The sequence below is a fragment of the Cryptomeria japonica genome, chromosome 8 (assembly GCF_030272615.1).
Source record: "Cryptomeria japonica chromosome 8, Sugi_1.0, whole genome shotgun sequence".
In the NCBI taxonomy this organism is placed as follows: Eukaryota; Viridiplantae; Streptophyta; class Pinopsida; order Cupressales; family Cupressaceae; genus Cryptomeria; species Cryptomeria japonica.
The window spans coordinates 718,584,844-718,656,932 of record NC_081412.1 but is presented as its reverse complement, the minus strand read 5'-3'; the positions used below and the strand labels follow the sequence as shown (position 1 = coordinate 718,656,932).

The 72,089-nt window shown below is 34.8% G+C and overlaps 1 protein-coding gene across 1 annotated transcript; it reads left to right on the top strand.

The window, feature by feature from the left end:
• The first annotated feature begins 37,670 nt into the window (after window positions 1–37,670).
• On the top strand, window positions 37,671–60,421 carry LOC131074204 (serine carboxypeptidase-like 45). The gene is made up of 10 exons (XM_058010765.1): window positions 37,671–37,914; window positions 38,248–38,349; window positions 38,446–38,541; window positions 58,206–58,298; window positions 58,460–58,545; window positions 58,720–59,004; window positions 59,115–59,272; window positions 59,842–59,934; window positions 60,035–60,152; window positions 60,251–60,421. Exons 1-10 carry the CDS (start codon window positions 37,671–37,673, stop codon window positions 60,419–60,421), a joined length of 1,446 nt encoding a protein of 481 aa, XP_057866748.1.
• Window positions 60,422–72,089: the final 11,668 nt, after the last annotated feature.

The window sequence follows — 72,089 nt, the reverse complement described above, 5'->3', positions numbered from 1 at the left end:
TTGATTTTGATTTGGACTAAAGGACTTTTCTTTATTATTGACTTTTATATTTTTCTTTTCATAGCTTGATTTGTGAACCCTAATGAGTAAGGGCTTTTGTGATTCTTGTTGATCCAAGTCTGGAAGTGGAGTGGAAATGGAAGTAGTGGATGATATGGTAAGGCTATGTGATTTTTCAAGAGGGCTGGCGATATGCTCAATAGATTCTTTATTGGAACCACTCTTAGGACTATTTATATCAAGAGTTGCTTGCACCACTAAAGGAGATTTGCATTCAGACTTAGTAGCCACAACACTAGGTCATTCACACCCAATTCCTTGGCTTTGCAATTTTTTTGTAGGTTGTTCTTGTCAACTGAATACCTTAGCAGATAGTGGGAGTTGATCAACATGAAAGATATACTCACCACATCCCATGTCTTTAAACTTGAATTTTTCGTTGATCTCTGCTTGTTTTGATGTAAAAGCTTTCAAGGATTCTGGATCCACATATGCTGATAAAGGAATAGCTTCTCGATTGACTAGGATTGTTATTTCTGGCTAAGGTTGCAGATTGTTGCAATATATGAATGGATTTGCATCCGCTTTGATGGTCACTTCAACTCCATTGTGTGGAAACTTGATACATCAATGATATGTAGATGGGACTGCGCTCATTTCATGAATCCATGGGCATCCTAAGAGTATGTTGTATGTGAGATCGATGTCTAGGACTTGACAAACCACATCCTTCGTAACTGGCCCAACTCTGAGAGGTAAGGTGACTGTGCCCTTGGATGAGCGTTATTCATCATCATATGCCTTGATGGTGATTTGATTTGTTGAATTCATAGCTTTATCAGAATATCCCAATTGTTTAATTGTGCTCAATGTACAAATGTTTAGACCAGCTCCTCCATCTATCAGGACCTGCTTTATTCTATGTTTGTGTATGAAGGCTTCAACATGTAGTGGTGAATTATGTGGTTGACTTATGAAGGCATCATCAGCTTCTATGAATGTAAGGGAATGTGGAATGGACAGGTATCCCACCATGGCTTGAAACTAGTCCACATTTAGATCAGTAGGAACGGTAGTGTCTCTCAAGGTTTTGTCAAGAATAGCTTTATGAGTGGGGGATATACGTAAGAGCTCAAGTATGGAGATGAGCGTGGGTGTCTTCCCTAACTATTCTACAAGGTCATACTTAGGTTTGGTTGATGAAGAAGCGATGTTTTTAGTTGAAGCACCTGGAAAATGATTTTACCTCGACAGGTTGTAACATGACATTCAGAAGTAGGTTCGGAAGAAGATCCAACACCTTTTAGGACAATCTTGGGTCTCTGAGTAGGATTCTCAGGGTTTTTGTCCTTGATGATAATAGTAGAGACATAATTATCCATCGAGATGTGATTGATGGTTGAATCATAGTTGTAAGGTGCTCTAGTATAGTTGGTTTGATCATCTATGGCTTTAGCTTTTCCCTTATCATGCTTTGGGAACAGCTCCTTAAACATCTCATGTTCTTGATTGGATGAGTGTCCCTCAATCTCAATGTCACCTCTATCAATGAGATCTTGTACGATGTTCTTCAGTCGATGACAATTTCCTATCTTATGACCCTTTCTCTTATGAAATTCACAATACTCATCATCATTCCACCAATTTGGTTTAACCTTTGATTCATATGGAGGAAAATCTGGAACTGTGATTACCTTGTTTGCCACTAACTTTTTGAAGACTGACTCAAGTGGTTCTCCCAATGGAGTGTACTTCCTTCATGATCTAGAAGTTGTTTAAGTATTCACTTGATTGTTTGTAGAACTTGATCCCGAAAAGATGAATTTGGGTCACACTGTATTGGCATCAACAACGCCATCATTGACTGTGTCCTTGTTTTTATTCCAAAATCTTGGCTTGTCTTTTCCTTTAAAGTCATCTTTGTTCTCCTTTAATATCTTAATGACTCCTTGCTCAATTAGGACCTTTTTTGTTGCTAAGCCTTTTTAAATGACATCCTTGAAGGTGGACAAACAAGCTTTCCTTAGATCATAGCCAATGTCTTTGTTAACGTTTTGTGTGAACATCTCTACCATTTGTTTTTATGGAATTTCACAAGAGCATCTGCTAGCTAGATTCCTCCATCTTTGTAAAAATGATGCAAAAGACTCTCCCTCTTTTTGCTTGGTGTTGCATGAAGTAGTGACTGATATGTCTGTCTCTATATTGTAGGAGAAATGTTGAATAAATGCCTTTGCTAAGTCACCCCATGACTTAATACTAGGTGGGAGTTGGGAGAACCATTCCATAGCTTGATCACCTAAGCTTTGTGGGAATAATCTCATCAAATATGTCTCTTTTGAAGCTACTTCAATGCAAGCTATGAAAAAATGTCTTATGTGTGCCTTGGGATCCCCTTTTCCTCTATACTTATCAAATTTAGGCATGACAAAGTGTGTAGGAAATGGAGGCATTGGAATGCTCTTGTCGAATGAATAAGGACATATGTCTCTCATTGTGTATGTTGGCTTTGGTGTATTTATGTCCTCCATTTTCTTTTGTAAGTCCCTGATTTGTTGCTCCAAATTGCTCTTAGGTGGAGATTGACTTCTTGGACCATACTCCATGCTTGAGGCACCCATTGGAGGAGGAGGATGTTGCATATATGGATGATATTGATCATACACATGTTCATATGGAGGAGGTCTATAGTGATGTTGCATATATGGACCACTTGGTATAGATTCATGTTGAGGAACGAAATATCTATTTTGTCCATGTATACCATACTCTACAGGCATGTCATGTTCTAATGTGTTGCCCCCAAATTTGACATGGGGTTTCCTTGTGTCCAAATTTTGAGCATGCCTTTGAATATCCAATTGCATTGGTGGTTGATCCTTAGCATTTGTATGTGATTGAGCATATCTTTCTACATAAGACTTCCATAATGGTCTACGAAGGTGAGTATCATATGCTTGACCATGTGTATGTGGGACCTCTGGTTTTTGAAACAAAGATGATGGTGATTCAGGCACAAGATGTGGTCCTCTATTTCCTCCACTATTAGGCCTCCTTTGATCCATGTTGGAGTGAGTTTGTTGCAAAGGTCGATTTTCCATTATTTGAGACATGTCAAAATCATGAGGTATCTTGGCTCCACTTTGTGCCATCATTTGTAAGAAGTATTGTCTATCTCTCCTCATTATTTCCTCAATCAGTCGATTGAAGTGGGGGTCCATAATGGATTCTTCCACATCTACTGAATGTACTGAAAAGTTGTCCATATTGTCATTGTGTGTATCATTGTTGTTTGTAGTGTCCATGTTATCAATATTTGGAATGTTTCTATAGGCATCCATGTCAGGTAATGTGTTATGATCAGTATTGAAAAAGACATCATTGTCATACTCATAAGAACTCATGTTTGCAAACTCTTGAGCCTCTTTAGTTTCTCTCCTAGATTTTTGAAGATGAGTTTCAACCATGAACTAGGTATTGACCAAGATGTGTGAGACTAGATGAAAAATGGAAAAAGTATGAAAGACCAAGAGTTGGATGGAATGTAAATGAATCTGAGGTGTACTTGCAATGTCCAAAGTGTAAGACCAAGCATGTATGTAGTAGAGTAGGTGTGACTTCCAAAGAGAGGATAGTTTCTCTTGATGAGGTAAGTTGACCTTGACTCTAAGTAAGACCAAATGAGACTCAAAGGTGATAGACCTTGATGAGGGACCACTTAGCAAAGTGTTGTTGTATGTAGTGTGTTGACAAAGTATGATGAGGACAAGCAAGTGACCTTTTGACTCAAGTTTAGACAAGTGTGAATGTAAAGCAAGATGTAAAGCAATGATGGACTGTGTGAGACCCAAAGATAAGTTGAATGCTAGATGAAAACCTGGAGAAACAACCTAGGAAGCTCAAGAATTTCGAAATTGATTGCTCTTGTTTGCTGGACTGTAAAATTTTTCCAATTTGTGAAGTTGTTGGTTGTGACCAAATCGGAATGTTTGACTATTTTTTGTGACAAGAGGACACAATGTTGATGAGGACTCAATGTTTGCAAGTGTTGAAACTAAAAATGACTCCAAGAAAAGTGTGTTGTTTGATGTAAAAATGTTTTGCATACACTTGAAGACACAAAAGACACAATGTTTTGCTGTTTGGTCTTGAATGTTTGAATGTTTAAAATAAGTCAAGCACAATTCTTATGGCTAGCCAAGACAATAGTTGTTGATCCCACATAGGGTTTTACCCCCAAGGCTATGCTATTCAGAGTGGATACTTAGATGCTTGACCTCACTGGCTCCACCCTCAACACTCACTTCTCAGGTCAGCCAAGCATCAGTCCCCATGAAAACTCCCCATGGTGAACTTTGTATCTCTACTAAGAACCGTATGTGTGTGGGCCGCTACCAAAGGTCCGACCTCCTGCCCCAACAACTAGAAGGATTTGGGCTTCTAAAACAAAAAGGTGCTAGTAAAGGCATCCACTCATGTGGCCATACATGCGGCACTTTCAGCTCTGTAAATACAGAAGGCTCCCAGCCGGTAGGGGTTACGCCCTACAACTAATCAAATAAATTTGATCAAACGGGTTTATGGGGAGACATAGTGTCGGTATGAACTAATCAGCACATGTTATCCATTGTTTTCACCATGAATACAATTGTTTATAGTGGTTCGGAAGAGGTGGGTTTTCCTCGCTACCACTTTGGTCATTTTCTTCTCACTAGTAGACCTAATGACCACACGGGAAGACAGGCCCTCTAAAGATTAAACAAAAAGAGCCTATTGCTCAAGACACAAAAGACAATGATTCAATTTTAGTGCACCAATGGAAGTGTTTGCTAGTCTATGAAAATAAGGCACACAATAAAAATCCAAAAAAACCCTTGCCAAGGACCTGCAACAAAGAGTTGTTAGTAGTTTGAATTGTTTCAAATGATCACCCCTTCCTGCAAGCACACAAGTTAGGTAAATTTTAGATCCAAAAGACTTTGTGAAATAGGGGCCTTCAACAATGTGTTTTGTTGACCAATTCAAATATCTGATTCATCTAAAAAAAGGACACCTGTAAAATTTCAAGAGATTTCCATAAATGTAAGAAAATCCAAAAAATTTGCTAATTTGCTCCAAAAATTATTTTTTTATGAAAAATAATAAAAAAATCATATTAAATGAAAAATCGATCCAAAAAATCTAAAAGTTTTACTGGAGATTCCTTATGGTCTTCCAAACCTACATAAATTTTTTTTTGCAACAAATCCAAGCAGTTTGTGAGATATGAGTAAAATAATGTAAAACCCTAATTTTCAAAGATCTGATTTTTGAGGAATTATTTTGCATCAAATTTAAAATCACAAAGACCAGATCCTATGTATAATTCTGAGATATTTCCAAAAATATAAGAAAATCCAAAACATTTGCTAATTTGCTCTCAAAATTAATTTTTTATGAAAAATCATAAAAAATTCATATAAAATGCAAAATTAATCAAATAAATCTAAAATTTGTACTAGATCCTTCTGATACTTTTTTTGACTTGCAAAAAAAATGTGATGCCAAAATTAAAAGCTTTTTGTGAGATATGATCAAAATAAGGAAAAACCCTAATTTTTAAAGATCCGATTTTTAGGGAAATATTTTGCATAAAAATTAAAATCACAAAGAATAGATCTTGTGTATAATTATACAAGATTTTCAAAAATGTAAGAAAATCTGAAAAAGTCTCTCATTTTCTCTCAAAATTAATTTTTTATGAAAAATCATAAAAAATTCATAGAAAATGAAAAAGTGCTCCAAAAAATCTGAATTTTGTATTGAGAGCTCCTGATACTTTATTCAACTTGCAAAAAAAATTTGATACAAAATTTACTAGCCGTTTGTGAGATATGATCAAATCTCTCCAAGATCTTGATTTTTGGTCCAAAACCCTAGCTGCACAAGGTTATTCTCCAAATCGTTTTACAAAACAGCAATATAGGGTTAGAAAAATCTGCAAAAAACATAGATCTAACAAAAATCCATGTCCCACGGGGTGTGCCAAAATGTTTATGGTGAAAATGGATAACAATAATAACAAAATTGAAAGGCTAAATGAATTCAACCACAAAACCCTAGCCTAACAACAACAAAGATCCACCATAACATATGAAGATTACCTAAGACAATGCAAATCAAATGAAATTACAAAGATTATACCATTACATGTCCAATATGGTTTTGATCTCCATTCTTCCTATCTCCATTGATCTTGCTCGATATATTTGCTCTCAGATTTTATGTGCACAAGAGCTCAACAAAGAACGGAATGTGGTTGCAAGTAGGATCGTAGTATAATCAAATGATCAAAAATAGTTCATTAGCTCATTAGGGTTTGATAATGAAAGAAGCATCTCCTTAAATAGAAGACACTATATGAAATGGAGGGATAAGATTGAGAGGTGTAAAAAGGAGGTCGGCTATGATTAGAGGGTAGGTAAAAGAAATAATAAAATAATGAAAGAGGTAGGTAGTGTAGGAATTAAGAGATGAATGACATGTGTCATGTGTAGAAAAAGGCTAATGAATTAATTATATAAATAAAGATTTATTTAATTAATAGAAGAAGTGGGATCAATTAAATAAATAAGATATTTATTTAATTTAGGAAAATGATAATTTAAATAAATAAATGTATTTATTCAAATGAGAAATAAGGCTAGAAGAGGATAAATGAATTAATTAAATAAATAAAAATTTATTTAATTAATAGAAGAATTAGGCTAAAGATAATTAAATAAATAAAATATTTATTTAATTAGACTGGACAATTTTGTGTGTCTACAGATTCTTAACAAACTTTATGCACGGCTTACCAATCATTTAATCAACTCCAGCTCATCACCTTCCTTCATTAAATAATGCCTTTATTCATTCAATGCATTCTGTTACAACTCGGTTGCAACTCGGTAGACATTCCGCCTTCATTAACCGATAGCGATAACCTTAGGGTTTACCGACTAGGTTCTTTGCTTAGTAACATAGTATAGTATTAACCTTACAATCAACAACATAAGTAGGATATCAAAAACAATCTAAACATCATGATCTCATCATTGTCTAACTCGGTAATAGTTGCCCATTGAATAACTTATTTCTCCCTTATTCATCACATTCTTTCTGTGTCTTTTACTGACATCTTTATACTCATCAAATCATACTTCTTAAGATATGGCAACATCATACTGAATTAGAAAATCAATTTCTTGACATCAATGACAAAATAATAATATTAAGATAGTGAACATCCTTAATCAGTTATATCCATAATCATCAACAACCTTCTCAATATCCTTATTGAAATGCCAACAATCTCTCATTGTAATTGGAATGCCAACAATCTCCCCCTTTGGCATTGATGGCAAAACCAATTGATTTGACCTAATTGATTCAGATTCAAATTGCTGTGAGATTCTGAAATGCTCTCCCCCTGTCATCAGTCTTCTCCCCCATACATTAGTCTTCTCCCCCTTTGACAACAATGCCAAAAAGTAAAAGAACTAAAACATAATTTCTTCCACTGAGAAGTGAATTCCTTGCTCTTATGTATCTACTCAGTCTCGGTCAGAGCATTTTGTCTTCAATTCCTATTCTGTAATTGGTTTCTATACACCTTTAGAAAACCTCCTAAAGTGTGTAAATCAACATCAACTCCTAAAAGATATTCTGTAGAGTCATCAAATTGATGCTTTCACTGAACTCGGTCAGTGAGTGGAAGATAGGGGTAGGACCCCTAACTGACTTCTGAGATACTCAAAAGTGTCCCTTGGTAGTGGCTTGGTGAAGATATCTGCTATTTGTTCCTTTGTGTTAACATACTTCAACACCACTTTCTTCTCTTGAACTTCTTCTCTAAGATAATGATACATGATAGAGATGTACTTTGTCTTAGAGTGCATAACATGATTCTTTGAAATGTTTATGGCACTAGTATTATCATAGAATATAGTTACTAGCTCAGTAACTTGCTCATTTATGCCTTCCAATAGTTGTTCGATCCATGCTATATTGGTACAATTCAATGTTGCAGCAACATATTCAACCTCTGCTATTGACTGCGAAACACATCCTTGTTTCTTGCTAAGCCAACTCACTAGTCTTTCTCCTAAAAAAAAAGCTCCTCCGCTTGTGTTTTTCCTATCATCAATGTTGCCTGCCCAATCAGCATCAGTATAAACTTTTAAATCAAAGACATTTCCTTTCCGATATACTAAGCCATAATCTTTAGTGCCTTTCAAGTATCTGAAAATTCTTTTGATTGCTGTCATGTGTGTTTCCTTGGGATCTGCAGAGAATCTTGCAACTATACCTACTGCATGTGCTATATCTGGCCTGCTGTGAACAACATATTGCAACTTTCAAATCATAGATCAGTAAAGTGTCTCATCAACAGATGCAGATTCATCATTCTTTGATGGTTTACAGTTGGTAGTCATAGGAGTACTTACTGGTTTTGAATCCTCCATTCCAAATTTCTTCAAGATTTCCTTTATGTACTTGGATTGAGTAATGAAAATCTCATCTTTCATTTGCAATATCTATAGACCTATAAAATACTTTATCTCACCGATTAATGATATCTCAAATTCTTTGCTCATTTCATTTCCAAAGTTCTTGCATAGAGAGTCATTTCCACAAAATATAATGTCATCAACAAATATGGCTGAGATCAGTATTCTATTTTCACCATTCTTCATGTACATATTACTATTTTCACTAGTTCTTATAAAACCAATTTTGATTAAATAAGAGTGCAATCTCTCATACCATGCTCTAGGTGCTTGTTTCAAACCATATAAAGCTTTGTTCAATTTACATACCTGATCTTTATTCTTGTCTTCAACAAATCCTTCAGGTTGTTCAATATAAACTTCTTTTTCTAATATACCATTCAGAAATGCAGATTTGACATCCATTTGATATACCTTGAAATTTTTGAAAGCAACATATGCCAACAATGTTCTTACTCCTTCAAGTCTTGCCACAGGTGCAAAAGTCTCGCCATAATCAATTCCTTCTTCTTGAGCATATCCTTTGCAAACTAGTCTTGCTTTATTTCAAATGACCTCACCTTTTTCATTCAGCTTCTTTCTGAAAATCCACTTTGTACTGATTACATTTGTATCCTTCGGTCTTGTGACTAGTGTCCATGTGTCATTCTTCTTGATTTGATCAATCTCTTTTGTCATAGCATTTACCCAATCTTCACTATTAAATGCCTCTTTCACTATTCTCGGTTCAAATTCAAATATCAGACATGTGTTCTATCTCAGTTTGTTCCTTGTCATCACTGGATCATCCTTATCTCTGATAATTTGAATTGATGCATGATTCCTTCTAATATATTTGGCTAATATAGGCTCCGTAGGCTTTGTATGATCTTCTTCATCACTTGGTAAAAGGATATCCTCTTCATTCCTTTAGCAATATTCTCAGTAGAACTTCTCAGTTGAACATATACAAATCCTTCATAATCTTCTAGTTCTTTGGAGTTTCCTTCATCATTTCATTCTGCAAATTCATCAATTTTCACATTTGCACTTTCTACTATTTTGTTAGATGATTTGATCAGACATTTAAATGCTTTGCTTCTAAAAGAATAACCTAGAAATGTTCCTTCTTCACTTTTCTGATCAAACTTACCATTTCTATCATCTTTGTGTACATAGCATCTACTTCCAAATATTTTGAAGTAACTTACATTAGGTTTCTTATCATACCAGATTTCATATGGTGTCTTCAAAGTTCCTTTCTTCAGTTGTACTCGGTTTAGGGTGTAAACAACAGTGCTGATTGCTTCTCTCCAAAATGTTTGAGGTACCCTATCATCAAGGTTCTGGCACAATCCACAATAGATCTATTTCTTCTCTCAGCTATTCCATTTTGTTGTGGAGTTCTCGGTGTAGAGACTTGTCTTTTAATACCATGATCATTGCAGAATAAGTTGAACTCATCAGATGTGAATTTGCCTCCTCTATCTGATCTAAGACATTTCAATTGTCTTCCTGTTTCATTTTCAACTCTTGCCTTGTACCATTTAAACATTTGAAAAGCTTCTGATTTTTCTTTTAAAAACATTACCAACATCATCCTTGAATAATCATCCACAAATAATATGAAATATTTATCACCATAATAACTTTGAACTTTCATAGGACCACAAAGATCAGTATGCACAAGATCTAAAATTCCCTTAGAAGTGTAGGACTTACTTGTAAAGCTTGATCTTGTCATCTTACCCATCTGGCATCCTCAACACATAAAATTCTTAGGTTTCTCAAGACTCGGTAGACCTCTTACTCGGTGCTTCTTACTTATTTTGATCAGATTATCAAAATTTACATGACAAAACCTTTTATGCCATAACCAGGTATCATCTATCTTTGCATAAAGACAATTATTCCGAGTTGAGTCAAGGTGAAATGTGTTACCTTTTGTTTGTGTCCCGGCAGCTGCTAACTTTCCATTCTTGTCATGAACTTTGACAATTCCTTTCTAAAATTCTATTCTGTAACCTGTGTTGTTTAGCTGTGCTACACTCAACAAATTGTATTTCAAACCTTCAACCCAATAAACATCATTACATTTAGCATTGTCAAGAAGTGTTATAGATCCTTTACCTTTTATCGGACATGGTGCATCATTACCAAATCTTACATAACCTCCATCATAATCTTCTAATTTAACAAACTTGAGTTTATCACCTATCATGTGATGTGAGCATCCACTATCTATGATCCAAGATTCATTAGTATTTATATGAGATATTAAATCTTTTTCTTCATACCTTTCTTCATCTAATCCATCTTTGATAGCCACATAAACAACTTCCTCTGTATCAGTTTCATCTAATTTATCATCATTTGATTCCTCATCAGCTATTAGGCATTTCCTTTTATCTCTTCTCCTAAAGTCTCAGTGTCCTCTGTAATGGTTGTCTTTCTGTCTGTCATCTCGGTAATCTCTCTTTTCACTAGATTCTTTGTCAGGACAGTTAGAAGCCATATGTCCAATTCTATCATAGTTAAAACATTCCAATGACAACTTTCCTTTATACTTACCTTTTCCTCTCGGTAGCCTTCTGGCTAATAGTGCTTCAAACTCTTCTTACTTTCTGATTTCCTCATACAGTTTGTGTACTTCCTCCATATTCTTACGAAATCTTTCACTTGCTCCATTGTGATTCCCTTCAGAATACTTATATTTTCTATCATTGTAATCATCAGATTCATCAAGATGAAAAGAACTAAATGTAGACTCAACTTTTTTTACCAAAGACCCACTATTATCAAAGTTACTTAACTCAAACACATGTATCTTACCAATAGTAGCATCCAAAGAAATTGGCATATTGGGTACATACCTCAATTCATTGATTGCAGAGACTCGGATTGCATAAGCTGGTAGAAGGGTTTTTAACAATTTACTTGTTATATCCTTTTCTTCAATGGTTCCACCTGCTCCTTTGATTTGATTAACAATCTCCTTTAGTCTTGTAATGTACTGGGTTATGTTTTCACCTTCATTCATCCTCATAGATTCAAGTTGTCCTCTTAGACTATCCACTTTTTCTCTTTGAACATGTTCATCACCACCATACACAGATATGAGCTTGTCCCACATTGCCTTGGCATCATTGTAGCCTTCTAGATAATTAAAATCTGAGTCGGTCAATGCAGATGTTATTTCAATCATTGCTTGAATATGTTCTTGCTTTGCCTTTATCTCTTCCATTGTCAATGGATAGGTGCTCGATGTAATGAAATCATTCTCCAGATAAAATGTTGCATATTCTCCAACTCCTAATAAGTGCAGCTTCATCCTTCTCTGCCATGTAGAGAAACTAGACTTGTTCAACTTCGGTGCATCCCTCTTATACATCTTTGGATCTTTGCCTCAAGTACCTTTAAACTTTTTCTTTTGAGTACAAGCTCTGATACCAATTGATAGTTCTGATACTAAATGTTTAGTACAAATGCCAAGCTAACAAGATGAGAGGGGGGGGGGGTGAATCATACAAATTTAATCTTCAATATATTCAACAGATACAACCTCAGTAACCCTATCAAAAAAACTATAAAGCATGCAGACTCATAAACAGATAAGATCACAAAACATATAACACTAGATTTAACATGGAAACCCAAATAGGGAAAAACCACTGTGGGATTTTGGACCCACTAAGAAATATACTCTTCTAGAGTATGCTCGGTTAAAAGCAAATCCTGTTAAAGATTACAAACACATTGCTAGATGTGACCCGGTTAAGGGATTTATCTCAGATCTGTTAGGATCTTCACCTTATTAGAAGTGACCTTGTTAAAGGATTTCAAACACTCAATCTAAATGTCACCTTACTAGAGGGTTTTACAAATGAGACTGTTAAGTCCACTCGGTTAAGAGATTTTCTCTCACTTCACAAAATAACAATAATAAAATATATCTGCAACTTCACATCTAAAAATGCTAAAGTAGATTATTATTTTCTCAATACAATCTAGTCATAGGACTTATCTTGTCCCTCTGCTGGGCTCTATACTCTGTTATCAAAACAAGTCTTCAAGCTTCTCTGCTCGGTAATCACTATGTAGCATCCCTGTGCTTACATTTTCCCGCATACATTGTTTATCAACAATTCCTTATTTATAAACAATTTGCCAACCGCTTAATCTCCTTGATCACATTTCCCATGATCAATCATAGCCATCAGATCTTCAATCTTGACCAGGTTCAATGTATCCTTTGATCTGAAAATGTTTTACCTCACCTTGGAACTTGCCTACATTTCTTGGAACTTGTGCTAAGGTATTACAGTTCAATCTGAGTTGTAGATCTTCCTTCTGATCTTTTATTGCCATAGATTCTTAACAAACTTTATGCATGACTTACCAATCATTTAATCAACTCCATCTCATCAGCTTCCTTCATTAAATAAAACTTTTATTCATTCAATGCATTCTATTACAGCTCAGTTGCAACTTGGTAAATACTGAATTTCACTCAGTAGACATTCCACCTTCATTAACCGATAGCGATAACCTTAGGGTTTACCAACTAGGTTCCTTAGGGTTTACCGAATAGGTTCTTTGCTTGGTAACATAGTATAATATTAACCTTACAATCAGCAACATATGTAGGATATCAAAAAAAATCTAAACATCATGATCTCATCATTGTCTAACTCGGTAATAGTTGCCCATTGAATAACTTATTTCTCCCCTTATTCATCACATTCTTTCTGTGTCTTTTACCAACATCTTTATACTCATCAAATCATACTTCTTAAGATATGGCAACATCATACTGAATTAGAAAATAAATTTCTTGACATCAATGACAAAATAATAATATTAAGATAGTGAACATCCTTAATCAGTTATATCCATAATCATCAACAACCTTCTCAATATCCTTATTGAAATGCCAACAATCTCTCATTGTATTTGGAATGCCAACACAAAGCTCTCAAGTGTTTTAACAATAGGACTCAGAGAATTGTTGAAAGTATCAATGTTAGAGTAGATGAAACCTCTTAGAAACTTGAGGAAACTAGCAGCGAGCAGGTGGTAGGTGAACCGGGCCTAACCTTCTGGGAACCGATTGCAAAACAACCAAGCACAAGTAACAGTGCTCCTACACCAGTAGATGCTACGATAGATGAAGATGATAAGATGAGCCATGTGTTTGTAGATGAAATGAAGAAGGAGTTTGAGATGTCACTAATTGGAGAGATTAAGTTCTTCATTGGACTACAGATTCAATAAATGAAAGATGGTATCTTTATCACTCAGTCCAAGTATGTCAAAGAGGTGTTGAAGACCTTTGGCATGGAAGACAACAAACTGGTTGGTACATCGATGATGACTGGTTGTAAATTGTCAAAACAAGATGACTCAACGTTGGTGAATGAGAAGGAATACTAGTTAATGATTGGTAAATTGCACTATGTAGTACACAATAGACCGGACATTGCACATGTAGTGGGCATTGCTGCATGTTTTTCAAAAAAGTCCAAGAGAAGCCCACTTGGTAGCAGTCAAGAGGATTCTTAGATATTTGAAGGGAACTATAGATTATGGATTGTGGTATCCATACAATAATGATTTCAATCTCAAAGTGTTTACCGATGCTGATTCGGCTGGTAATGTGGACGACTAGAAGAGCACAACCGATGGTGTATTCTTTCTCGGTGGTAGACTAGTCTCATGGATGAGAAAGAAGCAAAGTTGTATCTCTCAGTCCACAACAGAAGTAGAATATGTAGCAGCATTTATGAACTATACTTAGACAATTTGGATGAAGCATGTATTAAGTGGTTTCAAAGTCCCTGTATCTGAACCGATGAGTATATTTTGTGATAACACAAGTGTAATTAATACTTCTGAGAGTCTGGTATTGCATGCTGGAACTAAGTACTTTGAGCTCAAGTATCATTTCTTGAGGGAGAAAGTTTAGAACAAAGAGGTTGTATTGGAACATGTTTCTAGCAAGGAGCAGTTAGCAGATATATTCACCAAGCCTCTACCAAAGGATACATTTACCTATTTAAGAGGTGAATTAGGGGTGCCGCCCCTTCAAGAGGTGAACTAAAAGTATGTGCTCCACATCAGTCAGGTATTGCATTGTCAAATATTTTCAGGATTGATGTGTTGAAGGATGCTACTCCTCAGGGGGAGTAGCATAGTGGAACATGGCAACTTGTGCCTCCACTTTGGCATTGTTGTCAAAGGGGGAGAAGATGTGAAGAAGAGAAGACATCTGCAGTATTGAAGACATATAATATGAAAGAAATGTAGAGATATCTTTGTATATTGCCATCAATTCTAAAGAGGGAGATTGTTGGCATATGTGTAGAATTTGATGACATGATGATAATGTATGTTGTCATTGATGTCAATATGCTAAAGTGTGAACCGATATGATGAAGTGTGAATCAGTATAAGTGAACCGGTATGATGAAGTGTGAACCGGTATGTTGAAGTAAGTTAACTAGCAAGTGAACCAGTATATGCAAAGTTTGTATCGGGTTTTCACTTGATATGACTACCAGTTGGTAGTCTCAGCTTTAGGGTTTTCGGTTGATGCATTCCAAGTTTGCGCGATTTGACCGACGACATCCTGTGACAACTTAGCATTGAAATGAAGATTAGATCGTGTTGCCACATCAGCCTTGTGCACGTGAAGAATCTCCTTAAGGATCTTGCATGAAGAAGATTGATTCTATCTACCTTAGAAATGTGTGAAATCTCAGTAAACGATGGAAAGCGCGTGATGGGTTATCAGCTTCTAGAAGCGGTGACGAACGGACAATGCAGAATGTCTTGAGATTTGTTCAAGATTGTTTTACCCTATGTAATGTTATTAATGGTCAGGATTGGACCGATTGTATTGATAACCTAGATGCTTAGGGTTTAGGGTTTATGCAATCGACCTATCTGTTTCCTATAATGTCGATGATGTTTTTCATTTGAAGTTATTGGCAAATGTTGTGTGTGTATCCAAGTGAAGAGATACTTGATTCTTGCCAGACCAGAGAAGTGTGTAGAGATCTGCAGAGTGTGATTGCAGATGTGAAGGAATTGAAGTGGATCTGCATTGGCATTGAGTGTTGTTATCAAATCTATGTATTACCTATTGACTTCTAACCATTTTAGTAGTTGGAAAATCCCTTTACAAGGTAGCTTTAACAGGCTTTTTGTAAATCCTTTAACAAGGTGACTCAAAATCATTGATTTCTTCAAATCCTTGTGCGAGGTAACCTTTAACAGGGTTTTAACCTTTAACTGGGTATTTAGCCATCCCTTAACTAGGTGATCCCTAGAAGGATCGGTTCCTAGAAGAACCTGTTGTAAAGTCTTTAACTGGACTAGGCTCCAAACAGAGCAAACTTCAAAAGAGTTCAAGAACAACTTGTGGGTATTCATCCCCACTGTAGTTTTTCCCAGTTGGGTTTCCACATGAAAAATCAGTGTGTTATGTGTGATGTTTTTTCATGTGATGTTTTAGTGTTTTGTATTAAGCGGTAATGCAAGCTGATCCAATGGTCATTGTATTTCTAATGTATTACTTGCTTAAGCATATGGGTGAAGTTGTGATGAGATATTAGGTCTTGAGTAGATCTAGATGTTACCAGTTTATGTCTTTTACAGTCATACTGTGTTTTACTAGTAGTGCCTTGATTTAGATTGGTGATATTGTTTACCAGTTAGTGCAATCTTTGTAGTTTAAGTTGTTGGAGAAGTTTTTGTCTGTACTGATTCACCCCCCCCCTCTCAGTACCTATTGGGTATTTATTGTTCATCATTATTCATCATTTGTGTAGCTACCTTTTGTTTCAAAAGTTCAAACCCTTTGTTAGCTGTATTGGTCCACTAAAACTTAGTCTTAACTCCTCCTTTGATGGTATCTAGTATGGGTGTACAAATCTCACTCAATCCTCTAATGAAATTCCTGTAGAACTGTGTCAAACCATGAAAAATTCTTACTTCACTTGTTGTCTTTGGTGTTGCCCAATTTTTTATGGCTTCCACCTTTGATGCGTCCATCTTCAAATCACCTCCTGAAACTACAAATCTAAGATAAAAAATTTCCTTCTTCATAAACTCACACTTCTCAAATTTTATTGTTAGTTGCTCATCATACAATTTTTGCAATACAATACTAATATGCTCTAGATGTTCCTCTTTAATTCTACTGAAAATCAAGATATCATCTAGGTATAGAACAACACATTTACCAATAAAATATTTCAACACTTCATTCATGAGTCTCATGAATGTACTGGGAGCATTGCTAAGACCGAATGGCATAACAAGCCACTCATAAAGTCCTTCATTGGTTTTGAAGGCTTTTTTCCATTCATCACCTTCTTTTATCCTGATCTGATGGTATCCACTCTTGAGATCAATCTTAGTGAAGTACTTTGCACCTTCCAAGCAATGCATCAAGTCTTCAATTCTTGGGATAGGAAATCTATACTTGATAGTGATTCTATTTATGGCTCTTGAATCTTTGCATAGCCTCCATGTTCCTCCTTTCTTGGGTGCTAATACTGTAGATACGACACAAGGACTTATGCTCTTTTTTATCATCCCTTGGTCCAATAATTCTTGGACTTGTCTAGCCACTTCCTTGTTCTATTTGGTAGTCATCTTATAGGCTACTTTGCTGGGTAAGGATGCTCCTAGAATGAAATCATCTGATGGCTTATGGCTCTAATAGGTGGTAGGGCTACTAGTGCTCCATCACTTATGATCGCTTTGAAGTTGTCTAGTATCTGTTGCACTTCATGAGGTATTTGAACCTTCTTTTCTTGCTTTTCTTCACTTGGTTTCACTATAAGAGAAAACCCTACTCCTTCTCCTTCCTTGAGAGTGTTAATGAACTCTTTTTTAGCTACCAGTAACACATTTGGGCCTTTAGTTTTGCTGCTCTCTCCTTCATCACTTAGGGACTGAATATAGTATGTAACTCCATCCTTTTGAAAAGAATAAGAGTTCTTCTCTCCATTGTGAATGGCCTTTCTGTCCAACTGCCATGGTCTACCAAGAAGTAGATGGCAATCATCCATAGGCAGGATGTCACACAAGACTTTATCTTTATAACTTCCTATGTTGAACTCAACCCATGTTTGTTCATTCACTACCACATGCTGCTCCTTGTTGAGACAAGTGACCCTCTATGGATTACTATGTGGAATTATTTTTAACTTCAGTTTACTTACTACTTCTTCTCACATAATGTTGTTAGTAGACCTTGAGTCTATCACCACTCTACAAACCTTACCAAGGACCTTTCATTTGATTATAAACAAAGCTCTTCTTTGAGTTGGTTCTTCTTTGATTGGTTCCTTGATCAAGGATCTTCTCATCATTAAATTTTCTCCATCTTCAGCAGCTAAGATCACACCTTGTGTCTTGTTTCTTTCTGCATCTTCTTGCGCATATGTCACTCTTCTTTCACTTCCTTGAGATGAAGAGGATTTATCTGGACATCTATAGGCAGGGTGACCCAACTTTTGGCAATTGTAACACTTCATGGTGGAGAAGTAGGACCCTCTTCCCGGTCCACTAGATCTACCTCTTCCTAGGTTGATAGATGACCCCCTTCCTCTATAGCTACTCTTGCTATGTGAATCCTCACTTTGCTCTATAAGTTTGAACTGTCCTTAGGACCTTTGATCTATTCCTCTTCCAGCAAAATTGCCTCTTTGGCCTCTACCATATTTTCCTCTGCCTCTTCCTCTATTGCTTTGTGCTTGCTTCTTTTTACTCTTTTCCTCCACCTTCAGTGCCAATTGATAGCAGTTATGCACAATGTTAGGACATGACAAATTCAACTCCTCTTGGATATTCCATCTCAAGCCATTCAAGTATCTCTCTACCTTGATGCTCTCATCCTCTACCACCTTGGATCTCAAACACAACTTCTGAAATTCCTTAGTGTAGTTGCTCACATCCAAGTCTCTTTGTCTCAGGTTTTGTCTCCTATTGTGCAGTTGGATCTCATAATCTTTAGGGACATAGGGTTCCCTCACCTTGGCTACCATTCCGTTCCAACTGGCTATTTGGTTCTTACCCTCTTTTTGCCTTTCTTCTTGGATAAATTTCCACCAAGTCAAGGCTACTCCTCTCAATCTAGACTTAGCTACCTTCACCTTTTGGGCTTCACTAATTCCATCACACTCAAAGTGATTCTCCAATCCTTCAATCCATTCCATAACTACTCCAGGCTCCATTTTCCCATAAAAAAGTGGCACTCCTAGGGTTTTTCCTTTTGAGGCTTTAATTTCTTTAAGAAAAGGTTCTTTAGGTAGGACAGGGTTTGGGGGAGGTATCCTATCCTCTTCCACTGATTATTTACCCTTCCCTTCACTGACCTAGATTGTTACTTTCTTAGTTTTATCCTCAACTGCATCTAGTTTGCTCTCCAATTGTAGCAATCTTTCTTTTAGGAGTCTATTCTCTTCCTCTTGATCTTCTACCTTCTTGGCTAACTCTGCATTGGTCACCATTCTGAGACTATTTTCTCCTACTGATTCAGTGCCTGACATCAACTACTTTCTTCCCAAGTTTAACCTTGTTCTGATAACAATATGATAGGGAGGCAACCTAGTTTGCCATCAATTTGGTTTATTTGATGGTTTGCTTCTATCCCTTTCCGGGTTCCAAGTCTACCCCTCTAGACTTCTAAGGGCTTCCCTACAATTTGTTTGCTTATCTCATCTTCCTCAATTTCACAAGGTAATCTTTTTCACTAAATCCTTTTAGGGGTTTAGGACACACACACATTTGTTCTCTTTTTGGGTCAGTGCAAGAAGCTGAGTCCACTTTTTGGCCAAAAAGTGGAAGTGTTTTCCCTGATTTTCAGATTTTGTCTCATTTGAGCTTAAATTTTGAAACACTTGGAGATTGAATCTTGGAAAAAATTAGTAATATAAAAGAGAGAACTTTGAGTGTACTTTCCAAATATGTAATTTATTTTAATACCCACATAAAAAAAAATAACTTTTGGAATGAAGTTCTAAAAACTATGTTTTAAAAATGTTTATTTCAGGACCATACCATACATGTGTACGACCCACACTTTTTGACACAATTAAAATTATTTTCTCAAACCATTTTGGGAAATGGTTTGTAACTCACTGAAGATTGATGAGCATATTTTTCTGTATATTTTTTTAAATAATTTTTTTTAATTAATTTTTTAATGACCGTAATTATGTTTTTAAAAATTTGAGGTGTACGACCCACATAATTTTACGTAAACTTAACATTTTTTAATTTTTTTTTTTAAATAGAAAATAATTTTGTGTAGATTGATGACATAATTTTTTTTTCAAAATTCATTAAAATAAAAAAGTTATTAAATTAACAAAATTAGTTAATATTTCAAGTTTATGGACCTGATTTAGTATAAATTAAATGAAAAATAGTTAAAATAATCAATTTTTAAATAAATTTACATATTTAGAATCTAGACAGTATAATCTGAAATGGGTTTTAATTTCGTATAAAATTTTTCTAATTACAGGCACATAAATTATTTCAGAAGATCATATTTGTGCTTTCATTCTTGGAGATTTGAATTTGCAAGTCCATGTCTTAGGTGTGGCCATCCTAGGCCTATCCTGGGCCTAATATTGAGCCAAGTGGCAGGTTGTGGAATCAACTTCCATAGAACAGGTCCCCGTTTTTAAACAAGGGCGGCTTGTGGAAAAAAAAGGAAAAATACGATTTAAAAAACGGGCCCCCGTTTTTAAAAATAGGCCCCCGTTTCTAAAAAACGGGCCCCCATTTTGTTTAAATGGGGCCCCCATTTTAAAACAAAATGGGGGCTTGTTTATTTTTTCTTCAGGCCCCCATTACCTTTCAACTCAGGAGCTCGAAGCATAAACGGGCCCCCATTTTTTGAAAATGGGCCCTCGTTTATAAGAGCGCATTTTCCAATGCGTGGACTTCCACAAATTTGTGACTCATTACCTTGCACTTGCCCTTTTGCAAAACCACCCATCTTATTTGGTTTAGCAAACTTTTCCCTATGGTTACACAATGTCTCGTTTTCAGCCTTGTAGCCTTCTGGATCTTTTCCCAGTTCTCAGCAGTTTCCTTCCCCTGCAAGTTATCTCCTTCAAATTACTGATACCTAGCTAGACTATCACCAAGCTCATCTAGGCTCAGTATGCAGAAATGGTGATTTCCATTTCCTGGTTTCTCTCAAATGAAAACCTACTATACATTTCTGGCTCTGCTTGACAATCTCCAAAGATCTTATGGAGTTTCAAGTCAGAGCCATTTGATTATTGCAAACAGGGAACAAAAACTGAAAAGGAAAGCTTTATTTACAGATCCTGAATTTATTCACGGGTTCAAACCAACAACTCACAGAATAGAGAAATGAAACAATTACATTAACAACATATGTGAAACAAACATAAATGAAACTCTAATTGAAAACTAGAAAATGGACTTCTCTATTGCATTTCAGAAAAAAACAAAATGTGTTCTTCGAGGCAATCGACAAAAAATGATCAATGATCCACGATTAACCATTTTCCCTTACAGATGCTCGTTGGGTATTTTTATACATACATCCTCTATTTGGAACTCCTCCTATTGGATGAGATAAATCTTGTTACCAACGGTCTCCATTTGCAACTGCACCAACGGTTTGAAATTTAACTGTCCAATCTTCCTTGATCTCTTTCTGTGCTCCACCACGTGGCACCCCCTGATTGGCTTCGGGGTCCTTGCCCTGCCACCTTAGCACAGCCTCACTAATCGCCCAGAATGAAGCTCTCTTGCTGGCCCCCACCTTGGTCACCAAGTCGTGGAGGATAACCTTCATGCATCTCGCCGTAGTGGTATAGCGACAATCATTCGATCATCCCGGACTTGCTCACCCATTAACTCACCTAAGCTGCTCTCTTGCCGGGTCCCACCACTTGGTCGCCAAGTCGCAGGGAATAACTTTTGTGCATCTCTCCATTGTGGTATATCAACCGCTGTAGGATCATCCATGATCACCGTCCGAATATAGGTCAAGTTAATCATCGGGCAAACTTGAAACTACTCCTTTCGATACCCGATAACAATACTCTAAGCATTGATGACTTATCAGGTCATCGGTGTAAGTGTGAACCACTCCAAACTTTGGCAAACTCATCGAGGTAAGACTTGCCGATCGGGGGTAGGTCTTGCCGATAAGAGAAATTTTAAAAACTTCAATTAAACCATACAAATGGACTAGAGCCAGTCCTTATGTATTTACATGACCACTGGAAGGTCTCACAAGCCAAAATTGGTTAACGACATTTCAACCCTTAGGTGCTCCTACACTAGGGACTCACACAATTAAATTAATCAATTATGTGGAGAGTCTTAAATTAATTAAATATGAATTTAATTAATTTTAGGTGTCTACATTTTGTCCCTCTTTGATATAGTGTTATGAAATGATGTTAGATCAAAGAAGAATAAAACATAGTGGAAGGAAAGGATAAGGACTAGTAGCATGATGCCCAAGTCATTTGTGGGTTGAGGAAGGATGAGGAGGAAGCAGTGGTATGCCCCCTTGAGAGGGCATGCAGGTTCCAAGAACATGGGTGTGCTCTTCTAATGGATAGGACTATAGGAGGAAAGAGAAAAGGGGGGGATAGAGAAAGTGGATAAATTGAAAACTCTAGGTGAAAATAGTAGATGGAATGAAAGAGGATATGATGAGTTTGTTTTTATGTATTATGTGAATAGAAATCCTAGTTTTGATATTGTACATGATGTTATGCACCAAGGTATGAGGAACCAAGATGACAATGTGTCAAGCACTTGATAAAAAAAAAGGTTAAGTGCAAACATATTCCCTATGACACCATGATATGGAAGGCCATGATGCCCTTGAGGCAATAAGATGAAAAGACCATGATAAATGCAAAAAATGATAACACACACAAGCAACACACAAGCAACAAGCAAGCATGCACAACAAACCAAAAGAAAACCCAAATTTTGCCCTTAGTCAAGTTGAAAACCAAGTAATTGATTGATTGAGAGGAAAGCAAAGTTAATGATAAGAACAATGTATACCTCAAGGATTGGGAAGGATACATTCGATGATAATTATTGGATTAAAGATTGATTAATGGATTATCAGTTGATTTGGATCAAGATGATGGATTGATTAAGGATAATGGGCTTGATTAAAAGATTGGATTGCATGGATTAGGATTGATTGCATTTTATTGGACTAAGTTGGGATTTTTGGATTATAGGGATGAGAGGAATTGGATGGGAAGAGGATAAATGGATTTGATAGGATTGGAGGATGATAAATGGATTAGACATGATAGGATAAAAGAATGAATGGGAACCAATGAAAAGAGACAACCAAGGCTTGGTAAAAAGATGGAATGGATAGAGGGAGATATTGCTTGGATAGGAGATAGATGGATTGAGTGGATGGATATGGATAGGATATGAAGAGATAGATGGATTGAGTGGATGGATATGGATAGGATATGAAGGACTAAATGATGGAGGGTAGGAGTATGGAGACCCAAGGACTATGTTGAAAAGGAGCGCAATGCCCCACTCTAAAGTAGTGGAATTAAGGATGGAAGGATAATATGTAATGGATATGTATGGAGGGGGAATTAAGGCTTGTATTTTACACAACATGCATGGACATTATTTTGCCTCTAGTTTGACCAAGATCAAATATATGAATGGGGGATGGATTTGGATAGGATGGGGAAGATGAGATGCAGATATGGATAGGATAATCAAGATCAAAGATAGGGAAGTTAGACGAACTTAGATAGGATGTGGATAAAGGATAAGGGATATGGATAATGTGGATGATAGGATAGTATGGATGAAGCTTGCCCTCAAGTGTAGAGTGAAAGAAGATGGGGGGATTACACATGATGCTTGTTTCAGGCATCTAGTTCCATGGATAGTATATATGCTATAATAGACCAAGAAGGATAAGAGATGTGAGATGAAATGGGATTGACTTGGTAAATGGGCTGGGCTGGGGGACATGGATAGGTAGAGGTTGGATAATTTTGAGGCATGTATGAGCTAGATGTGGATGGTTGATAGGGTGATCCATGAACTTCCATGAGTGTTTTTTCATACCAATCTTTGAATTTTGGATGTGGATTTTGGGTAGCCATGCAACCTCAAAATGCTGAGAATGGGGGGATAAGTTGGGATTGGATAGACTTGATCAAAAAAAAGTAATGAGATGATGTTAGATGAAGATGAGGACTAGGAAATAGAAACTTTAGATTGGGTTGATGGATTTATTTGATTTGATTTCCTTGGATTGGGTTGAATTTGATTAGATTGGACTGGTCCTTAGGCTAGGACAAGATTTATTTGGATTAAAATGGAACCGTATCCCTTATATTAGGACTTAAGTGAGGCATGAAATTGATGATGCAGACCACAAAGCAAGGTGACAACCAAGCTACGTGAAATTCAGACTTTTGGATTAAGCCTTCTTCTACTTGGGGCGGACTTGTGTGCCTAAGAAAAAAAGGGAAAACAGATCCAAATGATTAAACCTTCTTCTACTTAGGGTGGACTTGCATGCCTAAGAAAAATAGGGCAAAAGGATCCAAATGATTAAGCCTTCTTCTACTTAGGTTGGACTTGCGTTCCTTAGCAAAATAGGGCAAATGGTTAAACCTTCGTCTACTTAGGGTGGACTTACGTCCTAAGAAAAATAGGGCAAAAGGAACCAAATGATTATGGAGGAGGATGGAGGAGGTTTGAAATGTGAAGGATGTTAGATGTCTGGATATGATTTCAAATGATGATTAGAGATTGGAGGTTTGGTTGATATAAGTGAATTGATAATGAGTGATTCATTTTGGATGAAGAGATAGCTAGATTGGATTAGGATTTGGTTAGAATGATATTAAGTTGATAAGGGGACTAGATTGTTAGGATTCCTAAAGATACTGAGAGGGGGGGTGAATCAATATCTTACCGGTTTATGAATTTACTTGATTTAAAGCATGAAAAGCATATCAATACTGTGTACCGGTAATCAGAAATAGTGCAGTAAACAAGAATAACAATAACCACATTAAAATCACACCATAACACAGTAGTTTAATGAGGAAACCTGGTGTGGGAAAAACCTCGATGGGATTTGTGACCCACAATATTCGCTTACTGGCCAATATGTGAATATTACTCTTACAATAGGAGCTTGCACATGCAGGAAGGCCAAGTGCCTAGAGCTCACTACTCAATTACAAAATGGGAAGTCACACTGACTTACAAAATGGATTATGCAAATCCAATGTCTTGTATTGCTTCAAATTAGCATTTGCTATGCCAGATCCAGTACTAGTTTTAGCTCTGCTACATACATAAACCCTTAACCTATGCATGATTTCGCCTATCACATTATTACAAAATATTCTACAATGATCTCATACATATATGAGTCATATTACAACTCACCATGTCGGCTTACAATGATTTTACAATTAATTACAAAATACATTATAAACAAAATTCATGTCGGCCAGGGTGTCGGTATCCTTCCTTTCACTGTCAATGTTCTGTATGCTAGTGTAGAGTCTGTCGTTGCCGGTGCTGGTATATTTGTCTTGCCGGTATCATATGATTGCAAGGTTTCCATCAATGACAAAACCTTCAATCACCTATAATTTCTCATTGGAGTGTACATTTGCCAACAATCTCCCCCTTTGGCATTGATGGCAACACTCATGAGAAAAATCCAAAAAGTGTCATCCAAAAATGAGTCTGCCAGAATTGTCTTACCAAGAATGTGTTATAAAAAAAAAAATGTGCTCCCCCTAAGCTGATGAGCCATTTGTTGATCATTTTTCTCATATCCTCTACTCCCCCTTTGACATCAATGACAAAGGTTGTCATTCGCTGTCAGTGGAGTCCTGCCTGGATTCTTGTAACCGGTGGGTTACAATCTGAAAAATATCTGTCAAAATTAAATTTATGTTGTTGCTAAATGTTTTATTGTCTTTTATAGCCTCATCTGTTCTCTGCACTGTACCGGTGAGTATGTACATTTTCTCTTCCCGTGTCTTCAGTCCTAGAACCAAAGCCTTAGATATTTCTTTTCTCAAGGAAATAAGGTATCCTAGTCTTGGACTAAGTCTGCATTTCAAGTCCTTTGCCTTATCCTTAATTTCTTGTTTGTCTTTCTCTAGTTTCTTGATTTTTTCTTCCTGCTCTGCAATTTTCTTCTCTAATTCCAAAAATGAATCTGATGTTCCAATCAGATTATCAGCAATATTATTAATCTTATCCTATGTTTTTCTGATTTCTTTGTCAAGATCCTCTATTAATACATCTGTTTTGCATGTGTCCCTGTACAATTTCTTGAAGTCAAAATTGATTTCATTAAGTTTCGGTAAAAGAGTATCCATTTTCTCTTTGTTTTTATTCACAATTTCTACAAAGAATTTCTCTTTTTCTTTTATCATCCTTTCCTTAAATGTATTCTCATTTATTTGATCTACAGTGATTAGATTACTAGTGATGAATTTAGACAATGTGTAAGTTGTCCTAAAGAATCTTTACTCTCTATTTTACACTTGGGTGCAATCATCTTCAAAATTGGTATGGTGTCATCTATAGCCTTATAGGCTTGTGCATTGCACTCTGTTATTTTCTTTATTGAATCTAGCAATACCTCTGTCACACTTGTTGGTCTAAATTCAGACATGGAGGTTCTGGATGACTGTCCAATTGCCTTCACAATTTGTAATCCGCTGGTGGTGATAATAGCATTGCTTTCTTCTTTCTCTGGAGGGTCAGTTGGTGTCTGCATTTCAGCTACCAAAGGTTTAGGTTTTTTAGTTGTAGCCGGTGGCACTGTCTCTGAATGTACTTGTGAATGAACCTGTTGTTCTACCTGTTTCTCTAAACTCTCTACTAATGGTTTCTCTGATGGTGCCTCTGATGATTTTTGAGTGGTATCCACTACTGGTTTTTCTGTTTGTGAATCTGTGTTTTCTACCGGTTTCTCTGTGCTTACTCCTGAAATTTCTACACTCGGTATCTCAATAGATTTTTCATTGTTATCAGTTGTCGGTTGCTTAATAGATACATCATTATGTACACCAATGCTATCAACTTTTCATGTATCCGTTGTCTGTTTAGTTTGTTGATCAATCCCAATTTCAATGTCTCCAACTGTATCTTGAACATTTGTCTCAACTGTTGTGTCTTCTACCGGTGGCTCAGTTGCCACATCTCTTTTCTCACTTGTTTCCTTATCAACCATAATGTTGACTTCCTGTGTGTCAATATTCATTGTGTACAACACCTCAGAATCAGGATTTGTGTCCTCATGTGTTGTCTCCATACTCTCTATTGCCAGTGGAGTATCAAAAGTGTCCACCAATGGAGTATCTAAAGATGGTGGGGGTAAGTTGTCTATTATCTTTATGCTCAAAGGTCCACCTACCTTACCTTTACCCTTATCTTTGTCCTTTTGATACACTTTGATAGTTTTAGGTTTGAGTAATTCTTCCTCTTTTTCTTTCTCCACAAAGAAAATATCCCATCCATCAGCAGTTTCCTCAGAAACTTCTTTTACTCTGCCTGCCATAAGTGCTACATGCTAGTGAGCAGTAGAAAATAATGTTTGGTTAGCCTCACTAATTAATTTGTCTATTTCATCACATGAGTTAATTGGATGCACTGCCAGTAATTTTTCAATCTTGATCTTTTTATCTAGTTCAACAATGGATAATCTTCTAGCTTCTAATATTCTATACAAGTCATTTGGGATTTCATCAACAACTTCCAATAAGAATTTCTTGTATATGTCTAAGTGTAAGATTACACTGTTCTCTATACTTTCCTTGTTATTAGCTGATAGTGTATTGTACAATTTAGTGATATTCTTCAGCTTACCATCCTCAGTTATTTCATTAAGTAGTTTATCAATAGGAGTTATAGTTTATTTTGACTTCTTCTTAGGAGTCAACTTCTTTTTCTTTGGAGTTAATTTCTTTGTTGGGGGCTTCACTGCCTGTTGCTTTTGTCTTGTCCTTTATGGTGTAGGAGAAGGTGCCAGTGACGGTTTTATTTTCCTCTCAACTCTCTTGAATACTGCAGGTATGTCACTCTTTGAAGAAGTTCCAATCGGTGAAAGGTGAGTTTCTGGTTGAAGTGCTTCCAACTTACTTTCAGTTATACCGGTTTGTTTTAGCACATCTTCTTTAATAGCTTTTGCCTATCGGGTTTCTTTTCTGACAGTTGCCTCAACCTTCTTAACTCTTTTTCTTGATTGTATTTGGGTTTCTATAGTTTCAACACTACCAAATACTTTCTCTTCCAGTTCCTTAGGAGCTTCTAGGAGGGCTTTTGCATAGGTTTCTATTATGTTGTCATCTGTCTCATAGCCCATTTCAGTTACCCAAATAGTTCTAGGGATAACTTCCTCCATCCAAATTTCATCTTTCTTTATCACAAAACATATTTCCTTTTGATACTTATCCACAATAGCTTGTGATAACCTTACTCTGGTTTTCATTCGAGCCTTTAGAGCTTGAAAATTCTCATTTATGTTTTTCTCCTCATTCTCTCCCATGTTGTTCAACAATTCTGATAGTTGTTTTCCTATCAGTATATCAAATCCAAAATCTCTAGCACCAATACTAGACACTTGTTTGGTTATGTATAGCATTAGACAAACAAGTATGTTTCCAAATTTGAATGTACCTTTCTTATCCTTTTTGATCTTTCCTAGATTGTCTATCAACTAATCTTTGAGCCATACACATATGTCTATCCTTGCATTGTCATTTACCATGTGATAGGCACTTTTAATACATAGGCTAGAAACTGAGTTTAACCTATTTGCATGAGTAGCCTTATAACCTAAGATCATACTGATAAATTTGATATTTATATCCTTTACATCGTTTACCCTTAAGGATCTGTTATCAAATGTTGCACCGGTTAGTTTTTTCACTAGGTCATTTGAGACCTTCTTTGTTTTATCAGGTCTATTGCCGGTGGAGGGTAACCTTGTCATAGACTTTACTGCTTCTTTTGTGATTTTATGAATTGAGTCCAACCAGAAAAATTCACTATGTACTCTGCTTAATACTATCCTTATGATATCCTTGGGGAAATTCGGGATACTAAGAAATTCAGTGAAACCTAGGGTTTCTACTATCTTATGTTCAAGTTTGACATTTCCCGATTCATGACAAATTATAGTTTTATACATATTCTTAATTTCCTCATCACCTAGTTCATCAATATGATAGTGTATATACATTCTAGGGTCTTCAGCATATACTACCCCTTTAAGTATTTGAGAAAATGCACCTAAGCTATCATCTCTCTTCGCAATTTTAGGAACTAACTAGAATACAGGTCTAAGGCGTTTAATAACTTCAACAACAATAGGTTTTGCAATAAATTCAGGAGTGGATGAAGATGCCATAGCTATAAATACCATAATCTTCCTTAGGGATGAATGATTTGATGGATTGCTTCACTTCTTCGCTTGGGATACCTTCGCTCGAGAATTTTTGCACTCTCGAAGATTTGAATGCTCACTGAAATGAAAATGGAGCCAAAACACTTGCTTTATAATGTTATTTTCTTCACCTACCACATTTAATGCTTGCCGGTTAAGTTACAACTTAACTCATCTGTTGATATAGAAGTAATTTCAACTTCTCACCATCAACCGAGGGAATAATAGCATGTGTTTTAATTTAGTTGCTAAACCCCCAGAGGAATTTTCTTCAGTTAGATGAAGAGTCTCCTGTCGGTGGAGTGTTACTCTGTTCTGCCGGTGGAGGAGTATTCCCATCAATATTCTGATCTGACTTTTTGATCCATTGTTTTGAGAATTCTTGTTTTACCTCTTCAACCTTTTCTTTACCCTTCAAACTAGGACCTTTGTTATTTGCCAGTGATGACTTGCTTCTACAAAATTTAGCAATATGCCCAATCTTGTTACAGGCATAACAAGTCACATTGTTTTTTTGAATAGCTTTCTCATACCCTATGTCGGTTTGTGTTCTGCATTGATTAGATGAGTTTTCAAATCCTCCACAAACATAACATCTTACATTCATTTTGCAATTCTCTAAATTATGACCAACTTTGTTGCATTTAGAGCATTGACTGGTGGGTGTATTAGTGTTCTGATAATTTCTAGATCTACACTGATTTTCTCTGTGACCATACTTGTTACAGTTAAAGCATTTTCCATTAAATTTGTAAGCATTAGGTTGTCTTATAGGTTTGCTATGATCATGTGTGTTTGCAGTACCGGAGCTTTCACCAACTTCAAAGCCAAGGCCATTAGTGTCACCATTAGGTTTTTGATTCTTCAACATGCCACCAAGTTCTTCTGAGCTTTTCTTGAATTTCTCCTTGTGTTGATTTGCAGCAGTTAGTTCTCTTTCCAAGATTCCTTTCTATCTCATGAGTTCATTTGAGTCATTTTGTGTATGCATCAGATCTGTCTTCAACATATCATTTTCATAACTAAGTCTTGTGTTTTCATTTGCAGCATCATTCAGTCTTCTAGTCAAGTCTTCTTCATTTTTCTTTCTATCTTCAATTTCTTTACAAAATCTCATGGTCATATCCTGCATTTCATTCTTTGTTGTAGTGTTCTCTTGTTTTAGCTTGTTCACCAGATCACTAAGAGTTTCCTTTTCATCATTCTCATTTTGCATCTTTTCACAAAGTTCTCTTCTCTTGTTTCTTGCAATAGTAAGATTTTCTTGAAGTGCTTGAATAATATCCTGTGTAGCTTTTAAATCATCTTCGAGTTTGATATTCTTCAACTTTTCTACATCATAGTCTGAAAGAGCTGTTTCTAATTGCTTCATCAAGTTTTCCATCTCTGTCAGTGTCAAGATCTTCCTCAAGCTGTTAGGCTTTGAAAATAGAGGACCAAGCTCTGATACCAATTGTTAGGATTCCCAAAGATACTGAGAGGGGGGGGTGAATCAGCATCTTACCGGTTTATGAATTTACTTGATTTAAAACATGAAAAGCAATATCAATTCTATATACTGGTAATCAGAAATAGTGCAGTAAACAAGAATAACAACAACCACATGAAAATCACACCATAACACAGTAGTTTAATGAGGACACACAGTGTGGGAAAAACCTCGGTGGGATTTGTGACCCATAATATTCGCTTACTGGCCAATAAGTGAATATTACTCTTACAATAGGGCCTTGCACATGTAGGAAGGCCAAGTGCCTAGAGCTCACTACTCAATTACAAAATGGGAAGTCTCACTGGCTTACAAAATGGATTATGCAAATCCAATGTCTTGTATTGCTTCAAATTAGCATCTGCTATGCCAGATCCAGTACCGGTTTTAGCTCTGCTACATACATAAACCCTTAACCTATAATTCGCATATTAGGTCTGCATGATTTCACCTATCACATTATTACAAAATGTTCTACAATGATCTCATACATATATGAGTCATATTACAACTCGCCATGTCGGCTTACAATGATTTTACAATTAATTACAAAATACATTATAAACAAAATTCCTGTCGGCTAGGATGCCAATATCCTTCCTTTCACTGCCGGTGTTCTGTATGTCAGTGTAGAGTCTGTCATTGCCAATGCCGGTATATTTGTCTTGTCGATATCATATGATTGCAAGGTTGCCATCAATGACAAAACCTTCAATCACCTACAATTTCTCATTGGAGTGTGCATTTGCCAACATGGATTAAGGTGATGATGAAGGATGGGGGTTAAGGATGATAATGGATAGAACATGATTTTTAAAAAAAAGATGAATGATAGATTGGATGAAAAAGAAGTGATTTTGATGTGGATTATGGAGGATGATTAGGATGAGAGTTAGGAACTTGATTGGTTGAAGAAAATTGATAAGGATTAAGTTCCTAAATGGAAGATTATGGATGGATTAGAAATGATTATGATTGGAAGAATGATTAGGATTTATTAGGAGATGATAATTGTGATGATTAGGACTGAAGTGATTAAGATGGAGAGGAATGATTAGGAGGAGGTTTATAGATGATGGATTTGACTTGGAGATGATGTGGAAAGATTGACTTGGAGGACACCTAGATATAAACAAAAAAAAAATTTTCTTTGAAAATGTTTTGATTTTTATGAGTTTTTTATTTTTTTATTTTTTTGGACCTTTTGAGTTTTATAAGTTTTTTGGATTTTTGGGTTTTATGATTTTTTTTGAATTTTTTGACTTGAGATGAAAACACACAATGAAATAATGCAAATTACAAAACCGTATGGCTCAAATTGGATTTGTCTCCCCTTTTGGTTTCAAGTGGGGAAGGTGGTCTAAACACTCAAAAACATAAGACACACCAACAAGCCTACACAAGTGGGATTATCAATCGTTGTATGCACAAGGCACCAGAAGGAAAGATGGTCAACAAAAAGTCTCAACTAGGCTTCACAAGATCAACTAGAGGGTGTCCTCTATATACGCAAGGTACGTGAGGCCCAAATCCATAGATGAAAGAGAATAATGCCAAATAGCTGGGAGGAGATAGTAACCCAATCTCCACCTTCACTTCCCAAAGGTATAAAGTTCTTTGGGGTTTAGCCAAGATTGAGAAGATTCCACTTCCAAGAGGGGTGTCTTTAGATTCACCCCCCTCTCTTTATACTCCCTTGGAACATGGGAGTTGAGGTCATCCCTTAGGGTGATGAAATCCCCAAGCAGGCCCCCTAAAAAAAAAGAAACCAAGACCACTTATTTTTGTTGCACTCAAGTTCACCCTAGGGCACAAGAGGAGAGCATACGTAAGTGAGTCTTGGGCTTAAAAGATACTTGTTCTTTTTAATTCCAAATCCAAATGTGAAGAATTCATTTTAATTTATTTTATAAATGTGAGTAAAACACACCGAATATATTATCTAATGTAAAATTACTTGCAAAAATGAATCCGTTATGATTTTCTGATGAATTTCAAAAAAATTGGCTAAAAAACGATTCATATGACAAAGATATGCACATGTAAAATTTGCAAAGTAGGGTCAACTTTGAACGTATACACCTGATTTTTGAAGCCAAATATGAAAAAATGGTTTAATCTACAGTTTAGAGGTTCAAGTCAGCTTTCCGACACATTTTGAAAATCGAAAATCCGACCTGTGAGCAAAAAGCTACACCCGATTTAGTGAAACTGCTATTTTAAAGATACAAAAGAGAGGTTCCCATTTTAGCCCTTGCTTGAACGCCTATTTATCCACATGACCAGGTTAAATTCAAGCTTTTGCATTCTTTTGTTAATAATTGTGCTCAGTTTAAAATATTTTGCATTTGCATTCCCTTTGGTAACTTTTGATACCCACTTGTGAGAAACGTTTTTGAAAGTACAAAGAGTTTTCAAAACTGTGAAAGTCCGACGAAGGACAAGGCACATAGACAGTTTGACTGAATGTTGCAAAGAGACGTTACCATCGGCAATATGTAATATCTACTTGTCTTAAAACCCTGCAAGATTAATCTCGGAAAAGCTGCTGCAATTGGGAGTTACTTTGATGCATGTGAAATATGAAAGCGTACACAAAGATAGCGAACTGTTTGACACAATGCGTCGATAGATATGTCAGATTATGAAAGACACTGATTGCATGATATCCATTAAATGAATTTGTTTGATAAAGGCTTTAGAAACTCCAAGCAATGCAATTGGCCAGCGTAACTCCAGATTTAAAAAGCTTTGAAAAAGGCTCTGCAAACTTTCAAGTAAATGCAAATGACAACAACTGACCATAAGCCTCAACTAGATTGGGCAAAGTAAAATTGATCTTTGCCATGCCACAAGTCAAATCTTGTCACCTACAGACCAAGTGCCACAGACCACCGTGGGGAGTCAACCTAAAGTTGAGGCCAAGATAACGGCTCTGTGCGTGATTGGAGCTTGGGAAACTTAACCAATCAGGATGTTCATACTGACAGAGCTTTTTGACAGAATGCCTCGAAGAGATGTGCTCTCCTGGAATGCTGTATTTGCACAAAATGGATTCGTAGAATAGACTTTAGAAACTTTCCAGCGATATGCACTCTTTTCTAGCCTCCTTCCAGCGTACTTGTGTATGCCAAATGTAGAAGCGTAGAAAGGCACAGCGCTGCTTTAGACAATGTCTCAAAGAGATGTGATCGCAACATGCATGATTTACACAATATGTGCCAAAATAGAATTTGCAGAGAAGTCTTTTAAGGTATTCAAACAAAGGCAAGTGGCAAGTGCACAACGAAGTACAACAATATTTGTCAGACGCCTCACTGTGCTATTGTTGTTGTTGAAAAGGTTTTAGAAACTGTCGCTGCAAATGCAAGTGGCGGGCACAAAGAAAATTCGACAACCTTTGTCAGCAGTCTTCCTACCCGCGCTACACAACACGTTCTGACAGAATGCCTTAAAACAATGTCAAAAGGATTAAAAGCTTTTAAGCAAAAATGAGATTGTTAGGTGTTTGACAATATGCCTCAAAGAGATGGCATCAGTAGGGATACAGTGACTGTAGGATATGCGCGAGCAGTCTCTTTACCTTCTAACCACGCTGCAATGGAAGCTTTGAAACAGGGTAAACGTCCATAAAACACATGATGTGAGGCGTATTATTATGGCTAAATTTCTCACAGAGTGCAAATATTGCAGGTTCGTATGGACATATCGCGAAGCATAGACAACACCAGGCGGTATAAAGATTATCTCACGATTGTAGCTTTCAAGCCTTATGATTAAAGTGACAGCCTTTCAAGCCTTTGCAAATGTGACAGCCTTCCGAGCCTTAAGGGCGTAAATACTCTACGCATTCCATGGAGGCGGCATCAGATGAGGTTGACAAAGTGAGTCACAGGCTAGAAGTTGCAGATTACCATAGTGTGTTTGGATATGGGGTGAAAAGGTGTTCCAAAATCAAACATCTTCAACAAAAAATTTCTAGCAAACACCTTGCCCGTGTTTTCAAATGCCCTTATACTTTAAATAAATTGTTTAGTCCACCTATGCTCTGTAATTTTGGCCTTTAACGTAAAATAAAGTTAAAGACCCTGAAGCTGACCTATACAGAATATGAAAGTTGTCCTCCCGTGCCTGTGCGTAAGACTTGCATGTAAAATGTGAAAGCAATTTCGATATAGCGTGCCGCAATTTTGTGACTAGACGTATAAAAGATGAAATACTTGCAAAATATTCAGTTAAAACAAATGGTTCAAAGGAGAAAACAAAACTCCCATAAACCTCAAAGAGATGTCATATCATAGAATGCCTTTTGAGCACCAAAATCTCCTAATAAAAACAACACTTGAACATACCCATCTAAATGATAACATTTAAATGTAAATCTCAGAGACATTTTTTAATAGCCATATATATATTTCAAAGAAGATGTGAAAGCTTATTCAAATGTTATTGAAATGGAGATTTGCGGATAACACAAATGAATTCTATTTATCAACCGGGCATGCCAAAATGTCTCACACAAAAACGGTTAGTATCAGATTAGTAATCATTATAAACCGAAACCATTTTTAATGAGATATCAAGAAAGATTTAAATAAGAGCATGATGAGAGACAACAAAATCAATGAAATATACTCATGAAGCTCCCATTGCTCATAGCTCTTTCTTGTCCTCCTCCCTCCTCCTCTTCACAACCTCGATGCTCCAAGATTGACAAATGAAGATTTAGAGAGATGGATGATGGTGAATGTGGATTGCTCTCACAATCGCATAACAAAGTAAGGATGTGTGGATTAGGATTCTAACATGATGAGGGTGTTATGATAAATGGATTATGTAGTCAAGAGGGCAACATGATGGATGTAATGATTATGGATATGCAACCAAAATGACAAAATAAGGCTATGATGAAAAGTGGATAAAAGGCCAGCATGAGGATGTATAAAAATTGGATGAATTGTGAGGAGAGGAGACTCCAATGTATAGATTGGAGAAGGCCAAAATGAAGGGCCAATATTGATTTTGGGATGAAGGGTTGAGATCGATTTGAGAGGGAGCACATGGATTGAGAGGGCAAGGTGTGAGATTCAAGAGATATGCCATAAAGACATTTCTTATCTCCGCACCTCTCAAGGTACATGGGGAAGAACTCCCAAGTACATTGGGAAGAGAATAATGAATTAAAAAATTTTTGGAGAAAGGAGAGAGGAGAGAGGAATTATAAATTCCAAAATAAGAGAATGTGTGGGAAGACTAAATGGATAAAGAGATTAAAAATTTCTTGGGAAGAGGATGCATGGGGAGATTCAAAAAATTTGAATTTCTTTGAAAGAGTCAAAGTGATTAGGGATGTGCAAAGGATTAAGGGGATTGATTAGGTGGCTTAATGAAGGATTATAATGCAAGTGGAAAGTTAGGAGGATGTGACATGAGGTGACATGAGGAGAGAGAATAAGTGGATGAATTTAAAATTGAGGAATAATGATAAGTATGATTAAGAAATAATTAATTAGGTTAAGTGAGGATTAGAAGAAGTGATTTGTAGGAATCACATGACTTAAGTTAATTAATTAGAATTATTTAACTAAGAAGAATTTAAAAGAATTAATGATTGAGATGACTTTAAAAGAATGGGGAATAATTAATTTTGATAAATTAATTATGGGATTGTAGTGATAAAATTAATTGAATTTGATTCAATTAATTTTAAGAGGAAAGAGACTCACACAATTAAATTAATTAATTATGTGGAGAGGCTTACTGCAAATGATTAAGGGGATTGATTAGGTGGCTTAATGAGGGTTTAGAATGCAAGTGGGAAAGTTAGGAGGATGTGACATGAGGAGAGAGAATGAGTGGATGAATTTAAAATTGAAAAATAATGATAAGTATGATTAAGGAAGAATTAATTAGGTTAAATGAGGATTAGAAGAAGTGATTTGTAGGAATCACATGATTTAAGTTAATTAATTAAAATTAATTAAGAGGAATTTAGAGGAATCGATGATTGAGATGACTATAGAAGAACGGGGAATAATTAATTTTGATAAATTAGTTGAATTTGATTTAATTAATTTTAAGAGGAAAGGGACTCACACAATTAAATTAATTAATTATGTGGAGAGGCTTAAATTATTTAAATATAAATTTAATGAATTTTAGGTGTCTACAGTATCATTATCCAACACAACCTAAATAGGGAGTAGACTCCAAAGTGTTTTTCTAGAGACACTTTATCTCATATCAAAGGAATACGAGAAGTAGGATTAGCTATATTGAAAAGGATCACGAATCTAAGACCAAGAACTCAAAGTGAACTCATATCTATCAATAATTTGGCTGGATAGAAAGATCGATGCAACATCTATCTACATTATTATGTAGATCCCACTATAAGATTGTGGGAGAGAAGACTAGGTCAAAGTGTTTTGGAGGGTAAGTATAGCAGAACTTGAGTCTACAACCATTAAATATTCTACAATCTACTACAACAATTGAGTGGAAAAAGACCAGATTCAGACTTTTATACTAATTTATTCTATCAAATTGAGCATTGAACTTATCGAAAATTGATATGGGTATCACAAATTTGTTCAATAAACAGTATCTTTTCTGTAGTTTTCCATTGAATAAGAAAATAACATCTTTATTTGGAATCCTAATCCAATGTTGAAGTGTAGTATTTTAATGAATATTTCAGCCATATGCAGACAGATAAGCAAACAAAAGTTGATCGGCCCTATGTTATCTATCCTCTTTTTTCAGTAATTGTTTGTCTGATTATCGTCGTCGTTTCCTATAACGAATAATGGCAATCCCGGCCATATTCCGTTAGTGTTGAAAACAGCTCTTTATAGGTTGTCTACAATGTTTCTTTATTTGAGAAATCTATAAATTATAGTTTAAACTGTGATACCAACAAACGATTTTGAACATAGACTAAGACTTATTACTAAAAGTTAATAAATAGCCTTGAATTGTGGTTCAAATTCTACCATCAATTATTGTTTTAGGAAATGCATACTTTATTCTAAGATGCTTCCCTTCTGCCATGAATGACTCATTGGCACTTTAATCATTACTTTCTCTCTCCTTTCTGCTTTTGTTGTCTATAAAATTCAGTGCCATCATAACAAAATCATTGCTTCAATTCTGTGAAATGGATTTTCTTAAGGTAGTAGAATGTGGTATTATATTTTCACTGCTTATGGTTCATAGTGTTATTACTGCTCCTGAATATGATCTTATAAAGAAGTTGCCTGGCCAAAGAGAGAAAGTTTCCTTCAAGCAGTATGGTGGGTACATTACAACTGATGAAGAGCATGGTAGAGCATTGTATTATTACTTTGTAGAGGCCCAGACCAATGCTACATCTAGGCCCCTCGCCTTGTGGCTTAATGGAGGTAAAATAATTTATTCTATTTTCAATAGATATCTTTTATGAGTTGCAGAAATCTGACATCTTTAATAGATACTCTTAAGGAACTAATTTGGAAGCTCTTTAGCTCTCTACTATTCTGATGATGGATCACATAGTATGATCTCAGATAATGATGCAAAAACTTATACACAATCTAACCCAGAAACATTATAACTCAAAATCCATTCCATCTTCAATGATTCATTTTTTTTGTTACGTTAATAAATTTTATTATCTTAATCTCTTCCAATCTACTATAAGAATGCAACACATATCTTTATAATTTAATATACCCATCTTTGATCAATCATTGCAGGGCCTGGATGCTCATCACTTGGATTTGGAGCATTTGAGGAGAATGGCCCTTTCAAATTCAATGGCAAAGTATTGGAACAAAACAAGTTCTCTTGGAATATAGGTACATATTTTTAACATTCATGTGTGTACTTAATCCCTCTATCTTATCACTACAATGATGTGCTCCTTAGTGATATGTCAAAGTTGTTGATGGCAGTGACAAACATGCTGTATGTAGAGAGCCCAATTGGAGTGGGATTTTCTTATTCAAATACAACTTCAGATTATCATTTGTTTAATGACACTTTGACGGGTAATTAATCTCCCACCTTTTTAAATTCATGGAAATGTTTGTATGTGTTTCTGCAAGTTGTACGATGAGTTTCAAAACTTTTATAATCAAATCTCTTAGAATATGCTTACTGGTAATATATAGCATTCCAGGTTACAATAAGTAATATACAAAACGGGAAGCAATAATTGACAGTAAAATTCGCTATAACTCTCATTCACTCTTATCTAAATATGGCTGCTCATTAAAACGAACAATCCCATTTTCAGGCATGCCATATGCCCCTAAAATCCACTGGTTTATTGGAATTTTCGTGCATCATGATTACTCTATATATTAAATAAAAATAAAGCGTTAGAATAACTAGCTGTCACCAATGGTAGTTTAGGTTAGATAGAAAGAAAATAAGTATTAAATTAGTAGTATTCTGTTTTATAATGTTTAATGAAAATAGTTCTCCGTGTTATTTCATTCAACAAATCCCTAGTACATAATATGTATCTTTCTCGATATTTTTGCTTTATAAATTAATGAAAATAGAGTAAGCTTATTTATTTTTCTCTTCTGTCTATATTCTCTATTAAATTAGTTCATTGATCTGGAGTATAATGGGAATTCGATGGATAATTTGTACAAGAGGATTGAAATTACATGTTTGTTTAAAAGCTTTGTGAGATAAAGGAGTTCGCTTGAAAGAGATATAATTGAAATAGTAAATATCTTTTTATTTATTTATTTATCATGTACATGGCATACACTTCGGAAAGTTGTATAACTTCTACCAACTGATTTGTTGTTGATCTACGCATCTCTATATTTATGTGTTATTTTTGCGATGTCATAAATACACACACACACACATATATAGATTACATGTCATGAAATTTAAGATTCATTTTGAAAATTAAGGAATTTGTGCATGTAGTTGAGTTGTTTCCATATGTTAAGTATCATCTTTTGATGATTGTGGCATGGTTGATATGTTGCTAGATGACTTGGCATAGCACAAGCTTCAAGACTGCAAATTTAATTACCATGATGAATACATTGTTTAGTGTCTAAATTGTAATTCTTGAAACAATATGGTGATGTGCATTGTGAGTTAGCCTTTGCAATTTGATTTATGGGTGTGCTTGACCCTACTAAAGCTATCTTAGACACTCCCAATAATTCACTTAATAAACCAATAACACGACACATACATTCGTAGTGTACTAATAAACATCCCTAATTTTATTTCCCTCCTTCAAATTCATTTTTTTGATACCCCCTCTATATAAAATAGTATAATTATAACACTTTAATATTTTCACTAGGTGCACCTTATGTGCCATCTTTTTATATTTTTATATCCCCTCTTTATTTATACCACACCAACTAAGACCACTCCCCACGACTATATCTAACAAAAAAAATTTTCTTCTATTTCTCATCCCATACAGTAAAGTGTTAACATTGAATTCTAACAAATGTATCATCATGTCACAAATTTTGATCTAAAAAAGTTATAAATCTCAACCCCAAAACTATTGTCATAAAAACTCTAACGATGAATCTTTTACATAAAATATATCTCAATTATAATATATATGTTAATCTAAATTATAACAGAAGTCCATTAAAGATACCAATCAATTCATCTAGGTAGTGTTGTACCATTATAAAAAAGGTCTCCAATAGGTAATTTTTGAAAACCTATGTTAAATTATGTCAAAATTATATAACATTGGTTTGACTATTGTTTCCTAAATGTGAGCTACATTAGATTTTGGATTAAATAAGAAGCCTAGGATTATGAAACTTTATCACAATACAAGACTAAGTGGTGTAGAAATAGATAGTTTCATGACCCTAAAAGGACTACTATAGTGAATGAAATTTCCTCTAAGGATCTATGCAAAGTGATTGAGGATTTAGTAGTTAATTCTTCCAAAAATCCCAATACATACCCATATCATATCAACTAAATTTTCTTCTTTCTCTTAAAAGAAAAGTGATAAATAAGGTCATTTTTTGGTAATTAAAAAAAAATACATATGCATGCGATAAGGTATGATTTAGTAGTTAATTTGCTCAACATAAATTAGAGAATTTTGGTGGAAGCATGGTTATCATATAAATTCTAATTTTTGTAGAGTTCCATTTCTAGATGAATTAATGACTATTATGTTGCAATGGAATAATCAAGGTGACATGTTTGTGTACCATAGAAAAAGAAAGTGTGACTACAAGTACCAAACTCTATGAGAATGATCTTGGCATCAAAATAAAGATTGTTATTTATAAATTCACCTATATTATTTGCCACTCCATATAAAGACATATATGAATTGCTTTAAGTTTAGGAAGAAAATGTGGATCTTGAAATTCTACCTATTTCTTGGCGAATCATTTGTTAGAGTTGACCTACATTGATGACTCAATACATTTGACCTTTTGTAAAACTGTTTGTTTAGAATTGGATATGTCTATCATTCTAATTATGCCAAAATCAGTAGTGAATTGATAATTGGGTATCCATATCTGTATGGAATAATCTTATTTGGAGTTAGTGCAAATTTGTTTTGGCATAGAATCACTTCAAGAATATAATATCGCGTACTTCCAACTATTGCAATTATGTCGAGTAAGGATTTGGACTGTACATACACTTGTTAGGCCCAATATGGAAAGCTAATCTACTAAGAGGGGAGGGCTAAATCAGTACTTCAAAACTTTTCTTGAATAATAACTTTACTGTTATGCATAAACAGAATAGTGCAGTAACATAAAATAAAGTTAAAGAAAATAGATAACAATCATACATGATTCACTCCATAACACATATATTTTGGCTACGCAGAAACTCTTGGTTAGAGAGAAAAACTGCGGTGGGGATGGCACCCACAACTTCACTACTGCAATAATAAAGAGTGCTCGGTTAGAGATACATTTTAGCTATTCTTGATAGCTTACCCTGTTAGGAGTAACAAGATCTATTAGATCTACCTTGCTAAAGGATTTTACAACATTTATTCTGAATGCTATACCTGGTTAGAGGCTTTACAATTTATAGACTTGATTAGAGTCTTTTACCCTGTTAAAAGTTTCTCTTTCAACTTCACAATATTACAATAAAATCATTACAAATATCTGCAACTTTACATCTGAAATGTTATAGCAGATTCTATGTGCTCAGAATAGATTACCTTGCTTATAGCATACCTCGGTAACCCATATAGTAACTCGGTAAACCCTTCTGTTTACTCTGTTCTTCGACTGTTCTCTGAAAACCTTCTCAGTGACTTCTGTGTCTCTGTAACAGTCTTCTTACACACATGATTCCTCGAATGAATAACTATACAAAATATTTCATTGCTTAGATTGATCTCAAAATCATACACAATCTTCTGGTGCAATTTCCAATGTAATAACGGTTAGATATGCCTCGATCTTGTAACATGTTTTCATATGCATGTCCAGATTCAATGTATCTTGTAACACATTTCACTCGATGTATATTAACTCGGTGTGCCATCTTTACTGCTCGCTAGTCTCAAAAAGATACTTGGTAGATAGCTCGATGTATACTGCGTTCTGTGACTGCTTTCCTTTGTAACCAACTAGACTGTGCATACTGACTTCTCTGTGTATACCTACTGCATGATTCAGTAGTGCTAACTGACTAGAGTATATATTATGACTTTGAATATAAAAACTAATGGCAATTTGATAAGTAGTAACAATCTCCCCTTTTGACATTAGTTGAGATGTTTGACAAAACTACTTTCAAAGTCATAACTCAAAAATCTATATACTTTGCAAAATGACTATACTTGACAATATATACAATAGTCAATGAAATAGTATATTTAGATATACTCCCCTTATCATTATACTGTACATAACTCTGATTTTGCATGCTCGGTTCTATGCTTGTCTGCTTTGCTTACTGTCCTTGGATACTCTACATACTCTGCTTGGTATACTCCCCCTGTATACAATACTCTGAATACTGTATCAAAACTATATCACCAAAAACTGTATGACTCCCTCAATATATTATATTACTCCCCTTATATAGTATCACTCTCCCTTTTTGACAAACATCAAAAACTTAATTTCCATCCGGGGGCGGTAACTGATCAAAAATAGATTTGTACTTCTTTCGAGTGTCGGTGAGTGTGACAGAGAGTGCATCCTTTACACTTTCCATTAAAGAAGTTTGTGCTTGAATATCAGCCAATAGTGATATTAAGCCATCAAGAGTGGTTCCCTCTTGTGTAGTAGATAGGCATGTAGCTCGGTTGATCTGTTCTTGAACTGATGAAAGATGAGGAAGGAATAATATCTAGAGTGTCATTATGTCCATCCTGATCTTATGTTCTTCATTTCTTAGTTTCAGTTGTTGAGCCATGAGCTATTGAAGCTTTGTATAAAAATTCTGAATTGAATTGGGCTCAATGGTCAACTTATTTGAGAGATCGGTGATCTCTTTCTCAATTGCATTAGTTTTATTCTTGATATCTTTAATGAATAGAGAAAATGTGCAAAGTTTCTAAAATAAATAAAGAATATGCTTGAGTTGAGGGGACAACTCAGCAATGAATTTGACTAGCTTGACTTTCCCAATAGCTAGAGCTTTTTGTACCTCTTCTATCATTTTTGCAGTAAGCTCCTTGTCTTTTAGCTTGCTCAAGTATTCAAATGCATCTACTCCAGATGTTTCTATTTGATTAAGGAGTTCATCCAGTTGAATGTGGATGGCTACATCGGTTGACACTGTAGCTGATGGTAGCATATCTGTCAGCAGTGTCTTCACCTTCTAAAGTACTTTATTCTTCTTTTGAATGGCCATCTATTTTTCTTGTTTGGCCTTTGCTTTGCATAGTTCACTGAAATCAATAAGTGCTTGCACACCTTTAATTTTGAGATATCCACATTGGGCAACACTATTGGTTTAGATAAATCAACTTTGAAACTATGTTTTTTCACCTTCTTCTCTTTACCTTTGGTCGGTTGGACCAAGACAATAGCTTGTGAGGCTTGTTGACCCTCAGTTGGTTGCTTGGTAGAGGCAACACTTTGGTCAGTTCCTGTAGCTGCGGTGGTGTCTTTCAGTGTCTCGGTACTAGGTGTCTCAGCTGCTACATTTTCAGTGCTCGAAGGTGCTTGAGAGGTCTTTTCGTGAGTTGTACCTTCTACTGCTTTAGATTGGTGACCTTCGGTGCCTTGTGATGTATCCTGAGGAGCTTCGGTAGAGACAGGTTGATTGATCGGTGGGTAAGGCTGAACTTGTTCTAAAATGGATTCACTAGATACAAGTTTTGTATATGTAGTGCCTTCGATCATTTCCTACTACGGTGCTTCTGCATCGATGACATCTTCATCAATTTGAATAGTGTCAGCCTTGGTAGCATCAGGACCTTGTTCGGTGACATCAGGATCTTGCTCAGTGACATCAACAATTTCAAATTTAGATTGTTCACCAACATCCTTAGTTTTGAAGATTTCCTACCATTTTGCTTTTGTCTCATTTTCTACATCAATATATAGCCCATTCATCAGTTTTAAGGCTCTCTATTTGACAAGAAATTTTGAATTGTAGGTTGTCAAATGTTCCTTTATTTCTGCTATAGACATATCAGGAAATAGATGGACTAGACTTCTTTCTCTAATTTGTTTCTCTGAGTCCATTGCATATTTCCACCTATTATCAATATGCAAGAAAAGTTCATTTGGAAGTGACTTTACTAGTTCTAATGGAGCTAGCCGAAACTTTAGAAGTGTGCAAATAACAGCTTCTTCAATTTGTCTCTTCTCATCATTATTCCTAGTCTCATACTTGACATATCTAAATTCTGCAAATCCACCATATTCTTTTAGATTGGCATAGAAGTTTTCAACACTATGTATATTTACCTTCTTGCTCTTTACAATCTGGAATTTGTTTGCATCTTTGGATTCTGTATCACTAGACTCTTTTGCCAAAATGAGTCTCCAAGTAGATTTCTTGTATGTCTTGGTTACTTTGGGAGTAGTAACACTCTTTTGTTTCTTACTTAGTGATGCTCTTGTATTAGGTCTCTTTGTTGGTGGAGTCGGTAGGGCCTTTGAAGTGTCCAGTTTCTTTCTTTTCAACACTTTACCCTTAGGCAGTTCGGTGCTCAATGTTATTGCTGCCTCTTGAGCTTCTGATTCCTCTTCGGTGATGGCAAGAGTGCCTTTGACATGTGTAGAGGAGGAGTTTTCTCCAAATTTCTCCGTTAAAATTTTTATCATCTTTGTTGCTTTTCTTGTAGCCTTGGGTACTACAATGCTCATTTTAACTTTTCCCTTAACTTCTTTATAAGTTCCATATCTTAGTTCGGTGGCATGCCTTGGTAATGAAAGATATGCATCAATTTGTTGTTGAGTGATATCAAAGTCAATCTCGTAACCCATTGGTGGCAAAGATTGAGTCCTTGGTTCCACAACATTCACATAACAATAATCAGTATCTACCTCAAAGCATATATCCTTATATTTCTCTACTAGCTGGGGTGGAATCCGGTACCTGCTGTGCATCTTCTCTTGAAATTTGCTAAAGTAGTCATCCATTATATCATTGAAATTATCTCCCAACTTCTTGATAAATTCATTAATCTGATGGGTGATTGGTCGGTGTAGCTCCCAAACTACTTTACCAACTGATGGAAATAATTTCTCAAAGTAGAAAACATTCATACAAGAAGTGAACCAAACTTTAGTGTATTTGCCGAGTTGTTTTTCTTCGGCTTCCTTATTGTGTTCAAATTCTCAAACAAATTCTTCAGTAATACTTCACATAAGTCAACTGCTACACAGGGTACACTATTTTCCCTTGTTGATTGGAAGAAATAGTAATCGATTACTCTAATGGCAAACTTAAGTTCTGGATCAGTGACATTGTTCAATTTCAGTCCTCTGTAGTCAGATTCAACTCTAGTTAAATTGATTAACTCCTTCTGTGATATCATCTTTTGAGCTCGTGCATGATCATAGATAGGATAATCGGTGATCACATGAATGATTTCCTTGGTGATTTTGAATGGTTGCTCTTCTAGCCACATGAAATCATCATGAACTCTGCTCAAAACAAACTTAACCCATTGGGGTTTGAACACATGAGGGTAGGTTAGGGCTTCAGTCAATCCCTTGATTCTGATGTGTTCATACTTGCTGTTTAATACACCATCGGTACATAATTCATCATAGGTGTCTCTAATCTCAACATGACCGAGTTCTTCAACATGACATTTGGTGAAGAATCTAACATCTTCAACTAACAAGACTCGATCTGGGATGAGTGAAAAGGCGGTTTTGTCATCCAGTTTAGAGGCGACTATAGGAGTCAAAGTGTATTTCAGTGAGGGCTTCTCCACATTCTTGACAACTATGGGATCTTGGATCTTGGGCGCCATTGTTGATTTCAGGTAAAACTTAGCAAACTATCCTTAGGGTTTGACGGTTTACAAATGGCAGACGCTTCACACTCAGTAGATAATAACAATTTGATAAGATCGGTAAACTAGATTGACAATGCGATGAGATTTGGTGTAAATACCTTGGATTCTCTCTGAATGAAGTTTGATTGCCTTGGAATCGCTTTGCTCTGCTCTTTTGAAAACTTGGTGAATGTAAATGACCACGAAAATGCTTTTAAGTACACAAAATACCTTATTGGGCTCCATGCGGGTTAGGTCAAAATATTAAATGCACTTGGTTCACCTTTTAACCGATTTACTCTCCTTTTTTTTCATTTTAACCAAGTAACCAAATTTCCTTCATTTACCGACTTGACAGGCTTCCTGTATTCACCGACTTGACAGGTTTCCTATAAAGTACTTTTGATAGAATTTCAAACTTACTAATGCATCTTAACTATGCAGATTTGAATTTAGTACATAATAGAATAGGAACTGTTATGATTTTAGCCTTCAAAGAATGTAGTCCCTTCATACCTTTTCTGATTAATTTGGAATAGGTGCACCTAACTCGGTAGGTAAGGTGCTTTCTTCATAGGACACAGTTTCCTTCTTTTTCCAAATCATTTTTAATTTTTCTTTTATTTCTTCAATGTCTCGTCTAGGTTGATCTCTGCAATCTCCAGCTAAATGTCCAACTTTGTGACAATGAAAACATGCCATACCAGGATTTCTCCATGATCCTCAGTTGTTCATTCCAAACCTTATGAAACAGTTGGCACTAATATGTCCATATCTTCCACAACATTCACACCATATCCTTGTGTTGTAATCCCATGGTACTGCTGCATATTGTCGGTAAGGATTTGTGTGAGTTTGGTAACCTCTAGTGTTTTCTTGGTGTGCAATTCACATGTAGTTCTTTTGCTTAAGCCATCACTTCTCAGTACTATGTCCATGTCTATTGCAGTTTCTACAAAACCCTTTTAATTTTGCCTTCTAATAGTTGTTAACAGACTTTGTCCTACATTGATTAAATGTGTGACTATATTTATTGCAATTGTAACAATAATCATTGGACTTAGTGATATTCGGTTGCTTACCTTTTTTGATTTGGCATATGTTGGCAGTATGACCTTGATTTCCACAGTAGTAGCAAATAGGCTTCTTTCTTTTGATGTTATTCCTGTTTCCAGCTTGCTTTGATGATTCTCTTCTCTTGGTAGTATGAATTCTTTTCTCAGTAGAGTCTTTTCCTTTGTAACTGAGTCCTACATCTTTGTTGGGTCTTCTTGTATTCAATTGTTCATCCAACATCTTTGATGCTTCATAACTCTTCTTCAGTGTTTCTTTGGATTTCTTCTCTGTTTCAAGTTCATCGGTCAGCCTTGATACTTCGAGTTTCAATGCTTGAATTTCATCATTCTTTAGAATTGCTTCACGATGTGCATAACCTAGTTGATCTGTCATATTTTGTTGAATCCCAGTCAACCTTATGATTTCATCATTCTTATCAGATACTAAGACTTCAAGTTGTTGTTTCTCTCTTTGTAGATCTCTTTCTTTATCCTCAGCTATCTTCAATGCATCTAGATTTTCAGTCATCTGTGTACTGAAATGTTCATGTTCTCTTTTCATTGTTTTTAGTTGATCAACCAATGCTTTGTTCTTTTCTTTCAATACCCCAATCATTTCTTCAGTCTCTTCAGATATATTGTTCTCAGATGATGTCTCAATTTGTTCCACTAACTCTTGAGAATCCTGCAAGTCATCAGATAATCTTCTTCTTACTTTCAGAGATTTTTGCATTTGCCTTTGCATGTCTGCAATCACTTGATTAGCATGATCCAGCTCTTCTTGCAGATACACAATCCTCTGAGATTGTTTATAGCCTTCCATTGATAAGATCTTTCTCTTTAGGTAGTTAAACCCTTTTCCAAGATAGAAGCTCTGATACCAACTGTTAGGGTTCAGTGCAAGAAGATGAGTCCACTTTTTGGCCAAAAAGTGGAAGTGTTTTCCCTGATTTTCAGATTTTGTCTCATTTGAGCTTAAATTTTGAAACACTTAGAGATTGAATCTTGGAAAAAGTCAGTAATATAAAAGATAGCTCTCTGAGTTTATTTTCCAAATATATAATTTATTTTAATACCCACATAATAAAAAATAACTTTTTAAATGGAGTTCTGAAAACTATGTTTTAAAAATCCCTGTTTCAGGACCATACCATGCATGTGTACGACCCACACTTTTTGACACAATTAAAATTATTTTCTCAAACTATTTTGGGAAATGGTTTGTAACACACTAAAGATTGATGAGCATATTTTTTTGTATTTTTTTTCTAATATATTTTTTTTAATTAATTTTTTAATGGCCGTAATTATCTTTTTAAAAATTTGACGTGTACGACCCACATAATTTGATGTAAACTTAACATTTTTTGATTTTTTTTTTTTTTAAATACAAAAGAATATTGTGTAGATTGATGAGATATAATTGTTTTTCCAAAATTCTTTAAAATAAAAAAGTTATTAAATTAACAAAATTAGTTAATATTTCAAATTTATGGACCCGATTTAGTATAAATTAAATGAAAAATAGTTAAAATAATCAATTTTTAAATAAATTGACATATTTAGAATCTAGACTATATAATCTAAAATGAGTTTTAATTTTGTATAAAAATTCTTTGATTAGAGGCGCGTAAACTATTTCTGAAGTTCATATTTGTGCTTTCATTCATGGAGATTTGAATTTGCAGGTCCATGTCTCAGGTGTGGCCATCCCAGGCCTAACCCCAAGCCAAGTGGCGGGTTGTGGAATCAACTTCCACAAAACGGGCCCCCGTTTTCAAACAAGGGTGGCTTGTGGAAAAAAAAGGAAAAATGCCATTTAGAAACAGGGGCCCGCTTTTAAACAAAACGGGGGCCTGATTTTTTTTGCTTCAGACCCCCATTTTTTGAAAACGGGCCCCCGTTTATAAGAGCGTGTTTTCCAACACATGGAATTTTGCGAATTTGTGACTCATTACCTTGCACTTGCCCTTAGGCCCAATATGGAAAGCTAATGTACTAAGAGGGGAGGGGTGAATTAGTACTTCAAAACTTTTCTTGAATAATAACTTTACTGTTATGCATAAACAGAATAGTGTAGTAACATAAAATAAAGTTAAAGAAAATAGATAACAATCATACATGATTCACTCCATAACACATATATTTTGGTTACGCAGAAACTCTTGGTTAGAGAGAAAAACTGTGGTGGGGATGGCACCCACAACTTCACTACTGCAATAATAAAGAGTGCTCGATTAGAGCTACATTTTAGCTATTTCTGATAGCTTACATTGTTAGGAGTAACAATATCTATTAGATCTACCTTGCTAAAGGATTTTACAACATTTATTCTGAATGCTGCACCTGGTTAGAGGCTTTACAATTTATAGACTTGATTAGAGTCTTTTACCCTGTTAAAGGTTTCTCTTTCAACTTCACAATATTACAATAAAATCATTACAAATATCTGCAACTTTACATCTGAAATGTTATAGTAGATTCTATGTGCTCAAAATAGATTACCTTGCTTATAGCATACCTCGGTAACCCATATAGTAACTCAGTAAACCCTTCTGTTTACTTTGTTCTTCAACTGTTCTCTGAAAACCTTCTCGGTGACCTCTGTGTCTCTGTAACAGTCTTCTTACACACATGATTCCTCGAATGAATAACTATACAAAATATTTCATTGCTTAGATTGATCTCAAAATCATACACAATCTTTTGGTGCAATTTCCAATGTAATAACGGTTAGATGTGCCTCGATCTTGTAACACATTTTCATATGCATGTCTAGGTTCAATGTATCTAGTAACACGTTTCACTCAGTGTATATTAACTCGGTGTGTCATCTTTATTGCTCGGTAGTCTCAAAAAGATACTCGGTAGACAACTCGGTGTATACTGTGTTCTATGACTGCTTTCCTTTGTAACCGACTAGACTGTGCATACCGACTTCTCTGTGTATACCGATTGCATGATTCGGTAGTGCTAATCGACTAGAGTATATAGTATGACTTTGAATATAAAAACTAATGGAAATTTGATAAGTAGTAAGAACACTTGTCACTATTTTTGTATCTATGTCTAAGTAGTACATTACAAGTTTTCATTCAAACTACTTTTCAAACTCTCCTCTCCTTAAAATGATGAATGACATATGAAAGGTGACATTAAAATGTTAGATTTATACCTTTCAACTAATCCATACAAATTTTTTAATGAAATGGATTTCAAGGTGATAAATTGATTTATGTTGTTATGAATATGTAAGAGATATATAAATAATAACTGACTTTAGATACAAAGACATTTGTTCAATAAATATATGACAAAATAGATTAGGAAAAGTACATAATAGTACAAGATAGTGGCATTATTATCCTAACTAGAAGATAACTGAATTTTAATGTCCAATTATATAGAATAGAATTGTATAAAAATTAATATTACACTGTTGTTTACCTAATTTATCGCCTTTTTAGAGGAGAGAACTCCTTTTTCATTAATTTTAAATACGAGAGGAGATTAAAGTCACAAAAGGGAGGAGAAAAGGATAAACTATGTCTCTTCCATTTTCAAAGGGTAGATGTAAGGTCACACATTTCTCTTCATTTTCTAAGGCCTTGAATGTGTGTCTATGTGTGTATCTGTATATATATATATATATATATACACACACACACACATATACATATACATATGTATATGTATATACATATATATGTGTGTGTGTGTGTGTGTTTATATGTATATATACATACATATATGTATATATATGTATACATATATACATATATATACATGTATATATATGTATATACACACACATACATATATGTATGTATATATATATGTATACATATATCTGTGTGTGTGTGTGTACATATATATAGCTATCTCTCTCTCTATATATGCATACATACATACACACATACATACATACATGTGTGTGTCTATGCATGTGCGCATAACAATCATGTGACATACTTTATTCAAGTAAAAACAGACAATTTGTTGGCATATTTTATCATTCTGTTTGTATTGTTAGTTTGTTATTGTATGGTTAGTTAAGAATTTGTTAATTATTTGTTGAACCCATCATTATTAAAAATTACATGGGTTGTTTGCTTTCCCTTTATATATATATATATATATGTACCTATCTCTTTCTCTATCCATACATCCATACATACATACATACATACATGTATGTGTCTGTACACGTATAACAATCAGGTGACATACTTTATTCAAGTAAAAACAGACAATCTGTTGGCATATTTTATCATTCTGTTGGTATTGTTAGTTTATTATTGTATGGTTAGTTTATTTTTAAGTCTGTTGTTTGATAGTTAAGAATTTGTTAATTATTTGTTGAACCCGTTATTATTAAAAATTACACGGGTTGTTTGCTTTCCCTTTGTATAAATATATGTTTTCTATGAAATGAAAGTCGGAGTATTTACAAACTCTGATATGGTATGAGAGCTAATCGTTTCTGTGCCTAGTTTAACGTTAATCCTTTTAGCGTTAGAGTTATCTCCTGGTGCTAAATACTTTGGGATTCCAACTATGTATACGACTACTTCGGGTATGCTTCCTTTCTGTCGCATCTCACAGAATAGTTTCCTAGTTTCCTGAATGAGACCATCTTTGCAGAGGGCATCAAGCATGACAAAAACATTTGGTAATTTGTGGGATTACCGTGGTTTGGTGATCCGAGTTTCTATTTGATCCAAATTTGTGCTACTGTTTCTACTGCACAATCGGTTGAGATCTATCAAATTTTTGTTTGTATTGCGGCGGCTTCAATTGCTTCATCTATGGAAGTGGGCTGAAAAGTGGCAGAGTTACACCACAAGCGAATGCTGAAGCACTGAAAGAACTTTTGTATGCCCTACAAAAACCCTTCCAGCATGGTTGTGTTTACAACTAATTTGGGTATGATTCCTTTGTCAAAATTTCAGTGAATAGTCTTATGGGTTCCTAAGAAATTCCTTCTTATAGAGGCCATCAAATAGTCCCAATTTGAACCATTTATTTTGTTATGAATTACATAATGGGGTCCTACCTAAGATGCGTGTCTGGAGGCCAATCAAGAACTAGACTTGAATGCTATCAGACAGGGAACATCATTGCTGAAAAACACTGGTGCGTTGCCATTAGCTAAGCACATAAGCCTTATTGCTTCCTACACTAAGGATCTAGGTATTTGCTTTATCTACACTTAGTAGAGTTCACAAGGGGTGTTACTCTTCTTTCCTAGGCAAATCTATCATTTGAATGCCATAAATCAGACATAATAGCATCTATCTTTAGCTAACAAAATGGCAGGAAAAAATTTCTTCTTCCAAACTCTCAACTCTTACAGGGAAATAATTATTCTGCATAGAAGACCGAACTGAAAACTCAACTTGAGTTTGAAGCAATTTGAGATGTGGTCAATGGCCGCGCAACACGATACGACAGATGTTGACGAGAAGAAAAAATTTGATCAAGATGATAGAAAGGCTAAATTGATCATCTTGTTCAACGTGTCTGATGAAGTTCAGTCTTTCATCCGAGATTCGTCGACAACAGATGAATGGGACAATCTCAACACAGTGTATGAGACGAAAAAATCAGAATTAGATCTTGAATTTGCAAAGTCAGCTACATGGTCTGAAAATGAAGAATGGAGAACAATTACAATTCTTTCTCAAAAGGATTGCAAAGTTGAGAGCTTCCTTACAAGCATTGGGGGAAAATACTAAAGATGCAATTTTGGTGCCTATTGTTCTAAGGCGCTACCTTCCAGATATAAATATTTTGTGACAACTTTGAATGTCACAGAGATGACACCCACCTTTGAGAAGTTAGTGAATCTACTTCAAAAAAATAATCCCTAAGGCACGAACATAAGGAGGACAATCATGGCATGACCACTCATCATAAAGACAAGAAGCCTATGCAGCAATTTGGTGGACCACCCAAATCTAGTAATTCATCTAGACCTCAAAAGAAGTGTCCAATCTATGATAGAGTTGGGCAATGATGTGAAGAATTGTTGCTACAACTCCTTCAACAAAGGATCTTCCAACAAATCACATCCAAAGAAGCCCTTTCAAAGCGGCAAACCACAGTGGGAGCAAAAGGACAAACAAAAGCAACCAAGCAATGTTGTTGAAGCGGATGATTCTCCAAACAAGGAATACATGCTATCATGAGCCCACACTTCAAAAGATGGTTCACAATCTACCTCTATATGGTATTTGGACTCAGGTGCTACAAAGCACATGACTGGACAAAAGAAGTAGTTTCACAAATTGAAACCCCATCATGGTACAGTAATTCTTGGAGATGATACCACCCATGAGATCAAAGGTATTGGTGACATCTCTTTTAAGTTTGGCATTTAAATTATTGTAGGATTACCAATATCTCTTGCATGCTCGGACTTACCAAAAATATCCTTTCTATTAACCAATTTCTTGATCACAACCTTAGGATTGAGCTTGATAGCAATCAAGATAAAAAGATTTGTCTTATCAAAGATAATTTTAAAAATGATAAGATTGATAACAATGCTACTGATATTGACAAAATATTTAGGCTTTGGTACAACTGCTAATAATCAAGCCTTAGTGACTAAGAAAAATGATCTTGCTTTGCTTTGGCATCGTAGATTTGGTCATTTAAGCACTAGTTATCTGCTGAAACTCAGTCAAAAAAGCATGGTCAAAGGGCTTCAGTCACTAGAGAAGTCGAGTGTTGTTTGTTATAGTTGTAATGTTAGAAAGAAACACAAAGAACCCTTCTATCCCAGTGAGAATTATGCAATCCAACCTTTGCAATTGATGCATACTGATCTATGCGGTCCCATACCACCTAGTCACAATTGATATAGGTAATTTCAATTTTTTGTTGATGATCATACAAGGAAAATATTGTTATATTGCTTGCAGCATAAAGATGAATATCTTTCATATTTCAAAGAGTTTCACACTCAAGTAAAGAAAGATACAAATAATTGTAATTGTGCCCTTCGCTTAGATCGAGGGGGGGAGTACACTAGCATAAAATTCTCCATGTATTTGAAGGAAAAAAAGCATTCGACATCAAGTGACTGCAGTAGACACACCTCAACAAAATAGTGTTACAGAATGGAAAAATCACATCATCATGGAGATGGTCCAAAGTATGCTGAAGGATTCTCAACTAGAGCATGGATATTGGGTTGAAGATGTTCACACAATATTAACTTTTGAATCATGCACCAACCAAAGCCCTTGATGGCATCATTCTAGAAGAAGCATGGATAGGGATAAAGCTTTCTATCTCACATCTTTGTTTGTTTGGATGAATTGCCTATATGCACATTCCTAAACAAAAAATAAAGAAGCTTGATGGAAAATCCATGAAACGTATTGTTCTTGGTTATAATACTGAATCTAAGGCATATCACCTTATGGATCCTGACACAAAGAAGATTTACATTTGTAGGGATGTAATATTTTATGAGAAGAGTAAGTCAAGTTCTCCTCCCACTTCATCACCTACTACAGATAGTGCTCCTATGTTCAACATGGATGGTAAAAATGATGGGAATGTTGATAATCAATCAACACCCACCAATGCCATAAAACCTTTACCAAAATGGTATACTAGTACCATTCGAGATGCAAAGTTGGATGGAGTCCTAGACACTTCAACCTTGGGACCGATGACTCACAACATGACTCACAATGAGGTAAACTTTTCACTAATGACTTTAGTTGTTGAAAATTTTGAACCATCTAGTGTTCAGGAGGCACTTGAATCAAAGCTTGGAAAGAGGCTATGGAGGTAGAGTATCAATTTTTGATGAAAAACAACACTTGGGAACTTGTTGATCTACCATCTACTAAGAAAGCAATAGGATGCAAATGGATATTCAAAACAAAGTATAAAGAAGATGGTAGTATACATAAACATAATGCTAGACTTGTAGCCAAGGGCTATGCCCCCCCAAAAAGGATAGACTATGAGGAAACATTGCTCCCAATGTAGAGATTCAAACCATTAGAATGATTTTTTCTTTAGTTGCCCAATTTGGTTGGAAATTATACCAAATGGATGTAAAAAGTGTGTTTCTCAATGGAGGCCTTAAGGAAGAGGTCTATATGACCCAACCAAAGTGATATGTTTCACTTGGTAAAGAAGAAAAAGTGTGCAAACTAATCAAGTCCCTATATGGTCTCAAACAGGCTCCTAAAGCCTAGTATATCAAAAATGATGAGCATTTTCTAAAACATGGTTTCATTAGGCACCCATATGATCCAAATATGTACCTTAAGGATCAAGGCCTAGGAGATATTGTAATCATTAATGTATATGTTGATGACTTGGTTATCATAGGTAGCTCAAAAGCAATGGTTGAAACAACCAAGAATGATCTCAAGAAGGCTTTTGATATGACAGATCTTGGGCTACTGCACTATTACATCAACATCTATATTATAATGTGGTTGTGTCTATATCCATGCAAAATACACAAGTTAAAGCCCCACAAAATAATGACATTGTAGTTTCCAATTATCTACTAAAAGATACTATAAAAATTAGGTACTTCGTTACACTTTAAGAACACACTTTAGGAAAAAAGTGAAGACAAGATAAAACAAGGATATTGCACACTAGCTACTTCATTAATTGAAAATCTTAAGAAGGTAATTCAGAGTGAGGGTAATTATTCCATCGTTTGTTCAAATTTTAAAAGGAATGGAAATAGACCACAAGATCTTGTAAATTATAAATTCCATGTATATGTTGTGGAATAAATAACCATTTTGATTTTATCTCCAAAATGAACACCACCGCTAAGGAAAATAAACTCCATAGTATGAATGGAAAAAGGATAAGCAATTGAACTATGCCACAAAAAAATGAGAAGAGGAATGTAATGAGAAATATAATTTGAGAATGTATAAATGTAAAAATTTTTATTTTCATTATAAAATTAGAGCACAATGGGATAAAAAGTGTTGGAGGTTTCAACTCAATTTCACTGAAAGCATTGACAAGGAAAGAAAGAAAAACCAAATGAAAAAGAGAAGCATTAAAAAAACCAAGTAATAAGAAGAAGTGGCCTTTTTCATGAGTCAAGTCTACACCATCAAAGCATGGTATTTGATTTGCATATGATTCTTGGATAGAGTCATTACTCAATTGGCATGGGGATAAGAGTGTTATTGTTAACTATATATATGGTGACATCCTAATTTTATTTTGTTAATTGAGTTTTTGTCAAAATAAATTCATTTGATTAAAAAAGAAAGTAGTTTTTTAATTTACCATTTTTTATTATTATAAGGAATTAAGTCAACTCAAGAAAGAAAAATGTATGATGTACTACACATTTCTATCTCTCACACTTCTTGACAAATACCAAAGTTACATATATGCTCATTGTTGGTATCGAGCATGTATAGTGTAGATAATTTTTGAATGAAAGATTAACATTTTTTAGAAAATAAATAATGAAAAGAGAAACATGGGAAGATTGCATCCATGTCTACTATTGAGAAAGAGAAGTGTAACTTTATTCTATTTGCTTGACAAAATAATGGATGAAACATAATAATTAACAGGAAAAAGCACCATTGTGTTTCCTTGGATGTTGTATCAAATACATGTTATATTATAGGGCACACAATATCAAAATGTTCATTTAGATCTCATAAGCATGCAATCTTCATTGTTAGGTTTATAAATTGGTTAACATGGGAAAATAGCATTGTATGCTTATATAATATTTGCACTGGTGTAATTTGGAATTAGAGTTTCAATTAAGATTGTAAAACCATTAATAATCCAAATTAACCAAAACAATAGAAATAGGGGTGAACCTAATAGATCTAGCCTCAATCAATTTTATGATAAACATGTAAATGAAATTTGAAATTTGCAATATTTGACAATCAAAATAAATACAAAAATGTAAACAATTTTAAGAATTTATATTTTAACAAATAATTTTCTTGTAAATTAAAAAACAATACACTAATTATTAATAATCATAATATCAATCATCATGTATTGAAATTACGATACAAATATAAAAAAAGTCATTATGTATTAGCCCAAAAAAATGACTAAATAATTCAAAAGAACCTACCAAAATCAATTGAGGAACCAACGAAACCATTCAAATGCATTTGTGAAGCACCTAGAGATAAGAAAAAATAAAGATGAAAGAAATGCTTATATATATTGATGGATGAATTTAATGGATGACCACATTTTTTTTTAGCTGTGTGAGGTGGATGCAACATAGTATTATACTCTTAGATATTACTCATCCACACTGAAAATACATTCAATGTTGCTTTAAGAAGCGCAACATAGGTTCAATTAAAAAGTAGTGAACTAATCACATATGCAAAATTCAAAACTAAAATTTACAAGTTAAACAACAAAGAAGATAGAAATAGAAAAAGATCCAAGCTATCACTAGTTTATTTATTTATTTAAGAGATATAATGACTTTGAACATAATAAATGGAAAAGTGTTAGTTTTTTCTATTGAAAAATATTTTAATTATTTTAAAAAATAAGTAAGCATCATGAAATGTTTAATTATATTAAATGGTATTTTAAAAATAGAAGTAGAAGTCATTAGTTTTCACATATTTAAAAATAATCATTATAAATAAATGCAGTGCTTAAGACTCATGATGTTAGTAAGGAGCTTTATAATATATAGAGTAATATTACTAATAGAGATGCTAGGATGTGACTTAAAAAAAATAAATTTAAAAGAGGAAAACAAAATGCAAGTAATGAATCTTCTTCTAAAACTTGGTCCTCACCTTGGATAGAGCTAATGGAGATTCAAAATATATAAATATTACCAAATACAAATTCCATTGATGAAGCAAATAGTCTAGATTAGGTAGATATTACTAATGTGGGCTAAATTAATGATGATTTTTTTAGTTCCTTTTAAATTAATAAAACCTTAAAATTTATTTTGTTTTATTTTATTGAATAAATTGCTAATCAATGATATGATTAGATGATTCTATCTTTATATAACTTTGATTATAAACATTAAATCATTTCAATTAAAAAAAAGCCTTCATCTATTTTCTCTCTGCTCTCTATCTACATTCCCTATAATTGATATATGTAGGGTCGTATTTTGAATATAAAAACTAATTAAGACTCTTATATGTTGCAGCCCAAGATAATCTGGCATTCCTTTTGAATTGGTTTAAGAAATTTTCAGAATATAGAGATGTAGACTTTTACATAACAGGAGAGAGTTATGGAGGTATAAAGCTTTAGAAGCATTCTTTGGTTTAATTTTTTTAAAGAAAGTTTATATAATTGTACTAGTTTAACTGGTCGATGTTTACTTTAAGAAATATTAAAGATCATTTAAGTATAGTTTTAGACATGATGATTTTTCTCATATTTTAAGTCATATTACAGGGCATTATATACCTCAAATGGCAAGCCTTGTCCTAGATTACAACAAAAAGTCGGGCATAACTCCTATCAACCTAAAGGGAATTATTGTATGTTTAGAGATTTTTTTTCTTGAAAGATATTATCTATGTGTGATTTAATAATTGCAAAAATGTGGAACAATGTATCCAACATAAAACATAACAAGATTATACTTCTTCAAATATCATGCTACCACTCGTAATGTTCATGACACACCCATTTGAAATTTTTAATGGTTGCAGATTGGAAATCCCTATGTTGACATTGAGATTAGTATAAACAATGGAGAGTTTCAATGGTCACATGGGTTGATTTCAGATGAAACTTATCAATTGACTCAAACTATCTGCAACAATTCTAAATCATGGATAGAGATGTTTGTTGATCAAAATACATCTGAATCTTGTAATAATGTGTTTGACAAAGTGCATGAAGAAATTGGAAATATCGATTATTATGATGTTACCTTAGGTATTTGTTTAGATGAGAGTTCATCATCCTCACAATTGTCCAAGCTTCAAGGAGGGGTAAGTACATGAAACCTTGGAATGATCATATAAATTTTTATTGAATACTTTTTGTATATAAATGATACATGGGTTAAATCATGGGCTAATCAATGTTTATTGTCCAACAGGTTCGATCAAAGTTTATTCAAAAGAATTTAAAAGGTGTGAATGCAATTAACCTTTGTTCTGGCAATGACATATTTACATATCTTAACACAAACAAGGTGCAGAAGGACATTCATGCAAGTATAAGTAATGATACTTACTCGTGGAGCTTTTGTGATGGGTATATTTATGATCCCTATATTTTCATTTTTAAAATTATATTTTATTTACTTCATGAATGTTACCACACTGAAAATTACAAAACTAAAATTATATTTTGAGATTTTCTAATAAATCATGACAATGTTGTAGACATTGAGTTGGTATCCAATGATAAATTTTTTCCATGAAACCTACAAGTTTGGACTAGAAGAGCCTACTATACAATATCCTAATTTATCTAGTTGCTTATGTGATTTTTTTAATTTTGTTGGAAGTCTCACTTATTTAAGTGAATTAAAAAGATAACCTAATATTTATTATAATTTAGTTGAATTCTAACAAAGAAATGTCATCATGTAAATATCACATAAGTTAAATAAGATACTTACAATTTTTTTATTGGTATCATCCACTCAAAATTCTAGCAGGCATAATAATATAAAATACATAAAAATTTAAGGGATACTACTTATAAGCCCATGGAAGCACTTGTAGAAATATTTTTGTTGTTTGAGTAACCTTTGGTGGTTTTTTTTTAGCATTGTAACGCATTCTATAAAAGGATTCATAATTAAACATGTATTGTAGGCCTTTGAACTATGATGAAAGGAATAGGGGAATCAATATCATACCCCTTCTCAGTAAACTTCTAAATTATGGTCTACCAATTATGCTTTTCAGGTAATTCTTTCTTGTCAATTTGATGAATATAGATTTATTATTATTGATAATTCTCACTTCAATAATTTCGTGTGATAAAAATAACAAATGAAATCTATAGTGGAGATCAAGATTCAGTTGTCCCATTTACCGCAACAAGAACAATTGCTAATACTATAGCCAAGCAATTACAACTATTCCCAATCAACACATATGGTACTTGGTATGATAATCAACAGGTGAGATTTAAGCATAATTTGTAATTAAAGAGCTATTTAGATATAAATAAGTAAATGTGAAAATATGTGTTGATAATATATCGTGAAAATTTAATTAGGTGGCAGGATGGACTCAATCTTACGGGCACGTGGTGGGTGGAAAGAATCAAACTATCCTAACATTTGCATCAGTAAGAGGTGGTGCACATGAGGTGCCATATACTTCTCCATCTGAAGCCCTAACTTTGTTCAAAGCTTTCATTGGAGGACTACCTTTGCCTACTAGTTGATATTCACTTCATAATACAACAATGCCAACACAAAAATAAGACATTTTTAATCATAAAATTAGTATGCTCATCAAATCTAAATATTATTCTAGACTAATATTGACTATCAAATAATTATTTTAAAATGATGGTTTGTAAAGTACGTCATACATGTAAGCTTCAATTCCCATATTTCTAACGCTATATTTATTTATCTTTCAAAGATCTTAAGGGATTCTAAAGGAACTTTTTATTAATCATACTTTTCATATTTCATTACAATATTCAAATTTTTCAAATATTTCTTTAAAAAAAATAGCATTGTGAGAAATCCCACTTTAAATTGTACTTTTTAGTATTTCATTAATATCTATAAGTTTGTTGAGAATGCAATGTAGATTTTAATATAGGTTCAAAGATTCTATATTTTTTCCCCTTTCATAGTTAGATCTTGTTCATTTTATTTGTGTGTAAATTCCAAGCCTAAATACAATATGGTCAATAGATCTTCTAGCCGCCTTAAGATTGCGCTGGAATAAGACAATGCGATTATATTGAAATAAAACCTAGTAGACTACAATATTTATCTTCCAAAGGGTTTTTTTATCTAATGTGTGAATCCTACAAAGGATTTTTTTATCTTGTATAACGTGTAGGAATGTGCACATTCCCTTGGTCCCTTGGAATTTGTTGTAGCACCTTTTAATAGGCTACACACAGATTAGGGCTTCACTATGAAAAGCCATACTTAGTATATATTTGTAAATAAAAAAATATTTTATTAATACATTATATAGGTTAATTGATCCATCTTATCAATAAGATAAATTTAACTAAAATAATTGAGTTAGTAAAATATTAGAATAATAAATGTTAACAAAAATCAAATATGAGAGATTAAAATAATCAGGTTTAAGAAAAATGGTGAAGAATAAATTTGATTGAAAGTATAATTCTACTTACTTTATTATAGAAAATGAGTTTTTTTATCTTTATTAGTCATGTAGGAGATACAATAGTTTGTAAATTCATTCATTCTCGAATTTGTTCTCTAAGTGATGAATCTAATTTGATGGGGAAATGTGCTCTTACATGTGAAGTGATTTGTAATGAAAGGGATTGAACTAACAATAGATAGATGTAACATATTTTAATTGTGATATAGGAGCATCCAGGGTGTAAGAACAATCTTGCATCACACAAAAATATTGTTTAATTTTTTAGTTGGCTAATAATGATAGGGTTACTAATTTTGGCAAGGTTACTATTTTCTATAAATTGTAAGTTTTGCAGAAAATATTACACATACCTCTTGGATGGTGAAACAAAGCCAATGGTGAAAGAATCATCCAAATATCTTTTGGCATTCAAGAGATATTCAATTTTTTGAGGAAAATTTCCCCAATACAATTTTGATGGCCTTAGAGGCCTGAAATGGGCTTGAGAGTCATTGACTAATGCGTTTCCTCACAAGCTTTCCAACAATATATGATGATTGAAGATTTGATGGTTAGTTTGAAAGTTATGGCACCTAGAAGTTTGATTATAGGAAATCCAGTAAAACATTTTATTAAGTGGGAAAGTGGTCAACTAGTTTTTTGGCACCCAAAAATTAAGGATTTCACTTTCCAGAATATTCTAGAGGGATTATACATTCTAGATAAAGAAGGTGAATGGGGGTTATAAAACACAATTCTAGTAGTGCATATTGTGGCTCTAGCTTGCATATTATTACAATGAGAAACCCATGTGGTTGTAGCATGCTTTTTTCTGATTGTTGTATTTTCATTTCATTAGGATAATAGAAAGCAAGTGTTTCCTTTCTTGCATTTTTTTTCTTATTTTTCTATTTTTATTTTGTATTTAGATTTGTAATGGGAGTACCCTTTATCAAGTGGTATCAAAGCATAAGATCTTGAGTGTGTAAATGGATCACCAATCATGAGGTTGTTTGCACCAAGACTATGGATTTGAGTCTATGGGAAAAGTGAAAAAAATACCTTTATGAAGGAAACATGGTGGGAGAAATACTATTGTGAAAGAAGAGGGTTTTAGAGCCCTTTAGAGACAAGTTTAGGCCCTACAAGAGGAGCTATGCAGCGTATTTGATATTAGGCCAACAAATGAAAGTTAATATGAATCTACAGAAGAAGGTCAAATTGAAGAAGAACAAGAAGTGGCTAGAGATCTTGATGAGGGTAGGTTTTTCAGGGCCATATCCAAGATTGTAAAAAGGAGATAAAGCTTGAAGTTTCTACATTTTCTAGAATTATTAATCTAGAAGAGTTCATCACTTGGATCAATGATATGAAATAATATTTTAGCTATGAAGAAGTAAAATATCCTTAGAGGGTCAAGTTTGCAAAGACCAAGCTAAAAGGTTATGCCAATATTTGGTGGAAAACAGTTCAGTTAGAAAGAAATAGAAAAGGAAAAGGGAAAATAAACATATGGTATCAAATAGTGGAAAAATTGAAGAGATAGTTCATACCTTCCAACCATGGGCTTGATTTGTTGAAGAAGATGCAAGGGTTGAAGAAAGCATGAAAATCTATCAAAGAGTATATAGACTTGAGTTATATCGAGTCCTAATTAGAACAAGTCATTCCAAGGCCAACAAGGAGAAAAATTTCCATTACATAAATGAGTTGAAGTCAAGTATTCAAGAACAATTGATTTTGGTAAGAATGTCTACCATCAAAGATGTGTATCAATTTTATTTGAAAGTAGAAGAGAAGTTAAACCGAATATTTGAGAGCAAGAAAAATGGAAAAGGTCATGGTGGAAAGACTATTGGATGGTCTCAAGGAGGCCAGAATCAAGACCTAAATAATAATGAAGAAACTATTAGTAGTCAAAATTAGAAAGGAAATAATGCCTACTATCCCTATGATCAAAATAATGGAGATCAAAGAGGAAGAGGAAGAGGACTAGGACCAGGAAAATGAGGATTTTGTGGAACATTTTTCTAGTGTAGAGAAGAAGGTCATATAGCCTATGAGTGTCACAAATATCAAGGGAGGACAAATAGAAGACCCAAGGGTAACCCACGAGTTACCCATGTAGATGAAGATGTTGAGCCTTCACATTCTAAAGATGCATAGAGAGGAAAGGTTCTTGTTACTAAAGAGCCTCTCTGGAAGATGAGAAAGAACTAGCCAAAAGGAAGAATCTATGGTGGACAAGATGTATCTGTAATAATAAAGTTTCTAATGTTATTATAGATGGTAGTAGGATTGATAACTTTTAGAGGAAATGGTTAGTAAATTGAAGTTAAAGAGAAGAAGGCATATGAATCCCTATTAGATTGCTTGGTTGTAGAAGGATCATAAGGCTTTTGTCAATGAACAATGTCTAATAAAGTTAAAAATTAGAAACTATTATGATGAGGTACTATGTGATATTATGCTTACGAATGTTTCTCATATTTTGAAAGGAAGTCCATGGAAATTCGATCACCATGCAGTTCATGATGGGTATGCAAATACTTATTCTTTGACAAAGTATGAAGTTAGGCATGATACATGTACCAATTGAAAGAGATAGAGGAAAGGTATGCATCATTGAAAGAATATGTTTAGTAGATGGAAGAAAATTTTTAGATGACATGAAGCATGAACATATGTTTTTTTTTAATTGCTAAAGTTAACAAGGAGAAAGTAGAATATGTACACATAGAAGCTGCAAATTTGTTGGACGAGTCTCAAGATATTGTATATAATAATGTACCTAAAGGATTTCACCAATAAGGAAGATAAGTCATTAGATAGACTTTATTCTTGGAGGTCTTTTTCCAAATAAGGCAGCCCACAAAATGACTCCAGTAGAAAATGAAGAGTTGATAGAAAAGTACAAGAGTTGTTGCAAAAGGGATTTGATTTGAGAGAGTTTGAGTCCATGTGTAGTACTTACAGTACTAGCACCAAAAAAGAATGAGAAATTAAGGATGTCTATACTCCCAACCTATTAAAAATATTACTATTAATTATATATTTCCCTTATCGATCATGGATGACATTATGGATTGTTTGAGTGGAGCCATGTACTTCACAAAGATAAATCTAAAGAGTGGATATCACCAAATTTTGATTAGAGAAGGGGATGAACATAAAACAACCTTAAATACAAGGAGGGCTTGTATGAGTGGTTAGTCATGCCTTTGGGCTAACCAATGCACCAAGCACATTCATATGACATGAATGAGGTAGTAAGAGAATTTTTCAGGAAATTTGTTATTGTTTACTTGGATGATATTTTAATTTTCAAGAAGACATTAGAGGAAAATTTGATACATATTTGTAAGGTCTTTGGAAACTTAAGAGGAGAAAAGTTGTTAATTAACCTCAAGAAGTGTATCTTTTTGAAACAAGAGTTGGTGTATCTAAAATTTGTTGTCTTAGCAAATGGTCACATAATGGTCCTAGAAAAGGTAAAGCTATCCTTTGTTAGGAAAATGGTATCTCAACCTTGCATATTGAAGCAGTCACCGGTGAGGAGGGAACTCAAAGAGATCAATCCGGGCTGGTCAACAAGAGTAAATACAATGGAAACACACAAATATGATGGAGGCAATGCAGAAAAGATAGTTTTATTGCATGAAATTTGATTAAATCCAACTAGTAACAATTGGGTTACAACATAGTGACACACAAGCCTGGTAGAATAGGTCACAACCGGGACCTTGAATTAACAAATCTAGCTTCTAGGCATAGTCTATCTATCTGATATTTTGATTGATTCTAATTTATTGCATTCTAAATCATGATTATAAATATATATATCATTTCAAAGGATTGAGTCAGCACAAAAGGGATCAAAACCTGAAGAACAAGACCTAACGTGCAAAATGAACAAGGTTCGCCTCCGCCAAGAGATTCCTTTAGAAAATCCAAAGGATGGAATGTATATCGTGGGAAAAGGTCGGCCACATGCCAAGGAACATCAAAATAAATTCTCAAGGCTCCGCAATCTTCAGAACAGGTTTTGGTAGATCACCAGAATAGGTCTCAGGCAATCGGTAACAAAGGAACAACTGGTAACAAGAAACTGTCATGAAAACCGGTAGTGATATCTTGTTGGAAAGTTATCCAAATGCGATGCAGTCTGAAAGAAAGAGAGATAATTAAATCTTCAAGTAGAATCCAACTCCATGCAATCCGATGAGCCAAAACTGGGACACATAGAAAGGAAAACTGAAAGTGCAAACAAAAAACAAAACAAAAAGGAAAATGTTTATGGTTGATGCAAGATTGTTGTGAACTGGGGATGCTCCTGCATCAGACATCTGAGCTTAATGAAAAAGTGAGCCTCCCACTTTGTTGGGGTCAGAGGGAAATCAAGGTGGTCTACCTTTGCCTAAGAAATCCAAGACGAATCTTCAACCGGTCTTCTCTTCCACTTCACAAGATATTTTTTGTACTGACTGTTTCGGGTACTATGCTTAATCCTATTGTCCAAAATCTCTTCAATCTGATCTGGTTCCTTCCGAGGCAATTGTTTCTCAATATCTACAACACTATCCTCACTAAATTCTGATTCATGGTACTTATGAAGATCTACAATGTTGAATATAGGTGAAATACTTAGACTATCAGGTAGCTCCACTTCATGTGCATTTCTAGAACTAAACTTTCTCAAAATATTACAGGGTCCAAACTTCTTCATCTACAACTTATTATAAGTTCCAACCGAAAATTTCTCTTTTCTCAAATATATCACCACTTCATTGCCAACTTAAAATTTCTTATGTCTCCTCTTCTCATCTGCCTTCTCCTTATATTTTTTGTTCATGTCTTCCAAATGTTGTTTAACCTGAATATGCAATGTGGCCATGTGATCTACAAAATCTTTTGCTTCTGAACTCTTCTAGTATTCACTGCTAATGTCTCTCAATTATACTATTCCTCTAAGATGTACTCCGATAACAATCTCAAAAGGTGTTTTTCTGGTACTTCTATTCACTGAATTGTTGTAGGCAAACTCTGCTTGTGCAAGGATCAAATCCCAACTTCCGGTTTTATCTCCCACTAAACATCTCAACAAGTTTCCCAAAGTCCAGTTAACAAATTTTGTTTGTCCATTAGTTCGTGGATGAAAAGTAGAACTAAACTTCAAATCTGTCTTCATCTTCTTCCAAAGTGTTCTCCAAAAATAGCCAACAAACTTAGTGTCTCTGTTTGAAACTATGATTTTAGGTAATCCATGCAATCTCACCACTTCCTTGAAAAATAGGTCTGCTACATGTAATGCATCTAATGTCTTCTTACAAGGTATGAAATGAGCCATCTTCAAAAATCTATCCACTACCACAAATATAGAATCATTCCCTCTCGGTGTCTTAGGCAATCCAAGTACAAAATCCATGTTTATATCCTCCCAAGGTCTTACTGGTACTGTCAAAGGTTTATACAATCCCACATTCTGACTACTACCTTTTGCAACTTGACAAATTCTACAACTCTACACATATCTCTTAACATCCTTATGAATCTAGGGCCAAGAGTACTGCTCACTCACCAATGCAACTATTTTGTCAATGCCAAAATGTATGGCTAAACCTCCACTATGTTTCTCTTTTATTAGGTTCTCTCTAATGGAACTCTTAGGTATGCACAACTGAACTCCCCTGAATAACATCCAATAGTGAATGAAATAATCCAACCATTTTCTCCTATCAACCATAATTGGTTCTCTACATGCTTTCCAAGGTTCTAGAAAATACGGGTCTTCATCATACAAGGTATTCAAATCTTCAAAACCTAATACTGTCACTCTCATTTCTATCAGCAAATTTCTTCTCCTACTCAATGCATCAATAACTTTGTTAGATTTCCCACTTCTATTGTTCAACACAAAGGTGTAACTCTGCAAGAATTCTACCCATCTCATATGTCTCTAATTCAACTTACTCTAATTTTTTAAATATTGTAAAGCTTGATGATCTGTATACAACACAAACTCCTTTGGCAACAAGTAGTGTCTCCATTTCTTTAAAGCTTGAATTATGGCATAAAATTCCTGATCATTAACTAAATATCTCTTTTGGGAAATTTCAATTTCTCATTGAAATAGGCCACTGCTCTCCCTTATTGACTCAAAACTTCTCCTATTGTCATTCCACTTGCATCACAATCCACTTGGAATATCTTATTAAAATCTGGTAAAGGTAACACAGGTTGCTCAGTCACTTTCTGCTTCAACAATTCAAAACTTTTGTTTGCTCTGGTGGTTCACTTGAATTCCTTCTGATCTCCTCTCATGGTCTCATCCATAGGGTTACAAACTGAACTAAAATTTTTTATAAACTTTCGGTAAAAACTAGCCAATCCATGAAATGATCTTACCTCTCCAATTCTTTTTGGTGTAGGCCACTCAACAATGGATTTCACTTTCTCAGGATCCATCTTCAAACCATCCCTAGATATCACAAATCCTAAATAGGCTAACTCATCCTTCATGAAAGTACACTTCTTGATATTGATCAACAACTTTTCTTCTCTCAACCTTTGCAAAACTTGTCTTAATTGTGTCAAATGCTTCTCTTTTGTTTTACTGAAAATGAGAATGTCATAGAAATACAATAACAAACTTACCCAAGAATTTCTTCAATACCTCATTCATCAACCTCATGAAAGTACTCGGTGCATTAGTCAATCCAAAAGGCATCACAGACCATTCATATAGTCCTTCATTTTTCCTAAATGTTTTCTTCCACTCATGACCTTCTCTGATCCTGTTTTGATGATATCCACTCTTCAAATCTATCTTTGTAAGGTATTTTGCTCCACTCGAACAATTCATTATGTCATCCATCCTAGGCAAAGGAAACTAGTATTTCACTGTGATCTTGTTTATTACTCTTGAATCGGTACACATCCTCCATTCTCCATTCTTCTTAGGTGCTAATACTACTGGTACTACACAAGGGCTCAGATTCTCCCTGATCAAACCTTTCTTCAACAACTCTTGCACTTGTTGATTCAGTTCTTCATTCTTTGTCGGTGTCAACTGGTGTGCAGCTTTGTTAGGCAAACTAGCTCCGGGAACCAAGTCCATGCAATGACTAATACTTCTAATAGGTGGAAATCCATCATGTACATTATCTGAAATGATGTCCTCATATTCTATCAGCAAATCTCTTATCTCTTTTGGGTGTTGTTCTTCTGGTTCCAATCTCTCAGTCTTCTTAGGAATTAAGGAAAAACACACATTCTCATGTCTCAGTCCATCCATGAATTTCCTTCCATCTACTAAACAAATTTTGGTATTTATACAGACTTCTCTCTTCAAAGGTTCCTCCAAAGGTAACAAGGTTTTCTTCATCCCATTGGCCACTATAGTGTATGTATTCTTACTCCCATCATGTATTGCTTATCTATCAAACTGCCAAGGTCTTCCCAACAAAAGATGACAAATATCCATACGCATATATCACACAAAACTTCATCATGATAATTCCCAATTTTCAATTTTACCAAACACTGTTCACTTACTAACAACTTATGTTCATCTTGAATCCATGCTATTGATAAGGCTTAGGGTGTTTCAATGTCTCCAATTTCAACTTATTTGCCATCTCTTCTAAAACAAGATTATCTGAATTACCACTATCAATAACAAATTTACAGCACTTACCGTATACCTTACATCTAGTCTTGAACATATTCTTCCTCTGCAAGGGTTCTTCATCTCCTCTGGCATGACACAAATCTCTCCTCATCATTAGCAGTTCACCATCTTCCAGTTTATTGTCTAATCCGGTGGGGTTTTCTTCCACCACTACTACTCTTCCGGTAGCCTCTATCTTCTTACATTCGAATGCACAGTGTCCTTCTCCTCCACACTTAATGCAGTTTCCTCTAAATGTCTTCTTGTCTTTTCTTCCAAAGTTCTCATTTTGGTAACCATCCGGTTCTCTCCTCCAGTAGAAATTTCTATCATCCTTCTAGTATGAATTACTTTCTTTGCTCACTTTCTTGTCCTTGTTCTGATGTGTACTAGTTCCTCTTCCTCCTTGAAATCTTCCTCCGGTAAACCTTCCACCTCTACCTCTCTATCTCTGCTCATGTATTTTGTTCAATTAATCTTCATCCTTTAGTGCATACTGGTAAGCCTCTTGAACACTCTCCAATTTGATCATACTGAGTTCATCTTGTATAGACATCTGTAATCCGTTCAAATATCTTGCAATTTGTTTAACTTCATCATCAACATATCCGGATCTGATGTTCAATTTGTAAAATGCTTTGGTGTACTCCTTCACACTAGATTCCTTCCATCTTAGATTCTGTAACTTCCAGAACAAATCCACTTGATAATTCGCAGGGATATTTTCAACTTAGCAATCATCTGATCCCATGTCTTAATCTTTTCTTTACCTCTTCTTTGTCTATCAACTTGCAAATAATCTCACCAAAGAGATGCATGGCCTTTCAATTGGGTACAGACATATTTCACCTTCCTCTCTTCTGCAGTGTTTTTAAAATAAAAATACTTCTCCATCTCTAAGATCCAATCTATCAATTCATCCGAATCTAACTTCCCATCATATTCCGGTGGGGTAAAATGAGGTTTAGTGTTTGTCCTACTTAAAACCCTTAAAAAAATTTCTTCATTTGGATCAACTACTGGTAGGTTCACTTGTTCTACCAAGGCTTCTTCTCCTTCATCTTCACTTACATATTCAATATGTCAGCCTCTTCTCTAGGTTGTCTCCACGACTTCTAATTGGGCTACTATTCATCACAACATCTCCATCACAATAGGGTCTGCATTCCCATGTTCTCCACCATTCCTAGTTCCTCTTCACGCCATTGATTCACGCTAGTCCTTTGCAATTGTAGGTCAGATCAAAATCCTCCCCAAATCTTTGGATTGACTAAATAAGCACGTCAATAAGATTTTGTAGTGAGATCATGTCTAGTTTTGAAGATATTTTTTGTTTTGTTTTTTATAGTATTGTATGAAAGATTTAATGTTGATTTTGAAGGCCTTAAAGGCTCCACGTGGGCCGAAAAGTAGTCATAAGATCACATCACGAGCTTTCAAGAAGCTTCAAATAGTTGGTTAATCATACACCTGGCTAAAAAGTTATGGCCTCTAGAATCTAGGTCTCCTGAAATGGGAAATGTAAAATCTATTGGACACATGAATGAGCTATAAAAAGGGACATACACATATTGATGTGTGTTTTGACACATCATAGGGCATCTTGTATTGGAGATAAGATGGGTTCCACTTTATTGGGTTCTTTTATCCCATCATTTTGTAATTTACTATTTAAAATTTTTATTTATTGTATCTCCTATATATAAGGTGAATGAGATGGGGTTTGTGTGTAATAGTCTTTTAGCTATTGAGTTACCTCTAGGTATCTGGTTGGTGATGCTCATGTGAGAAACTTTCTTTGCAAGTATATTATAATCTATTATTGATTTCTAGATAATATACTCGACTAGTTTTGGAGTTTGGGTTTTTTCTCCCAAAAGGGTTTTCCCCATGTAAATCATTGTGTTATTGTATGAATGCTATTGTGTTATTTTCAAATGTTTAACTATTATATAGATCTGAAAAGTTTTTTCATAACCGTCCTCTCAAGATTAGTGTAGGAAGTTGTTGTGCAACCTTAACATCCTTACAAGTGGCATTGCACACAATGGATCACTAAGACGGGGGCGAATCAGTGATTTAAACACTTCTTTCCTAATCATGGATAACCTGTACAATATAAAACAAACAAAATGTTGACCGATAAACTAGACAATGCAAACTAAGTGTGTGAAAGGATTCTCTATAAGATAATTATAACACATATCAGGAATGCATCTCATAACACCAGATATACGAGGAAAACCCAGTGTGGGAAAAAGCTCGGAGAGAATAGCTGCTAGAGATCTTGTACTCCAATCCAGCTTCACAATAAAAAGGATCTAATTCTAATTTTAGGGCACCAACCCAAGGAGAAACAACTCCAAGATTTATGAGCACCGACTCAAAGTAGCATGAACCCCTACTCAATTTATAGGCTACAACCTAAAGGAGTTACAAACCTTGCACTAAGCTCCTACTTAGTGAAGACAATATGAAGATTCAAATACATAAATAAATTCCCTGTTGCAAATGAAGTTTTGTAACCCTTCAATACTCTGCACTACTGGTTTCAATCTTATCGGCCTGTGAAGACTCCACACACCTTGCAACAATGCCTTTATGTAGATTCTTTGCAAAAAAAAAAAAGAAATTCTCTCCCTTTGACTGATGGATTCACTTCACACTTTATCACACTTTGCCAGATTCAACCTCTGCTGGTTTTGACCCCTCTATGTTCTACGCTTCCTCTGTTGGTTTGTCCTTTTCACTTTTTTTCTTTTCCCTTCTCACCGGTACACAAGAACTTCATATTTTTCTTAATTTTTCACTCAAATAGACTTTTTCCAAACACTTTCGTTCTCCAACATTATCCAACAGCTCACTGAATCGATTTTGACTTGCTTATCTATAAACAAGCCTTCCCACCAAAAACCAATTCAAACTTCGGATGGTTAGGGTTTCTGCCTCTGATCAAATCTATATCCAATCTGATTCAATCTACTTTGGATTGCTCACCTACAATGAGGAAATGCATCTGTACGCATTTTTATTCATCCAATGCATGTTTTCTAAAAATAGAAAACTTAACCCTACTTTTCGG

What these genes read in the sequence shown, in the direction of transcription:
- LOC131074204 (XM_058010765.1), top strand. Translation starts at nt 37,671, where the DNA reads ATGGATTTTCTTAAGGTAGTAGAATGTGGTATTATATTTTCACTGCTT. An exon ending in TCAACCTAAAGGGAATTATT is followed by an intron (nt 58,546 to 58,719) that starts GTATGTTTAGAG and finishes TAATGGTTGCAG; the next exon opens with ATTGGAAATCCCTATGTTGA. An exon ending in TGTCCAAGCTTCAAGGAGGG is followed by an intron (nt 59,005 to 59,114) that starts GTAAGTACATGA and finishes ATTGTCCAACAG; the next exon opens with GTTCGATCAAAGTTTATTCA.